The sequence below is a fragment of the Agelaius phoeniceus genome, chromosome 7, assembly GCF_051311805.1.
Source record: "Agelaius phoeniceus isolate bAgePho1 chromosome 7, bAgePho1.hap1, whole genome shotgun sequence".
In the NCBI taxonomy this organism is placed as follows: Eukaryota; Metazoa; Chordata; class Aves; order Passeriformes; family Icteridae; genus Agelaius; species Agelaius phoeniceus.
The window spans coordinates 29,424,722-29,494,902 of NC_135271.1; the positions used below are offsets into that span (position 1 = coordinate 29,424,722).

The 70,181-nt window shown below is 38.1% G+C and overlaps 2 protein-coding genes across 5 annotated transcripts; both read left to right on the forward strand.

The window, feature by feature from the left end:
• Window positions 1–4,942: 4,942 nt before the first annotated feature.
• On the forward strand, window positions 4,943–8,265 carry ATP5MC3 (ATP synthase membrane subunit c locus 3). The gene is made up of 5 exons (XM_054636666.2): window positions 4,943–5,101; window positions 5,183–5,260; window positions 6,243–6,320; window positions 6,671–6,864; window positions 8,027–8,265. The coding sequence occupies exons 1-5, from the start codon at window positions 4,982–4,984 to the stop codon at window positions 8,139–8,141; spliced, it is 585 nt and encodes a 194-aa protein (XP_054492641.2). The 5' UTR covers window positions 4,943–4,981; the 3' UTR covers window positions 8,142–8,265.
• A 3,733-nt stretch (window positions 8,266–11,998) lies between these two features.
• On the forward strand, window positions 11,999–60,677 carry ATF2 (activating transcription factor 2). 4 transcript variants are annotated; one of them, XM_054636822.2, is made up of 14 exons: window positions 11,999–12,114; window positions 15,746–15,776; window positions 21,153–21,227; window positions 21,850–21,919; window positions 23,436–23,532; window positions 25,194–25,312; window positions 27,344–27,472; window positions 32,130–32,308; window positions 32,626–32,740; window positions 32,919–33,005; window positions 43,665–43,814; window positions 45,613–45,819; window positions 51,436–51,541; window positions 58,019–60,677. In XM_054636822.2, the coding sequence occupies exons 4-14, from the start codon at window positions 21,872–21,874 to the stop codon at window positions 58,243–58,245; spliced, it is 1,464 nt and encodes a 487-aa protein (XP_054492797.1). In that variant the 5' UTR covers window positions 11,999–12,114; window positions 15,746–15,776; window positions 21,153–21,227; window positions 21,850–21,871; the 3' UTR covers window positions 58,246–60,677. The 4 variants fall into 4 exon arrangements, with proteins under 4 accessions (XP_054492797.1, XP_077037494.1, XP_054492790.1 ...); XM_054636815.2 differs by lacking the exon at window positions 11,999–12,114 and adding an exon at window positions 12,244–12,383; XM_054636821.2 differs by lacking the exon at window positions 11,999–12,114 and adding an exon at window positions 12,531–12,634.
• Window positions 60,678–70,181: the final 9,504 nt, after the last annotated feature.

The following is a 70,181-nucleotide window of genomic DNA, read 5'->3' on the forward strand; positions in this document are numbered from 1 at the left end:
TGAATTTATTTTTATTCAATCCAATGATATTTTGTAACCTAGAAACCCACATGTGTATTATCCAGTGAACTGACTGACCATTTCAGGTATGGGCTGCTTTTGCAACACAGCCTTGAGGAATATCAAGAGACATCTGAGTAAGAAAACTTAGATATAGTTTAGTTAAAGGAGTTTATGTTCTAAAGTAATGTTCTAAAATACACGAAGAGGTATATTCATTCTAAATGTTCTGAATCCTCTGTGCATTTATAAAAATTACTTTGATTAAACATCAGTGGATTTCTTTATTACTTTTCCTCAAAAATCAATTTCCAAAAAATATTAGGCAGATGCATATTAATAATTTTTAAACACATGAGAGTTCACTCTGAATGTTGCAATCCTGACACACACAGTGTAATAGATGTGAAGCATAAAGTGAAACTATTTGTGAACCTGACATTTCCTTCCACTTTAAGTTACATTGCAAGGGTTAATGGTTGGACTCAATAATCTCTGAGGGCTTTTCCAACTTTAAAAATTCTATGATTGTATGAAATATAAATAAAAGTTGCATTAAAATAGGGAATCATAATTTTATAGAAAAAACTATCATTTTTGCTGACATATAAAATTAATTTTAAAAGTACAGGATTGTCTTCCACCTTGTGACATTCTGGGTTTTACAAAAGGCTGGGTGTAATTTTTAATATTTATACTGTTGTACAGCATTTTAAAAGTACCCAGTAGAACCTGAATGCTAGACAATAGGGCTTGTTATCCCGAGGGAAAATAGCTCTACCAGTCTTTTCTGGCTAGGTGTCTTGGAGCCTTTATGTCACTTGCCACCAGAATCCAACAGCCAAAATGAAGATGAGTTTTCCTCTTTTCCATGCTGAATTTCTGCTGAAGCAGAATGTTTTTCCTCTTGACAACATCCCATTTGGACATATATAGCTGTGGTGTAGCAGACCCTACTTGTATAATCATTGTGATATTTAAAGCAGATCTTAAAGACCCAAAAATTACATTACAAGGATTATAATGATTTCCCATTCAAATTGCATGAATGTTCTCAACGGTATTAGCACACATTTCAAATCTTGCCAAGTATGAACATGGTACAATGTTTGTGGCTAACGTCATCCATTTCTAGGACTCAGGTGTTAAAATAATCAATGGAATGTTGAGCAGAATGCTCTACAGCCTAAATTAGCTCTACTTTGTTAATTGCCTCCTGCTCTTCACTGAAAAAAAGCCATTGAGACTATAAAAAACCAAATTTTAGGAAAAAAAATGCTTGGGTAAGTACTCTTGGGGACAAAGATCACTGAAGAGACAGTTTCTCCCTTTTCCTTGTAAGGAAGTTTAGAATTTAGAGAAAAAACTTTATCATCTGCATTCCCATGAAGAACCTCTTATGATCCAGCCAACTCTGCAATTAAAACATTACTTATATCAAAATTGGCCAACTACTCAAAAACAGTAAGGTAAACAGGTATTAAGAGAGTGGTACCAAGAGAATTTCTACTTAAAGCAGAGCCATCTAATAATAGCTTTGTTCCTTCTTCCCAGAGCAAAAATGGTTTAAATACTCTGGAGTGTATTAATTCTGCTCTATACATATTTTCTTTCCACAAGCCATTGCTCCAGTTCTATGAGTCCTGAATAGGAAGATTCAAGCTGTGAATGAAAGAAGTAGAACTGAAACATGGCCCAGGCTGTGAAAAACACTGAAAACCCCTGACTTTGTAAATCAATATCAATCAATGCCCTGCAAAGTACATCATAAATCTGGATGTTCAAGAGAGCTAACCCTGAGGTAATACACCTTAAGTTTTAAAATATTTCACAACATTAGGATAATCTCAGGAGGCTTTTGATCCAATTTCATCCTTTGGGGGTGTTCCAACAATTAAGAGTTATTGGAATATATTGGTTTTCCAGATACATCTCCTCTTCAAAACAGATTTTAAAAAAAGACTAGTGTGAGTGTGTGACATGTTTTGAGTTAATAATCCTCTGCTGGGAGATAAAATTTAACCTGAAGGAATAGGTTTCGATCTAGCAGCAGAACATTTTATTTAGGCTTTGGACAATGGGATTTCTCTTAACTAGCCAAGATTTCTCCTTCAGCAAATATAGAACATTCAGATATAGACATTCATGTTTTATAAGTTATTAATAATAAATGTTGAATTCTGGCAGACCCTCCAGTGCAAAGCAGTCAGGACATGCTCATTTATTTAGCATTGCACAGGATTGTACTTGCTCAACTGAACCAGTATGCAGCTACCATTATTTGCCTGTACCTGGAGGAAAACCAGCCCATATCTATCAGGCAAGCATTCCAGTTTATGGGTACTGTTCCCATCTGCCTTATTACCTGCTTTCTGGACAGATATAAGGCTTGATAGCACTCTAAGAAGTCACCAGAAAAATGCCATTTGTATGCAACATCCATTCTGCTGATACTCATGTGTAGTAGTATTCAGAGCCTGATATGTGTAGATACCAATTCATTTCAGGGTTATAAAGTGAAAATCCATGTCACTGCAGGACTGATACATGGATACATCAGTGAACCAAATGAGCTGCCTGGCAGTGAGGTGAAACAGGTGTTTCTTTTCTTAAAATAAGGACAAAAAGACTGGGAGAAGCCTTGTGGTTCCAGGAGAGGTTTTTTAGAAAGCTTGGAAAATTTGGGATGTCCTTTTCTCTTTCCTTTCTGGGAAAGGAGAAGGCCATACTGGTGGAACCACAGCTAGTGGTCACTTGCTGTTCTTAATGCCCTGACACAAACCTATCTCAGCAGCAGGGAATTGTAAGGCCACAGGAGTTGTAGGAGAGGACTGGCTCTCCAGGCACCATGTACTGCTCAATCATCTGCACTCTGTCTTCCTTGCCAGGGGCAAAATGGGGAGAATATCTCCTCTGGCATCCTTGGCTACTGCCCGTGTGCATAACTGGTCCTGACAGGGAGAGACAATTGGAAAACTGGGAACCTGCTCGAAAAGATTTTCAGAAATGTGGTGAGCAACGAGAAATTACACTGTCTTTAGTGCACTGATGCCCTTCCTTGGGGACGTACCAGCAGGTCAGCCATAGGATAGGAAACTGTGTGAGATTAACAAGTGTTTCTTTATGAAGGTCTTCTTGAATTAAACTCAGCCTGGCCCCCAGAGATCAGTAACAGCTTTTCAAAATCCTCCTGAAAGGAACAGCTGAGTCACGTTCACAATACAATATCAGATGTTATGCCTTAAAAGCAACAATAAACCAGTGTTTAATAGTGGTTTTGACACAGCTCACAACAAATGGCTTGTGAATGCATCTTTTAAAAAACATTCTGGGGTGGGAATTGTGACAGAAGAGAACACTTCTTTTGTGAAAGAAGAGGGTTTCTGTTTAATGCGGTTTTGAGTCCGTGTGACTTTGTGCTGTGTGTACACAGGAGTGTAATTTTCACTTTCTTTTCCATTCATGAGCGTTGGGGGAAGATTTGTTTCATGCCTGGAGGTCCAGACCTCCAGTTTGCCAGTGAGAAAGCACGTCTCTAACTGCTGTGCTTCCTTCTGTGAGGAAGTGAATTTCTTTGTTGCAGACACCCTGCTGGCTGCTGCACTTCCTAAGGTGAAGTACCCGTCTTCAGAAATGGGGTGCTCTGAATGTCACTGTGCAGCAGCATGTCACATCCGAGTCATTCCAACACTGCAGCATTTGCCTTTGCTTTATGGTTTTGTTCGTGGTGATAGAAATATTTATTCCCACAATAGCATACGGATTGAATCTTTTTTGAATGAATTAATGAATTAATGAATGAATAGTTCTGCCTAACCATTAAAGGGTTTTGCCATTGATATTTATTTCTTAGTGTTTGTCTATGGAAGAACCGTGTGGCAGACACGTCGGATCTGTCCATGCACCTCAGTTTCCAAAAAATGTGTGTAAGCTGTGACAAGGAAAAAACTAAAAAACCAAAACCACTGGCTTATAACCTCTTTTGCTGACCTTTTTACAGACTGACTTTTTACTGCTGTTACTAAGACTCTGGATGCACACTGGAACCAAACCAAGCTTGCTGCTGTATTGAGGAAGGGAGCAGAAGGCCAGGAAATTCAAATTGTGCTGTTGCCTCTCACCTTTGGACCTACAACTGACTTCTCTCCCCTATACCTACAGATCAGAAGACTCTGTGTTGTAGGTTATAAAAGTAACATTATGGTTAACACTGGTATGCAGCAGCTGAAGGCACCTTGATCATGTTTGTTGGGGGGTGTTCAGGTTGCTGATATGGAACATGTCTCAGCTTTGTTGCACCTGTGGATTAACCAGTGACAGCAACATCAATTGTCCTGTAAGTTTGCAGGAGTCCAGCACCCATCCTGAGGCTGTTCCCATCCCTAAATACACACACAGCCCCTTACTTGGTCCATTGGAGACAGCTTGCAGCACACAATTTTACAATTTATTTTTATGGCGCAGATTGTACCCAGCGAAAATTGTACAACTGAGATAAATGTTTCCCGATATTTCAGTCACAACGTCAAATTTTCAGCATCTTTACTAGCTGGCACTAATACCACTTACAATTGCAAATTACTATTAAAATAACAATCTCGTTATCAAATGAAAAACATCAAAGCACATGTAAGTGATTAAAGTGGGAATCTCAGGAACACATGCTCAGCTCAGTGAAGATAATCCTATTTCGGTTAATCTTGATTAAAAAGGATTCTTTCGCTGCTTGGGTGTGAATCTGCTCATCGTGCAGAAATGACTAATTGAACAGCAGGGGCTTCTTGCACCCAACGGGTGTCCTCGGACGCGCCCCCTTTCCCTGCCGTGACCCGAGCGCCGGGGAGGGGGCGCGACGACAACACAGGGCCGGGGCCACCGACATTGACACCGCCCTCACGGCCGAACCGCCCCCGCGCGCGGCGGGCGCACTGCGGCTGCGCGGGCAAGCGGCGAGCGCGCCCCACGCCCCCCGCCGCCACCAATGGCGCCTGCACAAAGTGACCTTGGCCGCGCTCCGCCTCTTCCGCTGCCCGGCCCCGCCGCGCCTGCGCACAGCCGGCCCAACCCTCCCGCCCGTCGGCCCGAGCGCGGCACCGCAGCGGTGAGAGCCGCGCCACTCCCGCCATCCGCGCCCATCGCCGCCCCCGCCCGTTGCACCCTCACCCTCTCCCTCTCTCCGCAGAGACGCCGGATCCTGAGCCCCGGGACGCCGCCAGCTAAGATGTTCGCCTGCGCCAAGCTCGCCACCTCGCCCTCCCTGGTGAGTGGGGGTGCGCGGGGGGCGCCTGCGCTTCGTCACCGGTCCCGTCCGTGTCGGTGGCGGGGTCGGTGCCGGCCGCGGGGCGATCGCGGGTCGAGCGGGCCTCCGAGCCCCGCGGCAGCGCCCTGGGACGGGCCCGTACCGAGCGCTGCCCGCCCGAGCGCGAAGGAGGGGGGGCGGGGGTCGGGCAGACTGCGGCAGGGCCGCGTTCTCCTTCCTGCCTCCTTGGCGCGGCCGGGGCCCGCTGCCAAGGTGAGGGGGGGCCTTCGCACACGAGCGGCCAAGGAGGGGGAGGTCAGCGCCGCTCCTGGGCCTACTGCGCTCCGTGCCTCGCTGTAGGTCAAACTCCAGCCTGTTGCTTGTCCTGGGCAAGGCCGGAATTCTTTGCCCTTGCGGAGATAAAAGACTGTTCTGCATGAAAATGCCCTCTCTGGCCTGCAGAAGGTCTCATCTTGCATGGTCCAGGCCCAGGTTTCTCTTGCAGGAAGAGCTTTGTGCAAGAGCCGAAATGACCTTAGGCTGCTGGGAGCCCAAGGACACATGCAGGCCGCTTGTGAAAAACGATTCATTCATTTGTGCCTCTCTAAATTTGAAAGTCTAGGTTACATCTGTGCATTTAACAACTTCGAAAATCATTTTGATGGCTTTTTATTTGTTCATTTCAAAATGTGTTTCACTGCTTCGTGGTCGGTCGGGATTTTTTGTTGCCGTTTTGCTCCATTTTCTGTCAGCATAATGCATGTATATGTTCACTGAATGGTGTGGCTATTTACTATATATTTTCTGAAAACAGTGCTGTCAGATTGCATGGCAGTGCTTGCTTCCATATCGTTTATTGTATATGCAGCTGTTCAGAGATTGCTGTCTTTCAAGGAAGACAAATGGCTTAGTAACTAATAGTCTTACTGTCTTACAGACTGTTGTATGGAACAGCTGTGATTAAATGTTTCATTTTTTTATAGTTTTTTTCCTCCTCTTACAGATCCGTGCTGGATCAAGAGTCTTGTACAGACCAATTTCGGCATCTGTGTTGTCTAGGCCAGAGGTCAAGAATGGAGAGGTACCTTATAAACAAAATTCTGTATCTTCCTAAATTACCTGGTGAGCCTAAATGTCCTCAACCTAGAGTTCACTTGTACTAACTCAATACCTATAGTGTGAAACTTGCTTTAAGTCAAACACCTAATAATACTTGTTGCTGTCTTGCTCTTTCCCCTGAGAAGTCTTTCACATTTAAAGTTGATACTTTCAGGTCGAACAGGTAACATTCTGAAGTTTATGACTTAACAGTCTCATCACTCTAAAGAATAAGTAGACATTGCATCTAATACAACTTTTTAAACTGCATAATAACACTATCACATGGTCTTTTGTCTGAATATAATGTTTTTTCATGTTTTGTTTTCTTAGGGCAAGTCAACAGTTATCGGGGCCCAAAATACTGTCTCCCAGCTAGCACTTAGGGAATTCCAGACTAGTGCTATCAGCAGGGACATTGACACTGCTGCCAAATTCATTGGTGCTGGTGCAGCCACAGTAGGTGTGGCTGGTTCTGGTGCTGGAATTGGAACAGTCTTCGGTAGTCTAATCATTGGTTATGCCAGGTAATCAATCTCTCTCTTTAAAAACTATTTAATTGTATGCAGATGTATCTTGAGACAGCTGAACTGTAGAAAGGATAATGGCACTGTAATAAATTCTGTTAATGATTACTGTTACTGATACACATGGCTGAAGAGAATCTTATGAAACTGTACCATATTCATCAGGATGGCTCTGTTGTTAAATTCAGAACTTTGTACACTCTTCCTGGAGGAGAGCCATGAAAGAAATTGCATCATTAGACTTGGTTGGTCTTTTGGTCACTGAAGTCCAGTGTTTGAGCATTCAGTTCCAGAACTGAAATAAAAATCCAGCCTGTATCTTTCCCCATGTCCTTAGGAAAAGTCCTAAATAGTCTTCATAGTCAGAATCATTGTTTAGGAATGGATGTTTTCTAACACATTCAGCTTTGCATCTCAGAATATTCAGTTATTTTAGCAAATGAGTTATCATTCCTTCTAGAAATCTGAAGGGGGCAAGGGTGAGGATTTTGTAGTAGGGATGAACTTTCGTGTAATTTTACAACATTTATGTTATAGAAGTAGTTCACGTGACATCATGGAAGCGCAGAACTGATACAGGCATAAAAGAGGTTTCATGTTCTTCACAACTTTTTCATTTTTTCAGTTAAGTCTTAACTTCTTAATAAAGATTTTTAAGCCTTTTTGAAGACAAGAAGGCTCACTTTCCACTTGAAAAAACAAGTGTTTTCAGTACAAAATTAATATATCAAGTTTTGAACTTGGCATGAACATGTCAATAAGCGGTTGTAGAACATTGCTTCAGAGTTTTATATTGGAGATTTCTCTCACTTCTTGAAGGCATATTGCATTTTTGCAACAAACTGCTTCAATTTTTTTTTTCCTATTCTTAAATGGTTTCACTTCCTGTATTTGCCTTGGGAGCTGGTTAAACATGATACACATTAAATTCCTTGGGAGTACCGTTCTTATGTCACAGATGTGAAATAAATTTCTACATTAGACCTGAGTCTAGTCTTAATTGCCAACTAATTTGTCTTCAGTGCAATCCTTCCAAAAAGTTGCTTGGATTTATTGAATTTTCCCATTTCAGAATCTGTAGCAAGGAACTATGAGGTTAAACTGCATGAAAAACATCTTAATTGTAAGGATAAAAAGGACTTACACCTTCTCTTTCTTTTAGAAATCCTTCTCTGAAGCAGCAGCTGTTCTCATATGCTATCCTGGGATTCGCCCTGTCTGAAGCTATGGGTCTCTTCTGTCTGATGGTTGCTTTCTTGATCCTATTTGCCATGTGAATGGAGATCTGCCTGTAACATTGGCATTGGAATGTAACTGCATTTTATGGGACTCCCAAAATGTTGGTGTCATGGAAATTAATGCTATTTCCAAAGTCATTTCATTAAAGATAACAACTGTCAACTTGTTGCCTTCATTTTTGTCTTTCTCACTAGGGTATATGGAAGACGACATTCTGTAATTCAGTCTCCACGGATTGCTCCTGATAATGACATATTGCATAGCACTCTTCCAGTCCAACGTTTTATTTATTATAATCAATGTGGTATATATGTAAAAGACCAAAGGATGCAGAGATTAAGTGTGCAAGGCTGTAGTGTTGGCCTTGTTCCTTCACTTGTGTTTTTGTTTTTTCTTAAGCTAGCTGACATGCACATTCTGGCACCTCTTGATAGAAGGAGCCAAACAGAAATCCATGAAGGTGATAGGACACTTCTATCAGTTTTCAAGTACACCAGATATTTTGATTACCATGGTAGGTTTTCCACTTGGATCTGAACAGTGTCCCCATTGAGCTAAATAAGCAACCACTTTAGTATGGTCCAAGGCATTTAGTTGTGATTCATGGACATTATATTTTAATTCGTTACTGCATTTTTGGCATCACCTAATTTAAAAAGAGAGCTTCCAGCTTTCCAATTTTGTAGTCAGCCTTGCATTATCTCACACATTCTTTAAAGAGCATTAGGATTAAAGCATTTTGGTTTAAAAAAATAGCTGCAGTATCTACCTTTGCTTCCCTTGTAGCAGTCTAAATGGATTTATGGTGTCATCCATACTTGGAGGAAAGCACTGTGTGCTACTATACTTACCTGGTGGGGGGCTTGATAGCATCTCAAACCTTATCCAGAACACTAAATATTCTGGTCATATAACAAAAAAAAAACCTGAACTTTGTAAGAATGTAAGCCCAGCTTGTTAAGTGTTTTGTTATCTTGCTCCTAAGTAATTCCTGAATTAAATATAGGAATTTTTATTGGAGGAAATGGAGAAATGATTAATAGCTCAGATAAGTGTAAGATGTGGGTAAGATTCTGTTTTAATCTGAATTAAAAAGTACCAAGTGGGTATTCAAAGAGATATGGTTTAGTGGACTTTACTCCTCTTTGGTTTATGGTGGACTTTGCAGTGTTAACAGCTGGACTTAATGATCTTCAAGGTCTAAAACACCTTTCCTTAAAGGTGTTTCACAACCTAAATGATTGTAGAATTGTAGATGGTAGCAAAATTCTAGAACCTAGCACAAGAAACAACTTCCCCCACATGTTCTTAGTAGAAAACAGTATTCTCTAATTCAGAGAATGTTTTTATATGTGTGAATTTCAGAAGTGTAGAATATGAAGGACATTAGTATCTTCAGAACAATATTAGTAGTGTCTTACATGAGTAGATCAGGAAGTGGAGTTTTGAGGAGTGAGAGGGGGTAGGAGGTGAAGCACATTGCAGGTATCTTCCATGTGGTCTATGCTCATGCAGTGCTGATTTTAGGGACCTGCTATTACCCATTCTTGGAAGCGACTGATTTGCAAAGCTGGCAGTGCATTTGTCCTGGCTGAAAGATATTCTAGTCTCTAAATTTCATCTTTGTATTGCTGTCCTGGTAGGTGGTGAACTTTTTTCTCTTCTTTCAGTACAGCAGGGATCTCTAGAGGCATCTGAGGTGGTAATCTGTATTCTCTAAAATCATGGACAGTCCAGTGAATAGCTTATTCAAGCTTCAGGTATCACTGGGATTTGGCCAAATAAGCATCTTCAGATCTTCTTGGTCAAGTCCAACTCCAACTCTGTTAATTCAACTGATGAATTTGTTTGCATATAAAATGTTTCTGCTGAGTTTTAATGGTGTTTGGTGGAGATAGAAGACCTGGTTGAATTACTGCTCTGTAACTTCACTAGGAAAGCCACCTGAGTCACCGTGAGTTATTTGAATCAGGTTTGAATAATGAGGTTTGGATTTACAGCCCATCTTTTACCACCCTTTCAACATGAACCTTTTTTCTTGTGATCAGCCTTGCCTGAAAGACAGTGGACAACTTGGGTCATCCTAAATGTGGACATGAAGGTTGTTTTAGTGGTAGCATCTCCCCAAGCCTTTTGCCTTTTAACTCGCTCTTAGACTGGTGAGCATAGGCCAAACTCAGGCAGAGTGGCTGTTTAGTTACACCAGTGGTGACAGAATCAGATCTGGGTTCTACAGATAGAGATTAATCAGGGACTTTCAAAACAAGGCAACATACCTTCACACAGAGGATTATCCTCCTTATGGACAATAAGGGGCTTAGAGTTAGTGAGTGACGGGCAGATACTGACAGGTGAACTATTACAGGGCACATGGAATCCCTTCCCAGCAGAGCTCAGTTGGTCAATTTGAGTGGTCTGACAGGGAGTACCCTCACTTTTCCTAAAATGCTCAGAGAAGTAACAATTATATGTGTAAAAGACTTTTTTGCTTACAAAAAAACCCCAACCTGGTCTCTGCCTTAATAGGGCAGCAAAACTAAGGTCTCTTGATCTTCCTGTAAGAGCTTCCATCAAGCAATCTTGTAGGTCAGAGAAACCAAACTTAAGTTTCATGACGTGTTACTGTAGGCTTTACTTTGCCAAAACCTTTTTCAGTTTCTTCTGACATGGACCATGCTGAACTCAGATGGTCAGCTCATGAAAATTTGTCTTGTAGGTTCTCCAGATTGAAAGAATGACTGTTCATGTTTCATTGTTGAAGATGAAGCCAGCTAAACCTCTGAAATATCCATGTTATTCTAATGGAAAATGAAGGAAACATTAAAGTTACCAATTATGCTCTTAAGTTACTGCTGCAGGTAAAAGTGATTCATCCCATGCTGCAGGTAAAATTGAACATCCTGCTGCTGGCTTTTTCCATTCTCCTGCTTTCCTTGTCTTTGATTTTTGCATCAATTTCACACTGAAGAAAGGAACCTGTAGTTCAGTTTTTTAGTCCAGGCTTAGGACTGCTGCTGCTATGTAATGGTGAAGCTAAACCATCAAAAAAGAGTTTCTTCCAATACAGGTCTCAGTTGCTCTCTGAAGAAAGATCTCTGTTCCTCTCTTCTACATGTACAATTGAGTTCTTGCAACATGCTACTTTAAAGAATAATTCCACCTCTAAGTAAACGGTGTACTTTAATGCAGTGCTTTTTATCCTGTCATATCTTAAAGAACTTTGCAGAAGGGCTGTACAGTGCCCACCAAAACCATACACGAGAAATGAAACATACCATACTGTCTTGTGCAAGTTCGGAGAAACTCAGCCAAAATGTATTTTACTGGAACTGATATTACTTTTTTTAGAAGTATTTTATTGATACAGGCTTGCACTCTCAGATCAGTCTCAGAACAAGATCAAATTCTGCACATGCACAGAATTAAAGCTCCATGTGTGATTCGTTTGCCATTATTCTGCAGTGCTGCGGCATTTTTAATACATTAACCAAGGTGAGTGTTTAGCACACCCATGGCTTCAGGCACACACCTCGCTCCTGCCCTGAGAGCGGGTGTGTTGAGAGATGGGGAATCTCGCCAGTCCAGGGCTTTGGAGCGCTGATAATTCCAAAAGTTGGATGTGACAGGCGCATGAAGTCTTGCCGCTGAGCGAGGCCTTGCAGTGCTTTACTCACTACGTGCTGCCTGCTGTCCTCAGCTGCCGGCCCTCCCGCACATCCCACAGCAGAGGACGGGCACCTCATGCTGAGCTCCCCTCGGCCACGGCCGCACCAATCCCGCCCCACCACGGGAGCAGTGCCCGCCGTGCCGAGTGCGGCCGAGGCCGGCTCGGCCATGGCTAGGCCTGCCATGCCTGGGCCCGGCCGGGGTCGCTGTGGGGACCGGGGACCGGCCCCGCCCCCGCGCCGCGTGACCGCCCCGCCCCGCGGAGGTGTCAGCGCGGCTCTCGCGAGAGGTGACGGAAGCCCGCGGGGGACCCGGCCTTTAATGTGCGGTCCGGCGGCGTTGCGGGTGAGTTTGTAAACACGGCCCGGCCCGGCTCGGCCCGGCGCGGCGGCTCCTCCTCCCTCCGCGCTGCGGCGGCGCCGGGCGGGCGGGGGCGGCGGGGCGGGAGCGGCGCGGCGCGGCAGTGGGCGGGGGATGCCCGGGAGGCAGTAACATGGCGCCGCCGCTCCTCTCCGCGGCAGCCCCCTCCCCCAGCGCGGCCTGCGGCTCCCGCCGCCCCTAGAGCGGGGCGGGGCGGCCCGGCCGGCGCCGCGGACACCGGTACCCGCCCGGAGGTAGGGCCTGGCGGGCGGCCCGGGACGCGGGGCGGCGAGGCGGGCGGCCGGGTGGGTGGGTGAGGGGACTACGGCGCGTCCGGGAGCGGTGCCCCGCGGGGGCATCGCCGGCAGCCGCCCCGGGCCCGGCCCGCGGCGTGGAGGGCGGGAGGAGAGGGCAGCCGGGCCTCGCCTTTCCGCCTCGCCTCTGCTCCGGGGAGGCCGCCAGCTGCGTCCATCTTCGGCTCTGAAGGAGAACTTGCTCCGTGCCGGTGCGGAGAAGGGTGCGGGTGTGGGGGATGCCGGGCGGGGGGTAAGAACAGCTCCTCGGCACCAGGTGTTGGCCTGCCTGGTGTCTGGCCACGGAGCTGAACCTCCTGGAGCAGTTGCCTCGTTGACTTTGCCTGTTATTGTGCGTAATGTCTCTCGAGTTGTCAAATAAAAGGTCTCTGAAGCTTTCACTTGAAAAAACATGTCACAGACCCTCAATTAGTGATAGCTGCACGGTGTTTAAGCACAATGTTTTATGTCAAGATGTAACGTCATGTTTAGAGTTAGGGGAAATGTGTGCTGCCATGTTGCTTCTGCAGTCTTACTCATTCTCCAGCATCCCTGTTTTTGGAGGGAGATCCATTAGTGTGTTTATGTGCCCTATTCTTGCACTCTATGTACCTCACTTGCTTTTTGTCCTGTTGCTTTCTCTCAGAGGTGTTTATCTTCCAGCAGTGATACTGTCACCTGTTTACTTGTGCTGAAATGACAAATTTGAATAATCTGAACATTCTGAATCATCCCCTACTTTCCAAACAGCGACCACAAACATGGCTGAAATGTATTTTATTTGCCACATTTTAAGACAGTGGTTTTGTTTTCTGTTTGACGTATTCTACTGATGGCGGTGAATGTCACATCCGCACTTACTGCTCAGCATAAAGCCGGGTAAGAGGTAATAAAAACTAATGTTCTGAAGTTTGGGTCATAAGACTGCTAGGTCTGGTTAGATACTAAATTCAGCACGAGCTGATAGGATCAGAGCAGTCCTTGTGGTTCTGGTCTTCTCAGATGTTCAGGTGGAATTTCTTCAGCCATCCACTGAAACAGGTTGCTGCCTGTTAATGGACTTCATTTCAGAGGGACAAACTGTAGTCCAGTTTGGCATTCACTTGAATTAACTCTGAAGTGTTTATAATTATGCAATCTAGAATCAAAATTGTCAAGCTGTCTTGTTAAAAAACTAAACAATAATTTTGTCAGGGACTGGTTGTTATATAATGCCTCAAAAGAATTGTCAAATAATGAGACCTTAATGTGTACATGAGTGAAGCAGCTCTTTAAAAAATCCATTGGGATTTTATGTTTCAATACTGACATTGTATTCTAATGCTTAATCAAGTAGTTGAGCTTTTGATCTTCTTTACAATGTAGTTGATATTTTACCCTGATTTGAATTCTAGAGACATGAATATTTTTGGTAGGTCTTTTTCCAGAAACTTCTAGACTATGCAGTATCTAATATAAGGTACTTTCAGATCTTAAATTTCATTATATATACTTTTATTAATCTTGCTTTTCATGCTGCTTTCCTTTTGTGACCATGTTGAACAGCGTGAACTGTGGTATTATTTTCATTCTTGTTTCATTAAATTTTGAATGGGCCTAGTGCTAAAAATTCCTTTTCTGTCATCAGCTTTCTTTTCTTCTACTCTTAATTAACTTAAACTTACAAATGTACATTTTTACCTCCGTGAAGGTTTCCTAACTTGAAGTTATTTATAGTATCAACATTCTTAATGGTTTCTTAACATAGTCTTGAGTGCCTGTATAAAAATTATGTATTTTCTATTTTCAAAGGAGCAAATGTGATTCAATACTTTTAACTCTTATTTTAATATTGAATAGATTTCAGGTTACCATTGCTCTGCATAACTGAACTGTATTTGTTTAACATATAATATGCACTCTAAGGAGCCTTTGGATACAGTTAGTTACAAAAATATTAGTCAATATTTAATAATTATGCAATCAATGCTTTTTTTTTTTCCACATTTATGATGTACTGTTTTCAGCTTTGTTCAGTGTCAGCTTCAGTTCACCCTGAGAACTTTTCCATTAGCTTCACTTCAGATAAGAGCTTTGCTTAAGCAAGGCATTCCAAGCAATATATTATGTTTCCTTCCTAGGTAAATCCTGTGGTCATTTATGTAAATGCTTACAGCAAAGAAAAAGATCATTCTGTTTTAATGAGCAAGAGGAATCCTGTAGTGAGATATTTGATATATTTAAAGATTTTTAGGATTGATTTCTTTATAATTCATTTAATTTTAGACTTTAGGGATGCCTTCTAAGAAAATGTGAAAAGCAAGTAACTTTTTGGTAAGCTGGGTTTTTAAGTGTTGTTGAAACAAGTGTAGAAAAGTGAGGTTGAATTTCTAATGTTTGTTAGGTCGAAGATGTTCAAACTTAGATTAATGAACTGGGGAAAGCAAGGCCTAATATCTCTGTAAGCAAATTGTGAGAAGATGGGAGGAATATGATCCCCTCTATATTTCTTTTATGAGGTTCATTGACATTTTGCTTCTCTACAAGAGCTGTATTCACACAGCCTGAATTTTTAGTAAGCTAAAGAAAGATCAGGAGTGTCTCTGAAAAATACTTAAGCCAGAGAGTTGAATTAGAAGCCACCATGTTCAGCCAGCAGGAGATGTTCAGGACCTTCCCTTATGCCATTAGTGCTCTCTGTTTGCCAGAAATGTATCTTTTTGTGGAAGAAGCCACTCCTGCAGCTGAAGGAGTTAAATTGCTTTGTTTTTGTATATGTGACTATCTGTGCAATGGCTGTCTTATTGGCACTTGTTAAGTCAATCATACTTTCTTTTGTCTTTAAGTCAATCATCTTTTCTTCTTGTCCAGATGTGCTGGCCTTCATAGAATTTAGACAAATGGTAGAAGATATGGAATTAACTTTAGACATCAGATATTAGCAGTTAACTAATAATATCAGCAAAAAGTCCCTAACATTTGACTTTTTAAAAGAAAAAAATTGAACCTTGTGCTAGCAGTGTAATATGATGAAGGAGCTCCAGTTTTTCTGTTTGCCAGCCATTGGTAGTTATGAAGTTTAAATATTCTGGACTAGGGCTTATAGTTTTCTTGCAGAATCTACAAGGTTAGTTTCTGCCAATCCCACTTTCATTATGAGGAGGAATGTTTTAAATTTTCAGGTTGTATCTCCTCTATTTCCTTCATTGTTCAGTTTTAGTTTTTAGGACTATCAAATTCAACAGTATTGCACAAATACAGTCAGATCACTTCTGCAAGTGCCCTGAAGTGGTCAAGCATTAATTACACTGGTTTTGCTTCACCTTTCTTCTTTTGCTTTATAGGAAACAGAAAATATAGCTCCAGTCCCTCTAGGTAAGTAGAGCACTTCCTTTTAAAATACAAATTACTTCTTTTCAAATTTATGTCCTTCTTAAGTGGTGTATTCTGCCTACTAACTTCTGATTTTTACTGAAATCACAACTTGCAAATCGTCATGTGTAGAAAATTGTGGAAATAAAAATAGACTCTTTAAATGTGGGAAGTGATTAAAATTTATGGTGTGAATGCTATATCTAAGTGTTGAAAGTATAAAGACACCATGTTCATTTTGATTTTTGTTATTATTTGCTTGGTTGCATGAAAAAGCTATCTTTTAATTGTGAGATGTTTAAATTTAGACAATAAAAATAGCTACCTCCCCCCCATCTAAAGACATCTTGGAAGGAGCTAAGCAAAATACTAAATTCAGCTCTCCAGGTAACCATTAAGAGAATGTTATTCTTACTGTGGCAAATATGTTCCATTCACTTTACCTTGAATAAGTATGTACTCTTAAGTAAAACTCTTAAAAGTTGATAAAAGTTAAAAATTTTGACCTGATTCTTTTATGCTTCAGTTTCCTATTATAAAATGAAGCTTTAAAGTAAAATCTTACATTACCTAAAGTAGTTACTCACTATGATGAGATCAACAGAAAAGTTTAGTAAGAGTTAATAATTCTCTACACAGTAAGGCTTTGTATCTTGCAGTAAAAGGGGGCACAATCCCAGATGCAATGTAATGAATAAAAGGAAATGTTGACTAGACATGGCAGCTCTTGAGGAAATGCAAACATCCGTAGGAAAAGGCATCAATGGTGCTGTAACATAAGCACTTTGTAGTGTTTGGACTCAGAGCACACTGAATGCTGATGGACTGCTGTAATTCTGGCTTGTCTCAATGGCCTGATACGGTTTCTGTCCAACTCTCATCTTTTTCAAACCACAATGTACAGATGTTTTGAGGGTTGGAGGGTTGGTTGCAAGTGGTCATTGTAGCTGCAGGGCTTGGGTGTGCTTCTCATGTAAGCAGCAGGGGATAAATCAGCTACTGCTGTAGCTGCAGACTGACAGATTGTCCTCTGTGGACTGTCCAGTTTAGGAGGGGGACACACTTGTGAAAATATGCCTCTCTTCTTGCATGTTGGTCAGAGGAAGCATGCTGTCCTTCAAAAGTTTTACAGTTTTTGTTTGTTCGTGGGGTTAGTGTGTTCATAGCTGTCTTTTCTGTGCTCAGTTCTGGCAGCTTTCCTCTGTGCTGTTTGTGTCAGCCCTGATGTTACAGGAGGGCAGCCTCTGTATTGCTACAGTGCTTAAAATAATGAATCCCAGGGTAGGAGTGCACAGCCTGTGAGCAGCTCTGTGCAGGGACGTCTTTTCATACACACCTTGCTTTCTACAGGTAAAGTAGAGGCTTTAGCTGCAAGTCTGGTGAGTCTTTAGTAGGTACATGTGAAGAATTACTTTTCTCAGCAAATTTGAAGAAGTTTTTGCAAGGACTGTTGATACATATACATTTTAAACAGCTGCTTAAATGTTCAGTAGAAAAATTTTGAAACAAATTGTCAGTTGTATTTTCCATGCTCCTGTATATAGGCAATTAAGAGAAATCAAAAGAATCTTTTCCACTTAAATAAGCCAGCAAGACATGGCTTAAGTCAGTGTAGGCTTCTATTCTTTGTAAGATTGTCTTCTAAAAGGTTTTGAAAGCGAGCCTCAGACTATGTAGTAATAGTTTCCACCAAGCGTACCCAAGGTGTTTAATTAAAATCTTATGGAAATATGCAGATAATTGTTGAAGCTATTTTTGTAGCACATTTAAATACGTATTAATGTGACATTTTATGGAGACATTTTTATTTTTTAAATAAGCATATTGCCTTAAGTATTAGTGAATTATTTGGAAACTCATTTTTATTTCTCCATATTAGATATATTTTAAAGATGGATATATACTTATTTATATAGTTTACTGTACCGTTTACATTCCAAACATCATGAAAGAGGCTTGCTACATTTTAAATAGGCATGATCTGAGTGTATTTTACTTCTGTGTTGAAAGTACAGAGCAAACACCAAAAAAGTGAGGTTATTAGTGTGGTTTTAGTACTGAAGTTGATTATATGATTTACTGTAAAGATTATTTCAAGGTTTTTTTGTGTTTAGCTCTGATGCTGTTACAGTGTGACTGGAATTTTACATATGGATTTCTTTATGCTACTGAAATGAATGTGAAGTTTACCGAAGCAAGTTGTGGTTCAGTGGACTGTAGTAAGAATCATTTGAATGTAGTAAGAATCATTGAATGTTCATTTTATCTGAAGAGACGAGTTAAGGCTGGAGTTTCACATTCATATTGGATTCCTTCAGGAACTGTCTTTTTTTCTCTGGGACAAGGTGTTAGCTGTTGCCTAGGTAACAGTCCAGGGTGACTCTAATTCCCCTCTAGGGACAGGGTTATCACTTCATGTATTACATTTCTCATTTGACTGGGTGAGTAACATTTTTGTCAAGACTGCATCTAAGTTGCTATTTTGGTTTTCAGGGGAAAAGTATTTTCTGAATTACTCTTTCTTACTGTGATATTCTCACTTCGAGCAGTCAGTCTACAACAGAGAGAGACTCCTTTGAAATTAGAGTGGCAATTACCAACATTTTTTCCTGAAAATTTGCCTTCTCTATGTTAGTTTTGTTATGTTAGGCAACATGTAATCCAGAAGGAAAAGAGGATGCAAAGGATGGGGTTTGTGTGCATTTTGTAGCTGCAACAGGCTTTTGACCATGCAGAGTCTTCTAAAAGTGTCAGAACATTACCCAGGTTTGGATTGTCCATTGCAGTTGTTCACCTCTGTTCCTCACTAGGATATCTTTACAGTATGCTTTAAATTTCAGAGTTATCTTGGATTGCACAGAATTTTATCCAGTCAAATTTTTAATTTCTGCAAGGCTGAGATTCCACAGCCCTGCTTGACAACCTGTTCCAGTGTTGTGGGATTTATTTTTTTTTTAATGCTGTGTTTTCCTCATCCTCTGCACTTGCTCCTAACTTTCTTGGTGTGTCTCATGAATGTTGCATCTCAGTCCTTTTATTATACTCTACCTAAAGTCTGGATCTGACTTTTCTTTATCAATACATTAGATAGTTTATGACAGCAAGCAGATCCTCCTTCTCCATTCTGAACAAACTTTGCTTCCTCTTGTTATGTAATTGTCCAGCCTCCTAACTGTTCTGATGGGGCCCCAGATGTTTTCTCTCCAGATCATCAGCTGTCTGGGTACAGCACTTCAGCCGTAGAGTACCAGATAAAGGACAGTAATCACTTCCCTTCATCTCACTGCTGTGCCTTTGTTAATTCATCCCAGTAGCCTCTTGTCTTTCAGTGCTACAAGTAACATGATGCTGAATCGTGTTGGGTTTGTTGTCCACCGTGAGTTACAGGTTCTGCCCCAAAGCTGCTTGACAGGCAGTTGCCCCTCAGCCTCCACTGTTGCATGGAGTTATTTTGTTCTATAGGTAAATACAGTTCTTACCAATTTGGCTGCACTAACAAATGCGAGCCCTTTGTTTTCCCATCCTGTCAGATCCAGTTTCTATTTAGATTTAAAATGTCCAAGGTCTTGCTCAGAATGCAAGTGAACTTCTTTTAGGTGCAAGAATTTGAGTGCTTCAGCATAATTTTTTTTCCTCAGATGTTATCTGGAATCTCTTTACAAGAGATTACCTCACAGAATTCCATGTGGCCTGCAGTCAAATAATGTTACAAAGATGAGGAAATGAATTTATCTCCAACTTTTTTCCAGTAAGTTTGCCAGAAGGACAGCACTGCTTTTCTTTTTCACAAGGATTGATTTTTTACTTGTATATTAGGCATTCAAAATTCACGGGCTTTACAAACTAAGACATAGAACCAGATAGGAATTTCACATGCAAATATGAGATTTGGTAATACTCCTTGAAAAGAGAAAATAAATGGACCTAAAAGATTTACATCTTCTCACCTACAAAAAATACTGACAGCATGGAGGGAGCTGATTTTATGGCTGAAACTGCATCTCTCAGAGACTGACAACAAGACATGGTAATAGAGTAGAAAAAATGCCCTACATGTGCTTCAGTTAATCAAAATCTTCATGCTTTGGATTAAAAGAAACCAAATCATAATTGTTTCTTCCACCATTAGACATTTCTGATATAGATATTACTTGTCTACTCATAATACTTATCCATATGTCTGTATTGCATATGGTGGCATATGTACCCATTAAATAAGTATACAGTGCCCTATGATGACAGGTTCACAAAAACTAATTCCTCTTGAGATCTAAACAAGACTAACTCTATTAGTCTGAGCCTGCATTTCAAGAAATGAGATTGTTGCATTGCTGAAGAATAGTGGGATAGCTGTTAACTCTGTTGAAGTTCCACATATTGAAAGGATATACTCTTAAAGTGTCATGGATAAGGACCTTATTTCTTACCCTGAAGCCTTAATAATGAGTATTCAGACTTGCCCATAATCTTGTTAATATTCCTTATTAGTGAAAGTACCAAGTTCACAGTTTGAACAGTTAAAAAAATACTTCATTCCTTCAGAAATTTGAGACAGGTTGTGAACTCTTTGCAGACAGTGGAACAGTCTTCATCTCTGATTTGCTTTGGCATCCTTTCTTTGGGATGTAAATGTTTCCCTGAATTGTCAGTGCCAAAGACTGAAGTTTCTGGCAGCCATTCATCTCTCTTGACTTCTGATCTCAGCTCAATTTCCCCATTCCATGAAACATATATAGAAGTGACAGTTTAGAATCTCCTGCATGCCATGTTTTTCTTTCTTTGCTGTTGGGTGAACATTACCAAGAACACTGGGATATCCTCCTCTTTGAAAGACTGTCCAAAAAGGTCTGTACCCAGTGGTTTTTTACTGTACAGGTACTTCCAGAAGGATCAGATACTGTATTTCCTACAGATCTCTGAGGTAATAAGTCTGAAATTATCTGCTTTTGCTTACTTGATATGCCTTGTGTCTAGTGCCCAGATGTGTACCAGAAGTTTACATTCTTAGGATGGTTAGACAGTTTGAGAATCCTTGCAACTCTACATGACCAGTATGCTGGGGATGACATGGGTTTATTCTGCCTGTGATCTTTAATCATAAAAATACCTTTATTCATCTTTATTTGCTTCATCAATCTAAATAGTGTTCAGAGCTATTACTGTTAGTTCTCCATACAAATATTCATTTAAAGATGAATGTATTTCCTCCAAGGCAAAGCCACAGATGCTACAACTAATTAGAGGATGTGTTGAAGTAAACTATTTATTTGAAAAATTGTTGTATTTCATGGGTGAATAGTGGACATTTTCTCATTTATATTTACAAAATCATTCATTATTATATTTTTAGCATGCACAGTAATTAATATCTTCTTTTAGTTACAGTTCATTGCCATGAAAAGGAGGATATGATAGCTTGCCTTATGAAACAGGTTTATATGTGAAATCTGGCAGGTATGTGCATTAGTCTGTGGGGTGAGTATGCAAAATAGCACCAAATATCATTAATACCTTACTTCTTTCTTAAGTATTTTTAGCCTGTCAGTAATTAAGTAGCTGAAACATTATTAAAGTACATGTTTTGTAATTAAATTCATAACAGTTTACATTAAGGGCTATGTGCCAACTTATCTCTAATGATGAGTTTTAAATAAGGATTGTGAAAAGGCTGAGGAATGAACACTACTTCTTCATCCGTTGGCACCAGAACCTTGACTGCATGGTGTTGTCTGCTGCTTTGATCTCTTTTTAGCTGAGAATTGGATCATTATTACAATGTATTTGATTTCAGTGGCAAGTTGTTCTTACTGTGTTTTCAGATACTTTTTGCAGTTAGTCATGTTACATGTGAACGTGTGGATTTCTGCTTGAGGTGTAGGTTCGGAAACTGCTGAGGTGGATTTTGTGTAGCTTCCTGACATAGCTTGAAATCCATACTCTGAATCATGGGTATTTAGAATATTACTGCAGCTACAAGGCAGAAATTCTTGCCCAAAGAATATTACAATAGCTTGTTGATATATTGATAATTTGTTGCATTATTTGTAAAATTTGTTACATTCTAATTTTAATATAGGTAGCACAACGACCTGTGGAATATGAGTGATGACAAACCCTTTTTATGTACTGCCCCTGGATGTGGCCAGGTAATGGTCTGAACTGAAGTTATTAGCATTGTTCAAATAAAAATAAAACAGTGAAATGTATTTTTAGAGATTGAAGAAAAGGGGCTTATGATAATTACTACTAAGTATTTATGTTTTGCTGAAAAGCAAGAATTTATAGCATGTGGGTCTACACCAGCCAATGATTCCAGTGAAGGTGAAGAGAGAAGTTCATGTGCCAGATGCCAGCTTTGTACTGTAGAACAGAGAGAGGAAGTCAGGCTCTGGACATTGCCTTCCCACTGGAAGGGCTGCTCCCCCACTTAGTGAGGACGGAAAGACAGACTTAAGTCTCTTAGTGTGATAGAATGCAGAAATTTCTCGTTTATGCTGTATGCAGAGATAGGGTGCATGAGTTATGGAGAGCTGGGCATTTGGAACTCAGGGCAGTAAAGTTCTAAGGGAAAAAAAAAAAAGTCCCTTGCTTGTTTCACCCTGTCTTACAGTGATCCTGCATTTTTAATTTCCCTCACAGTTCCATATGCACATGTCCTTTCTCATGGAAACATTCTGAATTACTGTACTCTGAGGTGAATTTAGTTTAAGTATTAGTTCCTGAAAGTTGATTCTTGACATGGATCTCTTATATGTGGAATGACTTAAATTAGTGAGGCATAACCAGAAACATAAATTGGAGCTCAGATGTTCACAAAGAAAATTAAGAATTTCAATGTTTTGTGTAAAATGTGTTCTTTTTAGGAAAGCTGCATCTTGGGAAACATTTTCTTAGATTATGTCAATTGAAACACTAACTTCACCCACAATTACAGATGCATGGCAAATTAGTGAAAATAAACAAATAGTGAAAGTAAGAGTATCTCTTTTACAGAACTTAGTTTGTCTGCTTGCTGGTTTTTTTATAGCATATACCCCAAATATTGGGGAAAGTATACATGAAATGAGCAAACCTGAGAGGTTTTTAAAATGCTGGTAAGGTTTAGATAATTCACAGCATTTCAGTTGTCTGGCATTGTTCTAGTGTTACCTATTCTACCTGCCTCTTGTTTTATGTAGTAAATTGTCAGGGGCAGGAGCTATAGTACTTCATTTTATTTTACCTTTACACTATTAAATGAAGTGAAGTTTGTGATTACAGATCAATTCTCATTAATGTGGTAATACACACAATGCTGTAATCAAGTAGTGGTGATCAATTACTAGACGTTGTCAAGATCTGTTAATACAGCAAATGGCTGTTTGCTGATGGTTGATGGAGGCTGCAGCACTCTGAAATGTTATCTTGGACTTGGACTAATGCAAGTACTTATACTGCAATTTCCCTGGTATATTTAGTCATTACAAACATAACATAATTTGAGTTTTATAATATTTCTGCTTGGTGCTGTTGACCAAGGAACAAGATAGATCTGCCTTGGAGGGTTTTATTTTAACATAGTAATGGTAGTTTTACATGTTGTAAAAGTTGCTTTCTGTGGAATGTCGTTTGTTGTGTTCACACTCCCAGTTACAACTGTTTCTTAAAAACTTCCTGCCGCAGCGTTTTACCAATGAGGATCATTTGGCTGTCCATAAACACAAACATGAGATGACACTGAAATTTGGGCCGGCTCGTAATGACAGTGTCATTGTGGCTGGTAAGCATACACTTGTATTAGGTTTGTTCACTTTTCTGCTGGAATGGGCATGTGCTTTATGCATTTTCTGTACATAATGCATAGATTCACATTAAAAGAATGTGATGCGTTTTCTGCACTAAACATGTCTGCAGTGTGTGCTTAGGCAGTGTTTTCTTACATAATTGAAGAGCCAGTATTATTCTCCATAAGTTACTTTTATTCGTATCTGATACAAACCCAAATATTTTAAAATTATCAATACTTATGTAATTGATTTAATTATATAAGCATTTAATAAAAACATGCTAATAAAGACAACTCCTAAGAGGACCTGTAACTAAATTAAACTGTATTTCAGTTTTAATTATTCATTGATATTACTTGTCTCTTCAATGTTAAAATATGTAGCATCTTTTACATATCATGGTGATATTAGAAGAATGAATCAGTGATTATTCTTCCAATGGGATAGTAAAAGAAAGATCAAATCTTTTGTTTTCATTTTGGCTTAAATTCAAAATACTTTATTCCCACCTCTGAATTCACGTTATACCCTTAGTAATTACAACTTTTGTCCAGGATCAGAAGTAATCACCAGTGGATGATTGACTGCATTATACATTTGAGAATTTTTGAATGATAGCACACGCATACTTAGCATGTACCAAGTATGCTGAAGTTACAGTCAGTCTGGGGTTTTTTCAGTGGTGGAGCAGCCTAAATGAACTTCAGAAAGACTTTCAGACTTTTTGTAGTTTTTTTTTCCTTGTACATTGCTAATGTGTTACAATGAGCAGATTAAAAAAATATTGCTCCTAAACTAGCAGTTAAAAATTGTAAAATTCTGGATGTACTCCTTGTCAATTACACCACAAGAAAAGGGACCTTTCCAATAATCAGGTGTTTATAAATGAAACCATGGGAGTGTCTCTGTGCAGCCACGTTCCAGTGTAGAAACTGTTGTAGACACCAGGCTTAATAAGTCCACATAATCATGCCACTTTACAGTATTTTAAATGCTGGAAACTTCGTGTCAAGTGTAGTTAATTTTGACCTGATAATAACAGTGAAATAAGGCAAATTTACATACTAACAGGAATTTTCTATAAAGATGTTTTTGAAACTTCTTCATGGGATAGTCACCCAGATGCCAGAAGTCTTATGATTCCAGCTTGATCCAGAGGCATCACAGGAGTCAACGCAGTCTTGTGCACAGTCACACTTTCCTTTAGAAGTTTGTGCACTTGGAAGTAACCACTGCTGTTGTCAGATTAGGAAAGGAGGCAACCTGGCTTTGAGCTGTGCACTTCTCTCATCTGTTTTCTGATTAAAAGCCTTCATGTAGTCCTTATCTCTATTTGCAAATAGAGTGAGCTTGCTCACTGAAGTGTTCTGCTGTGCACTCGAGAATAGCTCCCTGTGGTTCGTGGCCACAAAGGAAATGCTGTGCTTCCCTGCTAGAATCGGCAGGGTGGTTTGCAGGCTCTGGGTGCTTGTCTCCAGCAGGTGGAGTTTGCCTGCCAGCTGCCTCCCCTCAGGGCAGCATGCAGCCCGAGGGATCCCAGCCGCTTCCTCGTCTCTTTCTGTTTGTTTTTATTCTGAAAATTATTTAGGACAAGTAGGTTCATAAATGGTATTGTAAAAATAAAATTGTGGGGGTTTTATACACTTCTTTTCAGATCAGACACCAACACCAACTCGATTCTTGAAGAACTGTGAAGAAGTGGGCTTATTCAATGAATTAGCAAGTCCTTTTGAAAATGAGTTTAAAAAGGCTTCGGAAGATGACATTAAGAAAGTATGTTCAAAACATTTTTTTCTTCAGATCTTCCACTTTTTTAATATCAGAAATTCCATTGAAAAAGTAAACTTTGGATTTATGTATTGCCTTCTAAACAATACCAATAATCATGCTAGCTGCTTATATGTGCTGTCTGTAAAGAACACAAGTCTATGATTACTCTCCTGAATTTTAGTTAACCTGATTAATTTTCATATTTAGCATTGATAATGGGACACATTGTCCTAATCATGTAAGTATCTAGTATCTATTGAAGTTAACCACGATGGTTTTGATTGAAATTTCCTGAGGTCCTGAATAAGCAAAAAAGGAGTCTGAAAAGTAAAGTTTTTAGCGGAAAGAAAAACACTCATGAAAACAATAGTATGTGAACACTGATCATTTTGATTGGTTTTGAATGCATATGTTACTGTAAGAATCAGTCATCATGATAATGAGAATTAAGTTCTGACTAAATTTTTGAAAGTATCAGTAATTTGGTTATGGTTATATTCATTGTGTGTTGAAATCACTTTTGCCTAGAAGCTTTTGATTACAACATAAAGATCTACTTATTTTTTAGCGTACTGATTGAAATATTATAAAAACTTGAACTGTATCTGTTTAGCAACTTCATGTTTTTGTGAGGAACTTGTCATATTTTTAAATGTTACTGTTGTTATTTATTTCAGTCCTTCCCAGTCATAACTGGTTAGGAACTTAAACATTTAAATACTTCTGCAAGTAAAAAATTTTGTTCAATGTCCCCTTTGACTAATTTTGTCTTTAGTTGATTACCTGGTTGACTTCTATAGGTAGTGATTAAAAATATGGTTTTATACCTACTTATATAAGTTTTGCAGAATCAGTGGCTTCATTTTGTTTCAGTAAAGATTTTGAGAGGTACTTGTGAGTAGGATGGATTATTATCCATTCCTATCCAAGCCTCACCCTTACTTTGTAACAGCTGTATCAAATAATGGATTTATAAGTTTACTTTTTTTAGTTGCTGTATGCTGACTGTTTTTAGACCATGATATTTGGTCAAATTGATTTTTGACTTAACAAGACTATTTTCTGTATAGCTCACCACTGTCTTGGAGAAGGTTCTATCTATTGTAAAGTATTTTAAACATTTTGTCCATTTCTTGAGTTGATACTAATTTTCCACGCTGCCCTCTGTATTACAAGAAAAAACACAGTCCTGCCATATCTCTGGATGATTTAACAAAGTGTGGAAAAATGTACCATAATAACACACTTTTTAGGGCATTGATGGTTGAGTTTTTTTCTGTAGTATTTCAGTCACTTGTGATATGAGAAGAGATTCCTCCTCTTACAGTCTTCCCTGTCTATTAGTAATATATTGCACAGGAAAACTAGGAATTTAATTGAAAAAAAAGCATCTGGAAAAACTTCTTTGGGAGAAATTTCTTCCAAAAGTATTTAGATAGGAGATTAGACAGGAATATAGGCTTTCAAATCTATAGTTTTGTTTTAAGTACTTTGTAGCTCAATTTTTTCAAGGCATTCTAGATGTCCTGGTGAATTTTACCTGTGTAGTAATATAAAATTTGCTTTTTCAATAATTATTAGCTGCAATAAGCTTGAAATTCGTCTGTACTAACTTTCTCAATTTGGAAATGTGGTTATTAGGCTTTTGTGCTTTGTAGCATGAGATCTAATAATATACAGAAGGATATAATACCTTAATTTAGCTGTAATTTTTTAACTGCAACACAGTCCTTCTGCAGCTATAATTTTCTTTTGACCCTTGGAAATGGAAAACTTTAGGAATGTTTTTAATTCTCAAGAAGAAAATATTTAGTCTAACATAGGTGTTGAAAGACATTTGTGTAACTGAAGATTGGTGTTCATGTAGGTGCTGGTAAAATAGCCTTGACTGGTAATGCATCTGCATCAAGACCTTTCAAACATCAGGACCTCTGTCTTGTAATGGGCTGATATTTCTCTTCAGTTATTTATATTTTCTTGCTCAGTTTTGTTTTCTAAACATTGACTAATTTTGTTTTACATTGTTGCTCATAGATGCCTCTAGATCTGTCCCCTCTTGCAACACCAATTATAAGAAATAAAATTGAAGAACCTTCAGTTGTAGAGACAACTCATCAAGATAGTCCTTTACCTCATCCAGAGTCTACTACCAATGATGAAAAGGTCAGAACCTTTATTTTTCCTTTTTTTGGAATTTATTTTTCTGGTCATCTGTAAATGTATTGTATATGGTGATAGCCATGCTGTAGTTGAAAGGAAGAGAGATTTAGTTTGCTACATTCCAGTGGATATATAGGTGACTTGTTCAATTCTTCAGTTAGCTTTGTTCACTAGAGTAATTGCTTCCAGTAAAGCTGGCCATCCAGTAAAGCCAGAAAAGACATAAAATTTAAGATTTACGTTATCTTAGAAAAGACTAAAAGGGCTCTTTATTTTTGTTTATACATCATCATTAGTAGTGATCACTTCAATATGGGACTTGCAGTGTTTTCATCTTGTGGAGTTCTCTTGAAGTACAGAAAATGAAGCAAAATTAGGGAGTTAATTATTTCTAGTCTTCAATAAATACAGATATTAGGAGCAGACCATAATAAAGCATAGAGATGGCTCTAGTCAGTCTTTATGTGCCTCTTCAGTGGGCAGTGTGTGTATGAGGGGCTTAGATGCCTCACTCCCAGGAATCAGCAGGGATTTTTTGGGTCCCAGGTAATTCAGGTTGGAAGGGACTGCTGGATTTCCTGGTCCAGCTTCCTGCTCAAAGCTGGGCCTACTTCTGAGATCACACCAAGTTGCTCAGCACTTTACACAGTCTGGTCTTGAATCCTCTGTGAGAGAGAGGCTGCACAGCCTCAGTGCCACCTGCTTCAGTACCAGGCTGTTCCTGTGGGCAGAGTGTTTTTCTTTGGATCCAGTCTGAACCTCTCTATTTCAACTCTTATACTGCCAGAGGAACTTCTGTGAGGACAACCTTAAGTGTGCGACAGAAGTTGTAAAGAGTTTTAATTCAGATTTGTCCTTACTAAGTTTTCCTGAGTTTCATAGTTAGCAAGGATGAGTAATCATGGTTAATCAAGGCAATCATGCAGTCTCAAAAATAGTAAAAACATTTTAAAGGACTATTATAAAGAGCTGTTTGGATTAAGTGAATCATAGTTCAAATCTTAAGTCTTTATTTCAGAGATTAGTTTTTTTTTTTTGCTGCAAATACTTATTCCAAGTAATCTAACTTTGGCAGAAGATAACATTACTACCTTCATACAATCATGTGTCAGTATCCCATTAGCATCATTACAAGTGAAAATTTGTCTCAATGATGATGCAATTTGGGTGTGTCACTGTGACAGTGCTGCTGCTCAATGCCGTTCTCGTGTCTGATTGTAGAGACAAGCTGAGCAAGGCTGAGGGTGCTGCTTGGAGTGTACAGCTTTACATGACCTGCAGACATTGAGAAATGTGAGCAGAGTGCTGTTCAGTTAGATTTTGTGTTCTCCTTTTGCAGATGTATTGAAGGAGAGAAGGGATTTTTTTCAGGGCATAGATGGTTTTAACTGTAACCATTTTGTTGGCTGCATGTATTTTAGTAGTCTTAAATGATTGCAGTCTGTTTATGTTTGTGCAGGGCAGTTCTAATTGTCCTTGTAGATGTCAAAATAATTCCTTGGAGATTCTCAAAAAAAGTATGCTTAATTATTTTCCAGGCTTTGTAAGAGTTCCATGAGTTCTGTTAGGCTCAGTAAGAGTTGGTACTTTGCTTTGAATAGACCAAGATATCAACAGAAGTGTATAAAGTCTTTAAGCCTTAAAGTAGTAAGAGCTTTCAAACATTGTAGTTGTTTATTAACAGGACTTTAAAAGGGCAACCCTCAACAGAGTTTTAAAAGTTGATTAGTTGTTGCCAAGTAGTTGTTGCCAACTGCATAATTTAATTACTTTAGAACCAGTTGTTTTCTTATAGTAATAATCAAATACAGTATTAGTTCTGGCCATCTACATTTCTGTATAAAGAATTCTATGTATTTTTGATAGCATTAGAAAGTTATTGCATGAAATTTGCTTTTAGATAGGAAATACTTGCAAATATGCATATCTGAGAACATTTAAAGTAACTATCCTGTTCTGTAATTTCCCATTCAGTGGGTTTTAGCTTCAAGAATAGGAATTACAAGAGTTGGAGAAGTCCTTTTAGTAAGTCTAGTACCTTTGGGTGGGCTTAGACTTCTGTCCTGTAAGGAAAGGTAGGTAATGGTAAGGTCACTTTCACTTAATCTTATGACTGCAAATTCAACCCTGTTTTTCTTGTTCTTTAGGGGAGTATATTTACAATTTATTTTATTCCAAGCAAAATTTATACTCCATTAGTGCAGTGCATTAGTGATCTATTAGAATCTTCCATCAGGCTGTTGGGTCTATGGTTTTGTTTTTATATGCTTATAAAATGTCAATTTACTTCAAAGCAGTACTTCTTAAATATGCAGCTTATGTTTTTGCCACGCCTTTGCAGTTACAGGCACCTGCATGCATTTTTCATTGTAGCAAAGAGCAAGTTAGTGTGAAGAGGAGATTGAAAATACTTTTTCAGCTGTATAAACACTCATGAATGATCATGTTCTTTTTTAATGGCTGAAGATAGTTTCTGATCCTGTAAATCATAAATGCCATCTTTAATAACACAGAAACAATTGTTTGTGAGGTTTCCATTTTCAGAATTTTACAGATTTATTTCAGAATTTTGTACATTAATCTTTTGACTATTGCTGAAATCTGGTTTCTATAGAACACTGTGTCTAAAAATTTCATATTGTCCTTTTCCTGATAGCTGTTCAAGCCAGGGAAAGGTCAAGTTTTACAATCAGTGTTTATTAGAACATGCATTAATTAACCTTCTGTTATGAACAGCAAAGAAGTGTTGACAGAATGCCCTCCCTTACTGTCTCACTTGTATGTGCTTACCTGCTTTCAGCCACAGTTGGGAGGCAATCCCAGCTGCTTGCCCAGAGGTAGGAGGTGGTACTGACACACCACAACTTCTAGGCTGGGTTCAGAAAGTGCTCAGAGTCAGGCTGACTGGGACTCTGAGGAACCTGATCTCATGAAAAATGTTCCTAGCCATGGCAGAAGGGATGGACTGGAGTGTCACTTGCAGCTCCATACAATCTGTGATTCTGTGAAAGTCCTTCCAAGGGTCCATTCTTTATCAAGTGTATATATGATCTTGTAGTCTTTGTTCACATGTAAGAACCACCGTGATGTTGCTTGAATTGTGCAGCTTGTTCAGGCTAGCATACAGATTCAGCTGGTGTTCTGAGCTCTGAATTTCCCACAGTCAAGCAGTTCAGTCTCATTTATATTCTCCCCATGACTCCTGAATAAGATCTGTAAGAGGTTATACCAAATTCCTTACTTGCAAAGAAGTGTTTAATCCTGTACTAACAATATGATTTGGCTTTTTTTTCTGTTTCCAGAATTCTGTACTAGTTACTGAATGCTCATCTGTAGTGCTAAGTACAGTCAAATATTATACCCCAGATTGATACTAAAACAATTTCACTTCCCTCAGCACAGCTCACTGTTATTCTCCAAAAACTCTCATTCACTGTGAATAGTCTTTTAGGTCCCTTGGGAAAAAGCATGAACGAACTAGTGAACCCTGATGACAAATCTAGCCTCTGAGCTTTTGGAGGCAGAAAATTTCATCATCTAAAGTCTTTTCTTTTGTAAAGCCCACAGTTTGCCAGCAAGCTGACAGTTCTATGAATTGCTCAGAGGATCTCACACATTTGTGCATTAATATATAAAATACAAGCAATCGGCTTAGAGAGCTCAGAGTTTCCTACTTAAAGCTTTGTGGATAAATTTTTAGAACTCAAGTTTCATTCAAAGAAGATAATAATCAGTGCAGTCTGTGTGACACAGGTATAGAGATTTCTCTTTGAATTACTGTTTACCAGCAGAGCAACTAAAGTTTGCTGGTCTTAAAAATGTGATTTTATGTATCATTGATTGCAGTAAGCATTGTCAAAAAAATAACTTGGCAAAAAGTCTGTCTGAAGGTAAATTGAAGTCTGGCAATATCAAGAGTTTCCTGAGAAGAAAGGCATTGGTTACAGTAAGGCCTTTCTGGGTTTTCAGAAACAGCAAATAGAGTACAGCATTCAACTGATAATGTGCTTTACCTGGTTGCTAAGCTAAGAGCTATAGGGATTTCTGTGTACTCTTTATTTGCACCTAAGAAAGTTTAATTTCTGTGCTCAAATATACGGGATATGCATGTATTTTGCAGAGCTCTGAATATAACATTCCAAGTACTCTTATCACTCTAGTTAGACAGCTACAGAAAAAGGGTCAAAAAATTTTTTGTTGTTATTGTTTTTACTGAACCATAAATGTCTTGTTTCTTTTGTTTAAATCCAGAACAATGGACTGAAACTGAAATGTACATAAGGACATCATAAAACATTTTCCTTATTCGGAGTGTGGGTAAACATGGTGGTGCTGGTAGTACCATGGGTTTCTTGGGGAAAAAAATTAAAATCTGATCAAAACTGAATTAGAAGCAATAAGAAATAATAGTAGCCTTAGAATAAATTGAGCCAGGTTTGTCGTAAAAGTAAAATCACTGTTGTTGAAACAATTTTACTTTGGTGGTTTAAATGATTCATCCAGAGGGAGTTTTTTGAATGTTTTTAATTGTATAACTGATTCTATTTGCATAATGTTACAGAAATTCTGATTTGTTCCATCAAACTGCATTCATCTAACAGTTGGAATTAGTGGTCTGTAATTGTATTTTACAAACTGATGAAGCTTTCTTTTTCCTCAGGAAGTGTCACTGCAGCAGACTGCACAGCCTACATCAACAATAGTTCGTCCAGCGTCGCTCCAGGTTCCCAATGTACTGCTTACGAGTTCTGACTCAAGTGTTATTATTCAGCAGGCAATACCATCACCAACTTCTAGTACTGTTATCACCCAGGCTCCATCATCTAACAGACCAATAGTGTAAGTTACATAAATCTTAGTAAAATGTTTTCTTGCAGAATTTGAAAATCTGATTTACTTTCAGTTATTGTTTCTGCAGTTAATATATGAATTTGAGATGCTTTGGTGTAATGTGGTGCTTTACTACACATGAAACATTGGACTTTCACTACATGTGAGATATAATGCTATGTTCTCCACATCACTAAGTTCATATTTTTGATCTCCAAATAAATTATACATTACACCTGTAAAGAAACAAACCAATTTAAAATAATGTGTAAACTTGTTCTCTTCTCTGGATAAGTTTTCTTTTATATAGTTCATTCCTTTTTCAGTCCAGTTCCAGGTCCTTTTCCTCTGCTGTTACATCTTCCTAATGGACAAACCATGCCTGTTGCTATTCCTGCATCTATCACAAATTCTAATGTGCATGTCCCTGCTGCAGTTCCAGTAAGTAAGCATGATGCTATATTAATTTGAAAGTGGAGCAGATTTGCATAAGTGCAGCATAGAACTTAGTTTTAAGCACCTTGATAGCTGTTTTGGCTTCAGAGGGTAGTGCTGTCAAATGCTCTCTATTATGATAACATACTCAGGTTTTCTTCATTTTTATACTTTATCTGGTCAGCTTGTTAGACCTGTCACCATGGTGCCTAGTATCCCAGGAATCCCAGGGCCTTCCTCCCCACAGCCAGTGCAGTCTGAGGCTAAATTGGTAAGTGAAAAACTCCATTATTCCTCAAGAAGAATAACTTGAGAAATTAATTACATTCTATTGCTTTTTAAAACAGCTTTAGTTTTCTTTTATTAGTCTAAATTCTGCAAATACAAATTTAATAAAACCAGAAAAATAACAGCTGCATTTATTTTACAGTTCTTTCCAATTCCAGCCTATGTTAGTTCTGTTCTTAATGGCCATTTTTATTTTATTTTTAGTCATTCTTTTAAATAAATTTTCTAACTAAACTCCTTCTTACTCCTTGTATCAGAGGATCAGAAATGCTAGCTGGGAGAAAACAAGATTAGTAGCATGTGAACATTTCTTTCAGAGAAGCAGAATGTTTCTGCCTAAAAGAAGGATATTTCTTAAACTAAGAAAAATATGGGTTTTTTAATGTTTTCAGACTCCCAACTGAATATAATCCATTTGGCAAGAGTTTTGCAATTAAATATGTAGTACTCATGTAGTTAACAAATTATTCTGTGTGGAGGTTGTTTCTGTTGTGTTGGGTGTTTTTGGGGGGAGTTGAGGAATATTTGGAAAATGTCTAAAACAAGCAAAAGATGGGTTTGGTTTTTGTTTGATTGGGGGGGTCGTCCTTTTTACTTAATATTAGTGACCATTTAAGATGGTAGTTTGAATTTATCAATTTATTGAAATATTTTATACAGCATTAGGCAGTCACTTCTCTTTTTTTTTGTCTTGTTTGTTCCAACTGTTCTAAAGCAATAGAAGATCTATTATTAAACAATAATTAACCCATTTATATATTTACAAGATGCCTCCATGAACAGTATCTATCATATGAAATAGTGTTCCTCTTTCTTCGGCTCTTACTTTGTGCTAAAAGAGAATCAGGAACACCTGCTAGATAAAATACCTTTTTCTGCATTGATATTGGTAAGTGGGAAGATGCCCTTAACATTCTTAGATATCTAGTTTCTCTTGATCTAAACCTGTGGGCTTTCTTTCCTTACCTGTTTTCTCTTCTCAAGCCACAGTATGAGAAACAGTGAGTCTGGTTTTTCTGGAGTAAAGGGATTCCCATAGAGTGAGCACACCTAGACCACATTCACCAAATAGTGAAACTGCCGTGGAGAGGTGCACTGACTCTGCCTAATGCTCTCAGGTCTTCCTTCATTTCCCTGCTCTGCTGAGCACAATGACTTCTGAAATAGTACAGAGGAGGATATAAGGGAAGGAGGTCTGTTTTTGTGCATCCTTGTTTCCCTGGGAATGGGAAAAGGAATCTTTTAATACCTCAGAAAATACTTAAATGTAACCAGCTCTTACAAAATTAATTTACCTTAAATCCAGGAGAGAAGAATGTAAAACAAGTGAAAGCAAGAACTGTTTTCTCCGAAACTGGACATGTTTTAGAGTCAGGAGACTCCGCTCTGAATTCTGTTGGAAATCCAGGAGGAATTGGTTCCAAATAATTTTTTAGATGGGCAAGAAATTAGGTTTTTAAGTGTATTGCTGAGTGATTTTCTCTTAGAATGATTTAAAGGCAGAGAGGAAATACATGTGTGTGGTGAAGACTTTGATCTCACATTGGAAGAAGCAATCACTCAAATGCAAAGGAAAACAAAGATCATTAGACTTAAAATTTAACAGTCTCATTAGCCTTCTCGTTACAATTTAGCTAATATATGCACTTCAGTGATTGCTTATCTTTTTTTTAAGTGAGACTGTAAAAAGGGTATTTGCAGTATTTCCTTTCCTTGTTGCTTAACATGAAGCATGAGCAGAATTCAAGAATATCAGAATTATGTATATTTCTTGTGCTCATTTACTTTTATATAGTGCCTATTCACAAAAATAAAAAACCTAATTTCTTATCCCCCTGAAAGTAAAAGCAATTTAATGAGAAACTTAATGTTTATGTAGAAAAGCCTCCAAGAGTAAGACTAATGCACTGTGCCATGGGATGCATTGTTGGCAGATACGTGATGGTTTATTAACTGCAAAGTTCAATTTAATTTTTAAATTCAAATCTTTGTGATATCAAACCCTTTTTTTCATGTCTCTCTTTAAAATAATTTTGCTTGCTGCATACTAAATTCTCTGAAGGTCTGCAGAGCAGGTTTATTTTTCACTTGTGTTCCTGGTTATGCCAACAGAAGACAATATTTAGTTTTACAGCTCACTTTTCATTTCGTTAATAGTTCACATTTAATATTGAAAAATAAGCTAATACACTGAAATTTAATAAATGAACACTGTATGCTTCATGTATTAATGGTATACTGCAATTTGTGGATTTATTGGTATGGTTAAGTTAGCTGAACTCTGGGAACATGCCCTGTGTCCTTTTGCCTATTGTGGCCACATTTCTCCTTCATGTTGGGAGGCAGTTCTGAAGGGCAGAGGAGTCCAGGACATGGTTTCAGAAGTAAATCTTAAAGGTGCAGGAGTGGGCTGTCTCCACATGCTGAAAGATGAGCCAGCAGTGAGGGTTGGCCTGGCTGAACAGAGAGCCTTGGCTGGAACACAGGAGAAAAAGGGAAGTGTGTGACCTGTGGGAGGAGCGGCTGGCAACTCGGGACTACATGGATCTTGTGAAGTTATGCAGGGCCAAAGCCCAGGTAAAACTTAATCTGGTTACTTTGTAGAAGATAATTAAATATATTTCTCTAAGTATATCAGCAAAAAAAGGAGGTCCAAGGAGAATCTCCATCCTTTATTGGATACGGGGGGAAGCATAGAGGCCAAGAATGAGGAAAAAGCAGAAGTACTTCATGCCTTTTTTTGCTTCAGTCTTTATTAGTAAGACTAGTTCCTCTCTGGGTACCCAGCACCTTGAGCTGGAAGACAGCTGTGGAGGAGAGCAAAGCCTCTCTAGTCCAACCTGCTACAGCCCTAAGACACACAGAAGGTTATGGGACTAGATCGGATCCCTAGGGTACTGAGGGAGCTAGGGGAGAAACTCAGTACAGCCACTTTACATCAATTACCAGCAGCCCTGGCTAACTGGGGAGGTCTCAGGTGACTGGAGGTAAATGTGATGCTCATCTTCAGGAGGAGCTGGAAGGAGGATCCAAGGAACTGCAGGCCTCTCAGCTTGACCTCTGCACTGAGGAAGGTCATGGAGCAGATGGTCTTGATCATCATAGCACACACAGAACAGGCAGGATCAGATCCAGCCAGCATGGGTCTCTGACAGGCAGACTGCTTGACTGACCTGCTTGGCTTCTGTGACAAGGTGACCTACTTATGGTGGATGAGGAAAATGCTGTCAGTGTTGTCTACATGGACTTTACTAAAGGCTTTGACACTGTTTGCCACAGCATTCTCCTGGGGAAACTGCTCATGGCTTAGACAGATGCAGTCTGCTGGGTAAAAGCACTGGCTGGATGACTGAGTCCAAAAAGTGGTGGTAAATGGAGTTAAATCCAATTGGTGGCCAGTTGCAAGCAGTGTTTCCTAGGGCTCAGTGTTGGGGCCAGTTCTATGTAGTATCTTTATCAGTGGTCAGGACAGGGGAATGGGGTGCTCCCTCAGTCAGTTTGCAGATGGCACCAAGCTGGGCAAAAGTTTTGGTGTGCAGAAGGGTAGGAAAGCTCTGCAGAGGGAACTGGATAGGCTGAATCAGTGGGCTGAGGCCATTTGTATGAGGTTCTACATGGCAAAGTGCTGGGTCCTGCTCTTGGATCACAGCAACCCCAGGCAGCGCTACAGGCTGTGGGCAGGGTGGCTGGAAAGCTGCTTGTTGGGACAGGACCTGGGTGTGCTGGTCAGCAGCCAACTTAACATGAGCCAGCAGTGGCCAGGTGGCCTAGAAAGCCAGTGGCATCCTGGCTTGTATCAGAATCAGCAATAGTGACAAGCAGCACCAGGGCAGGGGCTGTTCCCCTGTACTCGGCACTGGTGCAGACACACCTCGGGTTCCGTGTTCAGTTCTGGGCCCCTCGCTGCAAGACAGACATTGAGGTGCTGGAGCATGTCCAGAGAAGGGCAGGGGAGCAGGTGAAGGGTCTAGAGAGAAAGTCCTTTGAAGAGTGACTGAGGGGGCTGGAGCTGTTTAGCCAGGAGAAAAGGAAGCTCAAGGGGGATCTCCATGCTCTGTACAGCTACCTGAAAGGAGGGTGTAGCCAGGTAGGACTCAGCCTCTTCTAAACAGCAACTGATAGAATGAGAGAAAACTGCCTCAAGTTGCACCAGGGAAGGTTTAGATTGGACTTTTAGGAAAAATTTATTCTTTGAAAGGGTTGTCAAGTATTAAACAGGGTGCCCAGGGAAGTGGTGAAGTCACCATCCCTGAAAGTGTTTAAATGACATGGAGATGTGACATTTAGGGCCCTGATTTAGTGGTGGACTTGGCAGTTCTGGCTTAATGGTCAGACTTGATCTTAAAGGTCTTTTATAGCCTAAACAATTTTATGAACCTACAAAGTCTGTCAGCATAGTATTCTTAGTGTATTTTGAACAAAAAGCCAGATGAAGGGTTGAAGCTGTGATGTTCCTTTCACAGCATTCCCAGGAGTATAGATATTTGAATTGTTTTGGCTGCTGCTTTGTTTCTTACTTATTATTTGAGGAAAGTTTTTGTTGTTCTTTATAGATGGACCTTGCAATCTCATGGAATTTTTGTATTGCATTATAAAATGTAAGAGTAGAATATGTAGCAAAAATAAAAAACCATGCAGGAATAGATTCCTAACTAACTTCCCTAACTTCCTTGGGTATTTAAGTAAGCTTTGTATTGTATGGGATGCAGAGTTTGGAAAGTTAACATGGTTTATTTATATCTCCAAAGGGTTTTATCATATCTGGTGTTGGCAGTAGTTGTTTGAACCTCTCCTGTATTGAAGGACCATACTTGCTATTATGGTGTTTGGCATTTTCTGCTATCATACCACAATACTACTTCAAGGTATTCTAAGTTGACACAGATCTAATAACTTCAGAAGTTGAGTAAAATTCCTGAAAAACTGGTTGTAGTAAATTTAATGTGAAATAGAATCACATTGTTGCATTGTTATCAGATCTGGAGCTGTCCTGTGTAGAAGGTACAGCTCTGTGTTTTGGATGAAATACCTGCCACAAACCACTTTCTTTTGTGCTTTGTGCCTTTCTTTGCAGAGGCTATTTCCGCATATTTCAAGGAGCTAACACATTTTAGAAGTTTATAGTAAGAAAATAACTTTGGGCTCTGATTACATTCCTCATTCATTTCACTCTTACTTGCTTACAAAAGCCTACTGTTGTATAGACTTTTTTTTTAAGTGAATGTGAGATTGATAAAAGTCAAATTAGAGATTGCAGTGCTTCTTTCCTAATGCTCTGAAATTTAAATATGAATTTAGATAACTTCATTTCTGTATTTGAATTAACATGAGAAGAACAACTTTTTATTTTGATGAATACCTGTTGTTCCCTTACAAGTTGCCAAATTGTACAAAGAAGAAGTGTATTTCTTCTTTATAATTTCATGAATGAACTTTAGTAAACAAATTGATATTTTCATTTCCAAAATCTAAAACTTAAAATAACTGGCAGGAGATGTCTTTGGTAGTGGACATTGGATGCCTTCCTATAGCATAGTTAAAATTTTTCTTTAGCTGTCCTGGAAGTCGTACAGCCCTTTAAGGATAAAGGAACTGAGGCACTTGCTGAGAATTTTTTCCCACAGTGGACAACTTTTGGAGACTTTTATTTTTGCAAATGGTCTCTCTTACAGCATTTGAAAGGATTTTTTTATTAGGGGTGTCCAAGTTTAATGCATAATAATCAAAGCTGTGTATTTATTTCTATGTTCAATAAAGTTTTCAGTCTGAAGTGTCAAACTCCTTCAGCGTGGCAGTTTTGATTATTGATGCGAAGCAACTTACTGAGATGTCACCTCTCAAACTCTGTTTGTTCTTTGCTGAAATGCTCTTTTCTCTGCTTACTGGTCAAGTTGCCTGACATTAAATGATTGTATGAATTTCATAGAGGAGCAGTTGTATGTGGGAACAGGTTCACTAAGTGAAATAGCAGATAGAAAAATGTATACCAACTGCAAGGACTAATAACTGGGAAGAAAAAATAGTCATTAAAAAAAGGAATACATAAAAGTGATGACGGACAAAAATTTAAAAACTGTATGTGCAGTGAGCCAAATCCTTATGACTGGTGGCATTCTTGCAAGAGACTCTCAGCTGAAACAGTTGACATGTTGACATTAAGTGAAAGAGTGCATTAAGCACAGTCTTAGGATCTCTTTCACTACAGAAACATATACAGTGCTTGATGTGTTCCAGTGCTGTGAAAGAATTGCATGAAATCAGATTGCATTTTAATTTTATTGCCTCAGTATTGAATTTATTGTAGTGAACAGAGCTGGTCCATTCACAGCTGTGAAAGGCACTGTTAGTATAGTTTTGAATATTCTTGGATCCTTTTTCTCTCCTGCTTGCAGAACTGAAGTACAAAATGACTAGAGATTTTATTCAGACTCAACTTTGTCTTTTACTGCTACAATTTTGGAAATATTCTTACATCTTATACTAAGAATGACATTCAGTAGGAGTAAAAATGAGTTTCAGATTTCTGTGGCACACTTAATATAAATTGTCAGTTTTTCTGACATGATTCCATGTTTGTCAGTGTGCTAAAGAAACTAACTTTCACTTACTTAAGTAAAATCATATGTATGTCAGTTTTGTGGTATTTTTAGGCTTAGAAGTAGATCCAATAACTGTCTTTAAAAAAAGCCAAAAAGCTTAACACCCCCAAAAAACTTCCTCACTAAGATAAGGATGCATGATTTTAAATAACTGTAGAATTGCTTCTGACGTTCTTATGAGAAGATCTGTAATTGTATGATTTCTGTGTATGGAACATGAGCCTTGAGTTGCAGCTGTAGAACATCCTTTTTGAGTGTGCAGCTTGTGGGTGCAAACTTAGCATTCAGACTCTTCAGCATGGATTGCAGAAGTTTCTGAAGAATTTCAAAATCGCTTTAATATGGAATGTTTCCCTCTGTCTCCTCCTTCCCATGCAAAACTTTTTGTCACAATATAAAAAATACCTTGCACTCAGTAGGCAACCAGTAGACTTTTTGCAGGAGGTTTCTACTGAGAAGTGACAGAGGGCAGCTTGGCAAGTGTTCAGAAACCAACATTAACTTGCTGCAGCCCGGCATGGGACCTTGTGTTCAGCAGAATTCTTCTGACCTGTCTCTCTGCATGCCGAGCTAATCAGCAAACACCTAATGAGCCTACTCTAAAGAAACAGACCCTCTCACAACCTACTTCATTTTCATATGTTCTCTGGGGGTGGAGAGACAAGACTTCATAAGGACTGATGATGCTGCAAAGACCACAATAATGATAATTAACTTGCTGAATTTAGAAGATTATGCTGTTAATTAGTTGCAAAATAAAGATAAGTAATAGAGGAGCAGATGGTAGGATAACACCCAGGAGAAGGAGGGTTATTACTCTGATGAGCTTTTGTGGCAGATATGAAATATGGATCTGAGTTTTTCACAAATTGTTTCTGGAGTATATTATCTTGTTTCTGTGAGCTCTTGATGGAATGATCCAGTCCTACCAAATTTTGACAGATGTGGTGAGGATTTGTTTTCAGGGATATACATGAATGATAAAACCTTGCTAATCAAGATTTTAAAAGCTATTGACCTATCTGGTTAGTTCACCTATAACCAAATAATACCAAAAACCTCGGTTGTCATCAAGTTTTTCCACATAAAAATGCGTATATGCATTTATTCTAATATATGTATCTGTATTCTTGATTGTTAAAAATGAGATTCTCATTGAATTTGGGGTAACTCTCACAAGAAGCACAACACCCATACAGTATTTTACTCCAGCATTACCTTTTAAAATATGAAACTTATTAAACACACAAGCTGGAAATCTCCTTGTGAAAATCTGTAAATATTCTTCAGATTTTCACTATGTGCCTGCATTTGTGGATTATTTATTCCCAACTACTTTAATTTCAATTTTCAAACATTGTCATTTGAGATTAAATCTAATTATTTCCTATTTGTGTTTTCGTAGTACATTACATTTAACAATGTAATACTCAAAAGGAGTTTGTTTACTTATGAATTTACAGGATATAATGTTTAAATGTTGGCATTACAATAAGTAAAGTCCAACTTCGTTTGCACATCCCAGTGCAAACTCATCAGTTGCCATGCAAACCCAATACACGTCATTTTTGAGATGGTAGCTTTGAAATCTCTCCTAGTATGACAGCTTGAAGTAGAAGAGAGCATACCCTTTAACTGATTTGTACTTTCACTGCTCTCTTGATTAGGACTGATGAAAATTTGTCACATCCTGCCTAACAGCAAGTTATGATAAAATAAATACTTCTAAAGTTATTCAAGTCATAAATGAAAATACACTGCAAAAAATCTTACCTTAATAACATACAGAAAAGTTATTGTCGTATTCGTATTAAATACTTGCTAGTTTCTTTAGAAAACCATTATTTTAAAAACTGACTTGGATGTGATGTGTTTCCCTAGTAGTCCTGGTAGTGGTTGTGTAGAAGATTTTACAATTCAGACCCCAGGATTACTTAAAGAGAGAGAGGAATCATCAGCCATCAACCTTGCAGTTGTTGCAGGTAGATCATAGAGTTTGGTTTTAGTAATTTTAGTTAGACATTTAGAAAATCCTTAGGCCTGCTGGAGACAGGGACTGAAATGTTTTTGTAAGCTTGTTTTTCCAAGGAGAATTAGGAAGGTACAAGTCAATTCTTGAGTTTAATTAAAGTGTTAACTATCTAAGGGCTTTCAGAATGCTGTAAATATACTAAAAGTTGTGGACATATTATCTGAATTTTTTTTATTATCCTGATCTAATGCTTGCGGCTATCCTAAATTTTTGTTGTTAAATTTGAGCACTGGAAACTGCAGTAAATTTGGTTTGTGTAATTGTCTGAAGTGTCTTCTTTATTCTGGGAAATTTAGGAAGTTGATACAGTAAATGAGGTGAGGAACAATAGCTCATTTAGCTGTTGGGATTAACTCCTAATTTTCATGTGCACTTGAATGGTTCCTAAGTGATGCAATGTGCTGCTAATTCAGTCCGCAGCAATCTACAGAACAGACCTACTACAGAAGTCACTGGCTAAAGATTCCTTAATAGCAGGCCAGTAGAGGAGGATTGGAGCTTCTTGGTTCTCTTTGTAGCCCCCAGTTAGGATACCTACTGGTGCTTGGTATGTGCTACCAAATCCATGCAGTTGATGGTAACTTGCCATATTTCAGACATAAAAATATTTTGCAGTTTTGACACAGGTAATCTGCAGTCTGTTGTTTTAATTGTAGCATAGGATCCAGGAAAGCCTGTCACCATGGAAGGTCAGAGAGAGCTGTTACTGTATTTCACTGACTTAATTGTTGGGAGACATTGGATACTACAGTTTATAGAGAATATCTACATAAATAGGTGCAAAGTTTTCTGTTTATTCTGAGCTGGCCAAATGCTGCCTCTCTCTAGTATTCTTAAGATATCCTAGTCATGTTAGTATGTGGGTGACACTTTGTTCATGTTTCAAAATATGATGTTACAAGATATCAGAATTTCCACAAACTTATGTGTTTAAGTCATTAATCTTCTCTTAAACTTGTATTGGATTCTTAAAAAATCTGGTACTCAGTAGAAAAACATTTTCTCACACCATTTCTCTAGTAAGGTAAATTCTTCAGTAAAACAAAAAAAAAATTAATGATAAATTGTACAGTACTCATGGAATTTTAAGAAAGAATCTGGAATTACAAGCAGTTGTATCTGCTGAAATTGGACACTTTATCACTCAAGATTAAAAAATAATTTTAAATAGAATGTATTATATTACAGTTTTAATAGATTTCACCAAAAGTTGAATGAAGTGTTTTTCAACAGGCAGTCAGTAAAATGCTCTGAAATCATCCATCAGGTTGTCAGTAACTCTTGGGTGTATTATATACAGCTGAACTTGCACATTACTGTTCTTCATAGTGGCTGTTTGCAGTAAAGGAAGAACATCAAACCTTTTAGCAGTATTTTACTGCAAAGTAGCATGCTGTAGTAGTTATCTTGTATATTTCTACATAAATAATCTTTACATATAACCTGAAGCTTCTTAGTGTTTAGATGTTTCTTTCAGCAAAGATCTTGGCTTTTATCTAATTACCCTTAGGATTGCAGAGGTGAGTATTTGTAAAGACCATGAATTAGTGGAGGCATAACAAGCTATTTAAAAATGAATAGAGATAGAGAACACCAGAATTTTTCAAGTGGAAAGATGCTTGTGTTCTGGTTGTTCCCTGTTTTATTTCATGTGTCATCGTTACTCTTCTGGTACTACCACCTTCTCTTTATGGCCTTCCACTCATCTGTTTGTGGGCACAGTTCACTACAGATGAGGCTTTCTGCTTACTTCTCCATACAGTTTACCATCCTTCCCTTCCTGGGATCTTATGTAAACCTCATTGCTCTTACCATGATTGCAGAAATTTACCCCATTTTTAGGTATATTTACCCCATTTTTAGGTATATATCTCTGTAAAAAGAAACACCTCTTTATGAGTTGGAGTTCCTGTTTCCAAAGTGGAAGTAACTGCTTATATAAATGATTAATCATTCAAGCTAGCATGATAGAATATTTCTTTTCTTTTTCTTCTTTATTTTCTGCTTTCAGAGATTGAAAGCAGCCTTGACCCAGCAGCACCCTCAGGTAACAAATGGAGATACTGCCAAGGGACATGCAAGTGGGTTGGTTAGGACTCAGTCAGAGGAACCACGACCACAGTCACTCCAACAGCCTGCAACTTCAACAACTGAAACACCGGTATGGCAGGAGTGGGCATGTGCCTCCTACCTCCTCCTTTTATTTTGCAAATACATCTATTTTTTCTATACTCTTGGTCTGTAAAATAGAGATTACAGACTCCTCTTTTAATCAATAGCTCTACAGAGGTAAAATGTTTACAGGTCTTACATGTTCTTAAATGCTTCTAAAATCTATTATCCAAGATGATGATTTCAAAACAGGTAGTAGCTGTCTGCTCAAATTTAGAACCAAGTCCTGATTTCTGAAGTTCATTGTTAGGAGATCCTGTGATAGCTGAAATTTTTACAGCTGGTCAATATATATATATATATATTTGAAAAAATAAGTGTTTTTATTTTGTGTTTCTGTTGCATCTTTTTATGTTTATTATATTTTTGTATCGTAAGTGTGCTTAGAAATTTTTCTATTGCATTAGGTATCATGCTTGTGTTAATTTGCTTGAAGGATCTTTTCTGGGCTGCCACAGGAAGAGTTTCATCTGTGTCATTAAGAGTACTTCATCATCTCAGGCTCTGGAAGGGGGGCTCTGGTTTTAAGAGTGTTTTGTTATCCTTTTGGGATGATAGATCAGAACAGGGGAGTAAAAGACAAAACCTCTAAGTCAGACTGGGCATGCTGCTGGAGGAAAGATACACTTCCTGGTGAATCCTGGAGGATTGCAGCTGTTCTGTTTCTAAAAACCTCTTGGAATGTGTTTTCAAACTGCTTATAAAAATCTCAAAGAGATATTTTCAGAATTCATAGCATAATATTAATTTTATAAAAGCTGGCCCAGAATTGACAGGACTTACCTGCAATGAAAGCCTCAGATTCTTACCCTGGCCAGTGAAATCAAATAATGTATCAAAACAAATATGTTTGGAACAGAACAGGGGAAAAAAGTGACCCATCGTAAAAAGATCTCTTTCTTAAAGCTGCTGTTTCCCCATACTGCCTTGAGGTTTTCTAAAGAATATTTTTCAAAATATCACATAGCAGAATTTTCAAGATGAAAATTGCTGTTTGATTGTCTTAGAGTTATTTTACAATTAGTGTTAATCAAAAATAGTAAGTGTTTCATTCTTAAAACACTGATTTGAGTTCCCAGGGTTTTTTTATTCTTAGCTATTTAGAATTAATGCCAAATTTATATGCCAGCTGATACATGTTTGGAGTTTTTAATTTAAAAATAAAACTTTCTTGCTGTGCAGGACTGAATGTGGAGATGCACCTTTGAATGTCATGTGGACAGTTATGTTCTATTTTATCTCTTTAAAGGATTTTAAGACCCATTATATTGTTACATTAAATCTTTGTTTAGGGTCTGTATACAACTGTAAAATGAGTATAATGTATAATTTAAAATATTGAAGTCTTTTGATACTGTCATGTAATGTGGGGAGATTAAGGAAAATTGTTACTCAGTGGTGGGGAACACATGAATGAATAGGAAATTGCTATCTGGAGATCCAGGGATCAGAGAGTCTCAGCACTGCCAGCATTTGTCAAACAGCTTCTGAGTAGCGGGCATAAGCAATTGTGTCATTTTTCAGTTGTGGCTGGGTGTGTGGGAAGAGTCAAAAATAGAAAATTCATTTCCTACTAAATGTAGCTTGAAAGCTATTTTGGATGCAATATGTTAATAATGTAAGATGATCAGGAGAAGTAAGTATGGGTAAAAGATTTAAAAACATCACTGTAGAGTTAAATGGGCACAGCTTTCACCTGCATGTATTTAGAAATGCCCTGAATGCTTTTCTCAAGATGTGCTGGCTGTTTATACCAGAGCTGTAGGTTAAATCATGGTTGTTTTCAGGCATCACCAGCTCAGCCTACGCCACAGACACCAAATACAGGCGGTCGGCGAAGAAGAGCTGCCAATGAAGACCCTGATGAGAAAAGGAGAAAGTTCTTGGAGAGAAACAGAGCTGCTGCTTCCAGGTGCCGGCAGAAGCGGAAAGTCTGGGTGCAGTCATTGGAGAAAAAAGCTGAGGACCTGAGCTCACTAAATGGCCAATTACAGGTATGCCTTTTATTTCAAGGAAAAATTAGGAAGTGGTTTTTTTTTTGTTCTTACTCAGTGATCCTTGATCAGTGGAGCTTAAAACTTTGCATGAAATCGGAAATATAAATGGTTTTATAACTGGTGGCTCAGCTCGGGCTTGAAATTCAGAACTAGTTGCATATAGCAGTAAAATTAGAGGATGAAAACATACTCATATTTCAAGATATGTAAATTTAAGGATCATACCCTTCTCTCCTTCGTTCCATTTGAAGTAACTTTCAGGCTATGATACTAAACTAAGATGACAAGATGTGTTGGAATAAACACTTATGAGCAAAGTAATAGTCTTACCTTGAACACATCTTGCTCTTTATTTTTATCCTGGCCCAGGTTATTTGAGTAAGTTTTGGACTTATTTCCTTTGGTTCTTTTCAACTTCACTTTTTTTCCTTTAAAGTCAATGTAATGCTTGTGAAAGGTGCCAGGTTGATATCAGTGGATACTGAGGGCCTCTTTTGCCCACAGGATGGGTACAGCAGTGGCATTGCAAATTTCAACCAGCAACACCTAAATCCTGTAGAGATGAAGTGTGATATAAGAGGGTAGGGCCGGTGTATGTTGCAGGTCATTTTTCCACCTCATCTGATCTCAGAAAGTCACCATGTGAATGTACTTTTCCCCAGTAAAACAATCCATGACCCTTTTGTTTAAACTGCTATTAAATATTAAAGCATACTTTCCTAATGTTTTCCAGCAGCACATTAAAAATTGGCAGAAATTATTGTTTTCAAAATAAAAAGTCTAAAATATTTGTTTTGAAAGTTGCTGAAAGGAAAAACTGAGAAGCATTCATTTAGAAAATGCGGTGAGACTTATTTTGATATGTTTGAGTGTCACTTGTTTTTCTTCATCAGAGCTGTTCACTGAGTCAAATTCACAGATCATCATCTTCCTATGAAAACTCACCTCTCCTGCTGTTTGGTATAGAAAACATCATAATTTGATCAACAGGAAAGTAGGGCATATTGAGGTTATTTTTTATCATGTAATCAAAGTTACACTGTATCAGTCATCTTCATGTTTGTGTCTTTAAAAATATTCAGCATCCCAGACCCTGAAATGTAAAAGATTCCTACCTAAGCACACACCGTGAAATGGTTTCCTGTGTTCCAAGAATCATGACACTCTGCAAAAGCATTAGTTAAATTTCTTGCAAATATGTATTCTTCTCACACCTGTTCACAGTCTTTAGACATACTCATTTAATGCACAGCCCTCAATTAAGTCCATTAATTACATAATCATACTGTAGCTTAAATAATCAAAGAAAGGAGTGAAGGAGAATGAAAAAAATCAGTTTTTTAGTGAAAGTGATGTTTGGTATCATGTGAACTGTCTTTCACATATATATGCCAAGTTTTATAACAAAAAAAAAAAATCACAAAAGTCCAATAAACAAAATGTTTACAAGTGTTAATTCAGTAACAGTGAATTCAAGAAAGATTTTCTTACAGTCTACCAAAAGCAAAACTGTTAACTGTAAAGAACAGAAAAACTTGAAAAGAAAATTGGATATCAGAGAAATAATTACACTGTGCTTTATGTGAAAATATTAATCAATCCTATACTTCCATAATAATAACTTGACACAGCTGATCAGCAGATTGGGCAGTAATGACCCATGATTATTTACTTTATATTTAATAGAAAATTTAATAAGTTTGGAGTTTTGCCTTAATGCAGGTTTAGTAGTTCATTTTTAGTTTAATGTGTAAGTGGCCTGCCCAGCTGAAATTACCAAGATGTCACATTTCCAAAAGCAGGTTCATAGTGGAACACCTGCATTGCATTTCTGCATGTAACAATTCTGACTCCATTCAGTGCTGTTACTGGCTTTCTCATAATGCCTGTGTCAGAGGTTCCCATGGCAGTGGGAAGGGCTTTAAGACTGCAAGCTGGTGACAGTACGTATGAACTTTGAAGAGGTTTACTTGGTTGATGTATTTATTTTTTTCTGTATATTAACTTCTATCAAGTTCTTCTTATAAATGTTTGAAGGTAACTTCATGGTTGTTTTCAAGTTTGCAAATATTTTTCAAATATTTGCTTAAAGGAAAATTTCCATCTATTACATCACCAGTAACATATATAGGTTAGTTAGGCTGCCTTTATTATAGATTCTGCTGTGTAAGTTTTTTTCATGCTTCCAGTATTTTGAAGGTTATTTACTGATTTGATTCTTGAGAACTGTGTTTTCTATTTATTGTTGACTTGTTTCTTGATCTTAAATTTTAGTCCTCACCTTGCGTGGCCTCTGTGCCTTGCACAATCCTGCAGGGTATAAGAAGGTATTGACCATGCTCACAGTGGCTGCTGAGCCACATTGCAGAATCAGATGCCAAAGTGCATTACATGTTCTGTATTTGGTCCCTGTTGCTTTAATAATCTTAAAAGGTGAAGCTCTAGAAGAATGGCCTGTCTTCCTCATGAAGTCCCAGTGGGTTTTCAGTGAGCAGCAATTGAGTGATGATTTGTACTGATGCTGCAGAAGCTGTTTAGGAAGGCTAAATTTTGAAAGTATGCCCATAAGTAAAGATCCTTTCCCACAGAGGAAGTTGCCCAAAAAGGAAGCAGGAAGAATGCTGTTTAACTCAGCCACAGGCAGTCCCCTATCCCCAGAAGTCACATTTACCTGCCTCTGATGATACTTTGAGTAATAACATATCACAAGTGTTGTCCCACACCGTGCTGGGTAAGGGCTAATGTGTTCCCATGGTCCCACTATTACATCTGCATTTTGGATACAGGGAAGAATAGGCAGATAAAAAAGAATGTGTCATACACTGTGTCCTCCCTTCATAAGAATGCAGAAGGGAAGGCATCTTTTGAAGGATGGAGTGCAGGTACAAGTCAGTATGCTTTCCTCCAGAAACCTGCTTTCTCATGCTAGCACATTTTGAAATGCAGGAACATACAAATTCTTCTCAACAGCATGTGAGCTATATTGTATACTTCTTTAAACAGTTGTTGATGCCTGCACTTGGTTCTGTCTCACTGATGATGAGAACCTTTCCAATGTGAAAATCTGAAATAATCTTTGTTCGTGACACCTGTTAAAAATGTTTATTTTATGTGTTTCTTGGTAGCCTGTTTCCCACAGGCTAACCACATATGTAATGACCACCACACATTCACATGTTTTGAATGATGGAAGGACTTGCTGTTGTCACAAGCAAATATGTTTAAGAATGGGTTCTAAACAGCCCCCTTTACCAGTTAGAAGTGGTTCTTACTGGTAATACATAAATGGCAACCATAGATTGCTTCCTGCAACATTCCCCATCCCTGTGTCCAGCAGACAGAACTCTGTTCTAGTGTCACAAGTGGTGTGTGCGTTGTATGTGGTACTGTCAGCGCCAGTGTTGTTGTTATGGAATATACAGCTACCATTGTTCTAGAAATTACCTCAGTCTCTTTTATATATAGGAATGCTGATCCATGTTTTTCAAGTTTGCTTTAATAAGATAATGTATTGCTTTTTGTATTTATACTAGCAGTGGTCTTAATATTTTTGATACAGCTGACATTGAGCTATAAACTGTATTATAAAAACTTTTCATAAACATAAAATTTTACTTCCACAGATGAACAGCAACTTCATACTTACATGTGCTGTTTGTATATAAAATTCTTCCTTAAAATGTGGGAGGCATAAGAGAAAATTTCTGCAAACCTTTTCCTGATTGCCAGAGTTCCTTTGAACTAGCAGAACTATATTTCATAGTCTTGGACACTGTTGCTTCTGTAGGTCATCAGGTGCCTCAAAACTACATCAGTGTGGTTTTTTCTGCCCAACCTCTGTCAATTCTGTGCAGCTGCCTGCATATCAAGATTTGTGGCTCCTCAGTAAATAACATGGTGAACTAAGGGCAGACAGAGCTGGAGGCAGTAGTCCTGTGCTTTCTTAACAGCCTGAGGTTTCAGGACATGTAGTGCCAGCTGGTAGAGAATTTGTGGGGCTTTTGGTTGGGTTTCTATCATTGCAAACCTTTTTGTTTGCCGTCACATTTTTCTTTCATTACAAGTGTCTGTGGAGTCACATTTTTGGCATCTTCCAGCTTTTGCTTTTAGTAAAAAGTTTCTAAAGGGTATTCTACGCATAAAAGGACTGAATAGAAAAGGAGACCTTAAGAGGATTTTGCAGGTATAAAGGCTTAAAATTTGTTCTTCTAAATGGAGAGAGAGGGAACACAAGAGAGGAGCTTTTCTTTGAACAGTCTGATATTTTAGTTACTTAGTGTAATTAAACCTAATAAGTTCTGTTCTGGAAGAATTGTTTTCTTTTGGAATCCTTTAACTTGTAATTCATCTCATCTCTGGCTGCATTGCCTTATTTCTTGCTTGCAAGTAAATAGGTTGACTTTGTTGTAGTTTATTTTGCAGATAATTTCAGATGCCATCTAGTTTCCCTCTGCTGTTTGTTTTTTTCTTTAACTTGCTTCTAAATGCAGAAACATAAATATTTACTAAATAATTATGTCACATGTGTGGTATATTACAATAATATGCAAAGGTTCTTGTATTTGAAGTAACTTCAAGTGTTAATAGAAAAGATTTATATTCAAAATAAAATAACCCATGAAAAACACATATTGTGTCCAGATACGGGGATCACAAAGCATTACAGATAATTTGATTCATAAATATTTTTCTACTCTATAAAAATGGGTCATCAATGTGACATCAAAATGCCACACCATTCTTAATTTGGATTGTCACATGCAATGCAGTTACACAGCACTCCTCATCTCTAGCCACCAAGCTGCTTTCCAGGGAAGGTAAGTATTGCAGCTCTCCAGTTTACAAATGGCCAAGTTGAAGCACAAAGCAGTGAAATGACCTTGCTCAAGGTCATGCAGTAGTGAAAAGGCAGAGTCTGGAAATGAATCCAGGCACTGGATTGTGCAGGTGCTGTCTCTTAGATTGCACTGTGCTTTAGCGACACAAGCTGACGTCTCCGGATTTTGTCATTATTATCAGTGATTCCTTCTGAGACTATGTTTATGTATGGCTGCCAAAATAAAAATCAGTCTGGGGATCAACCAATATTTGCTAAATTATTTTCCACTACATAAGATTTTCTTTTTTGAAGTCCAAGTGTAAATAGAGTCACTAAAAAATTATTCTGCATTGGCTTTTTGGATTTTCTTTTCTATTTTTCCCTTTTTTTAATGCTGGCCGTGACATTTGTTAAAATCTGTGGAGCTAAATGTAGGTTTACTCTGATTAGAATTCATCACAAAACCTTCCAGAAGAGTCTCACAGTAGCTGGATCATGTGAATGAGACTATATGTAGACTCTGCATCTGCAAACTGAAAAACATATGTTATATTTTTTTAAAAAACCCAAGCATTTCCCAGTAAATGTAACAAAGCTAGCCAAGTTTCAGCTAATATTTGCATTTTCTAAGATAAAATAAATATATATATATTTGCAGTATATACCAAATTGAAATTGCTTGTGTTTCAGCTACCCCTAAATGAACAACTGAAAAATCCTATAAAACTTGATGCTTACCTTCAAAACCTGTGTAGTTTGAGCCTGGTAAAGTACATAACTTTCTTCTCCTTTAGAATGAAGTCACCCTGCTGAGAAATGAAGTGGCACAGCTGAAACAGCTTCTTCTGGCTCATAAAGATTGCCCTGTAACCGCCATGCAGAAGAAATCTGGCTATCATAGTGAGTAATGTTCCATTACCTATAGCCTGAGGCTGCATCAATGAAATACTGCCAAAATGAACTGAATGAGCATTAAAATTGAGAAGTGCGGTTCTAATATTATATATATTACATTAAAGATGTTTTTTTTTATATAAGCTTGAAGTTATTGGAAGACAGAAAATATTACATGGTATTTAAAAATATATGTATAAGTCAAAATTGAATTGTTGCATAACATTGAAAGGTTTATGTTGGTTTAATGAATGCATATGATAATTAGCATTTAAGGACTATCAGTTACTGCACCTGCTTTGGAAAATATAATTAGAGTATTAAGAGCACACGATAAACCATTTTTTATACTTTATCATAGCCTAATACAGTGAAAGGTTCTTGTGGGTGTTTTTCCTTCATTGTAATGAGATTTCAGTAGAAGAACTATAACAGCTGTCCTCATTTACCATAACATCCAGGATCAGTCAAGCCATTAAAATAATCAGATGCAGGTTCATGGCTCCTACTGTACAATGTCTTCTAGTTTGCTTTGATATATACATTAAATTACTTCTTTTATATAGAGAGGGTAGTTTTGAAGACAGTTCTAGTATTGAGGAGGATACTGACACTGTCAATACCAATATTTTCTAATCCGTATTTTTATTTTAAGTTGTTCTATTTACTTTTCATCCTTCCAGCATTTTAAAGGTTAATTATGCTTTCCTGACTTGTAGCTTCCTTTTTGGCTGTGATACACAGTGCCAGAACCAGCTGCTGCTGCTGTAGAATAAATGGCCAATTTTGTCCATTGTACACAAATTTGTTACAAATAACTGAGCTGGGAATGCATTAGGCAACATTCATAATATATAACCCACAGCTTTCGTTTTTATGATTTAGTGATATTTCAAGATATTTGTAAATGTGAAGATTGTTTCTGCCATATGTAGCCACTTCATTTTAATTTGCCAGTGTCAGTAATTCAGGAGAATAAAGGAACATTTTGTACTGCATGCAAACAGATCCTCAGGTGCTTGCGATAAAACTTAATAGCCACCATCTTTACTTGTAGTCATTGTAAGCAATTTCATCAGAATGGGCAATATTTTTTAATTTAAAAGATTCAGGAGATTTAGCAACTCTGTATTGCCATATATATTTAGAATACTGATTTTGTCAGTTTTGAGCTTATAAATCTTGGTCCTTTGATCTCCAGTCATTTTGACAAGACAGAAAATAGCATCTTGGACTAAATTGGAACAGTATAGAAATACATTTGGGATTTATATTAACAATGATTGCTGCAGGGATGAGGCCATTATGGCTCCCATCTGACAGAACAACATAATTTCATACAGAAGCTACTAGGGGGATGGCATTATGCATGCAAGGTTTTTAACAAAAAAAAAAACCCCACACAAAAAACAAACCATAGGTTTTTTAAATTTTGATGTTTTGAGGATTCATGTTCCTGAATTGGGATGTAAAATATTTCATCGTAAGTCATAAACTGTCAAAGTGATTCCATGCCAAGGATTTCTTTGTTGAAGGATTAGTGAATGGCCTGTTCTAGTAGTGCTTGTTTTCAGCCCTCAGTAAAGGACTATGCATCTGATTCAGTAAAGAATACAAAATGAGTCAGACCTAAAATACTAATCAGTGGCAAAAGCCTACATTTTAGAGGAAAATAGTATTACGCAAGGAAATTAGAAGCATAGCTCAGTTTCTTGGAAAGTCTGTTGAAAGTAAAAGCTTAACATGAATGATAGTTGTAATGCCATTCCTCTGAAAGGATTTTGTCACATTATCTCTGCATGAATATTGTAAGGAAAGTATGTTGGCTAAGTGACATATCCACAGTACAGTTTATGAGAGAAAAAAATTGTTTCAGTCAATGTGTTCATGAAAATGGTATTCCTATAAAGTGTATTTAAATAAACATACTCCATTCATCAAATAATCAAAGTGGAATTGCTTCAAAAATGTAGTGAGTGGTTTAACAGTCTTGTCTCTGGAAGAAATTGAAGACCCCGGCTTAAAGAGCTCCTGCAGTGCTGACTACTGTGCACTGCATAGACCACATTTTAACAGCCAAGTCCACAATTTGATGGCTTTTCATGCATTATGCCCTTAAATAGGAACAAATAATCGATCACTTGGCCTTTACTTTTACATATTTTTTTAAATGTTTTGTATTTCCCAAACACATTTTTTTCTCAGGCCAAGTGAAAAGCACGACAGTGCACATAGCCCTTTCTTCTAAAATTGTTTTTGGGATCACGTTTTCCTTATTTTAAAGTCTTGTGCCTGCTTTAAAAGAGGGTGTCATCAGGACAGAGAAACCAGAAAAATAGATATTTTACTTTGAGTCAGCCAGCTTAAACTTTTTTATTTTCCAGAAAAGGATGCTTTTGGTTCTGAGTGCATCTTCAGCTGTGGATTGGGAAAGTGCTCTGTATACAAGATGCCTAGATGCTGTTCATTTATTTTTCGTGTTATCTTTTATACTAGATAATTTCTAAAAGTCTTCTACAATACTCCCTGTATTGTGTTAGGATTTTTCTGGGCTTGTATTAGGACAAAGGTGAAAACTAGTGAGAAGAAAATGTACTGTGGTATTCAGAGTTTGTTTTTTTTTTTTTAAGGGAGAAAGAGTTTTTAAGATATTTTTCACAAGGACATCTTAATATTCAAGAGCATTTTTTCAAAACAGAGTATAAAAGAAGACAGATAGAGGCTGCAGTGTAGGGGCTGTTGAATGGGGCAGTTTATGTTTTTTCTGTAGCTAGTTTTAAAAAGAAAGATAGAAGGTGACCAACCAGTTTCAGACCTTGAATGATTTGAACCTCTCAAACCACTGTGTTTTCCTGCAGCCTGTTCTGGACAGGCAATGCTTCTTCAGTGCCTGCAGGGGATATTCACAAAGGACAACTCCCTGGAAAAAAGCATTTCTAGGCTTAGGTCCCTCTGTAGTCCCTGCATGGCCTGATGAGAATTACCATGAGGCCTCTTTCTTGTTAGTGATTATCAGGGGCTGAAAGGAATTCAGGATCATATCAATGCTTGTGTACTCACTCCTGTTTTGGTGTAGGTGGGTTTTTTCTTCTGAAGACTGAAATCCCTCCCGCTTTGCTTACCTTACTGAAAGCTATTGGTAAGCAAATTGGTAAACTATTGCTTACTGTGGTGGTAACACAGTAGGTAAGAAGCAAATAGCAGCAATGTTTGGCTATTTGAAAAGGGTACTTTTTAGTAGATCCTCAAAAGTCTGTGCCTGATTTGGTGCTCTTTAAATCTTCTTTATAGCCCAATCTAGCCCACATTGCATTCCATATCCATAGTGGCTTGCTCCTCATGACACAGCCTGTCTAGGAGCTATGTAGCCTTCAGGAAAGTTCATGTGATATAGTTCTGTAAATTTTCAGCCCTCTAATATACAGCAAACATTATTTCTTTGAATTAATTTCTAATTTGGACTGTGCATTTTCCTTGATGTGAGGCAAAGCAGGGGAAGCCATTAAAAATCTTAATTTTTTTTTTTTTTTTTTTTTTTATTGTTAGCTACAGTATGATTCTGTTACGTATCAGTCACACTCTTGAAATCACAGTCCTGTGCCTGGCAATTCTTTGGTCAACTAAGAAAAAAAAGAAAAAAAGAATCTGTCAGAATTTAAGTATGACTTTTCTGTCTTCTTCTAAAAGCCTTTGTTCTTCATTCCGAGTCTTCAGGCTTAAGAAAACAAGCCATCTCTGTAATAGGATGACTTCTACATACCTTCTGTATTCGTTGAGTAGATTTTCTTGTTTGGTTTTAATACTTCAAATTGAGGTGTTTTCAGTTTTTGGCCATTGTTCCTGTAAAGTTAGGACTACATTAGGAAGGACATTGAAAAAAATTCATATAGCTATTCTTTAGGGTGTCACCTAATTTCTAAATATTGATCTGTAGTTATTGCAAGGATTTATGCTTCCAGTCTAGTTTATTATCATAAATTAGTGTTAGCTCTATGTTTTATATAATCACCTGTCTGCTGTAGGCTCCCCCTCTCTGCCCTCTGGCATCTGAAAATACCTGAATTGTATACTTTTGTGTCTTCAGCACAGCATGTTTGTTTATCTGCTCTATGATATGAACACTGCTCTTGTACATTGGTGGTTATCTCTGTACCTTTAACTGTTTCTCACATTGCTTGTAGGATCTTCCAGAACCCATCAAAGTCAGAAAACCAGGACTTTTTCATGTTCTTTACCACTGTGATATTATTACAGACATTTCTTTTGAGTTCAGAAATGTGTTAAGGAAGACAGAACAGTGGAAGACCTTTCTTCCCTGGCTGAAAGATAGGGATGTACTTCAACTTCTTCTTTGTCTCTGGCTCGTAGCATTTAAAACTAACCATTTTTTATTGAGAATGAGGAGGTTTTGGACAACCCAGACATTGGGAATCAGCAAAAGAAGCTGATAGGAAGATTGAGATTCATAGGAGAATAGCAGCAGTTCTGAAGAAGAGAAGCAGGTGTTACAGCAGAGAGACTGTATTTGATACATGTCATCCCACTTGCTGCCATTTCATTCTGTCTGAGGAAAAAATATGCTACTCTCATAATTAGTAATGGAGTATATTTCAGCAAGTCACACTAGGGTTTCTATTTTTAACAAAGTTTGCATGTGTTCCTTCTTGCTTGTTTTACATGAGATCTTGTAGGTCTTGCTGTGGAGGTATGGTAAAGATTCTATCCTGTTGAATACTTCTAACTAAATTGATACTTGTTCATATTCTTTCTGTTCTTGAATGGGCAAACTCTCCTAAGGGTCACAAATGACTTTTGGAAAAGGTGCAGGATCTGTAAAACAGTTGGCCTTGTGGATAAGAGCATTCTAACTTCCAAGCTATTATGTTTTACTCTTTGCTCTTTTTAGTGGAGTTGTAGGAGAGATTGCCACCTTGCTCCTGTACGCAGTATTTCTGAGAAAAAAAAAAAAAATTAGCAGTTTCCTTGCCTACCCATCCTTTTTGACCTTACCATTCTTTTCTGGAAGCAGTCAGTAATAGAACAGTTGCCCTCAAGCTTTGAAGAGGAGTTTGTTCTTAGTATGCATAGGGCTGCTCAAAGATCTTTATACTGGGCTCTTGACTTGCTAAGTTAGTAAATTTTCTTACCCATAGCTAGCATGTCATATAAACCTCAGTAAAACAGAAACTTTATTTCACTATTGGTTTTTCACGCTTAATGTTCCTTTTAGTTGCTGCTGTTAGCCTGGCTTTTTGTGGAAATGAGGACATGATACCACAGCACTGCTTGTGTCCCCATGTTAGTGTCATCCTTTCTCATTGTTTCTCTGAGACACTTCTGAACTTGTAGGCCAGTCTCAAGCAAATCTGAAAGAGATTGCAAAGACAAGACTAGAGAAGATCAAGCTTTGTCCCATTGCTTTGTCCCAAGCAATAGTTCATGCCTGCTTCTGGCTATGTTTGTATCATGGTAGTCAGTAGTAGTTGAAAAGGGACTTCTAATATGCCACCTGGATACTGGTTTTGGTCTGTTTATAAAACTGCTGTGAAAAGTACTTGCAAACATTAGTAGCACAAAGTGATGAAAAAAAGTTAAAATAAAATTCAGCATTAGTATTTCTGTTTTTGAGTGAAAAACATTAGGATAATTTTCTGGTCTTGGTTTTTTAGTTTTGAACTCAAACTTTTAGTTTGGCAGTGTTTGCATAATACCTTGGCTAACTTCTGCACCTCTGGAAAAAAGGATGATTTTAGCATGACTAGAATGTCTGTGCAAGAGGGACATTTTAAGTCATGATAATTTTGGAAATTTTATTTTTGCACAGTGATAATTTTTTTTAATCTGCTTACTCTCTGTCATGGGAAAAAATGATGTAATTCTGTGGCTAATTCACTTTGGTTGTGTGGAGAACACCTGAAATATTCCAAAAATATTTTTAAGCCAGTTTTAACGATTTTAAAACCTATTAAGAGGCATTTGTAAAATTATGGAACTTCATTCTGTTAAAAGAATGGAGGCTGAAAACTCATGTAAGCATTGTCCAGTAAATATAGTGGTGTAAGTAATATTTTTTCAGATATCTTACTCATGATGGCAAATATTTATTACTGAATGTAGAATTATTCTTGTTTGATTACTAAGCAGACACAATAAATAGCATTTTGTAGTCTGTGAATAATGTTTACTGATGTGAACATGCATCATTAGAATTAGGCATAGTACCCACTGGCTGATTTACTAGGCAGGAAATTTTAATTGTAGCCTTGAAGATGTGAAAATCCTCTGGTTTCCTGAATAGTCCCTACTGCAGTCTGGTTTTTCTGCTTACAAAATAGTATTTTCTTTTTAAAAAACGGAAATAAGCTTGTTTTGCAATTTGTGCTGCATTACAGCACGAGTGTTAGCTATTTAGGGGGGGATTGCTGTGGCTGGGAGGAGGTGGTGTGCGTTCCAGCACAGAATAAATGAGCTGTTGTCGTTCAGCTGCAGACAAGGATGACAGCTCGGAGGACATCTCGGTGCCCAGCAGCCCGCACACGGAGGCGATCCAGCACAGCTCCGTCAGCACTTCCAACGGCGTCAGCTCCACGTCCAAGGCAGAGGCGGTGGCCACCTCGGTGCTCACGCAGATGGCGGACCAGAGCACGGAGCCCGTGCTGTCCCAGATCGTCCTGGCGCCTCCCTCCCAGGCCCAGCCCTCGGGAAGTTGATTACAAACTTGGTTGCATCAGTTCCTTAGATACACATCTGTGACTTTAAAGGGAAACCAACAACAGACCAGTCTCCATCTAGGAGAAATTGTAGCTTAAAATTATTCGTTTTTAAAAATCCAACTTAAATTTGGCTTTAACGATTGGCAGGTGGAAATAAGACGGAACACCAGTTCTGGTCTCTTTGCGAAAGACTTTTTTTTTTAAGTATTAGTTTTACTAGTTATTTTTTGTGCTTAATGTGTAAAGTGTGTGTACAGTACAATGTGGTTTATTTCATTTTTAATTTGGTATTATTTTAACAAACATTGGGGTGAATTACTGAAGGTCATCCCCAAGACTGTGATAGGAATATTATGTGACATTTTTATACCAAAGTTCTGCATAGTCCCTATTGACTTTGTAAAGTTAGCAAGGTCATAAAGCACTAGGCAAGAGAAAGACAGTAACAGTAAATTTGCTTTTAGTCTTTTTGCCTTTTTGTTGTTTTGCACATTATGAGAGGAAGAACATTGGAAGAAAAACATTTGGGTTTTTTATGTATAGCATTTTGGTTGGCTTTTAACTGTTGGGGTCTTTAATTTGTTTAATAGGGCCAGTACAGTATATGAGATACAGTACTTATGCACATACCAATCCTAGATGAGGATCATTACTAAACAGATTTGATTTTTTTTTTTTTTTTTAATTGATGTCAGGTGGGTTTTTTTCCCACTCCAACACTTGATTCTGGTGGGAGGAGAGCTTTAATTCTCCAGTCAGAATAGATATCTATAACCACCCCTTGTTGCTAGGCTGAAACCAGTAAGCATATTGTAAAATACAGAGTTATCACGTATGGAATACTTGTTATTCCAAAGTAGGTTGATATTTTGTGGATTTTTGAGTCGCAGACTAAGGAGTTTACTCATGGTTTTGGATGCCAGAAAAGCCTAAAATCCTTCTTCAGACAACTCGACTTTTTTTTGTCATTGTCTTGTATTTGCAAGCTAACTTGTACTTAATTCTTGTGTAAGCACTGTCATCTTTTAGTAGCAAAAATTTTGATACCTTTCTTGTGGAAAAAAAAAAATCAGTATCTACCGTATCTTGGAAACAATGTAATTATAATGTGGTGTGTGTGGTGTGTGTGTGAGAATGGTTCAGTAGTTAATGCCAGCAGTCTTTTGCTTGAATGTTTAAAGATGCCTTCAATGTGATGCTGGCTGATAGGTGATTGCAGTTTTAAAATGTTATTTACTGTGCGAACTTGGATAACTAACATTCCATGATGTAGTTTGTTTCTGATGAGATGATTGTAGGTACACTTTTTCTCATTATCCAATCATCTGTAGGATACTGAGTTTTTTAAATGTGCCATTATCTATTTTGATTCTGTACTCATGTTCAAAATACAGTACAATATTTTACAATAGATTAAGTTGTTTTAAAAAAAGTAGATGTGTGCTTTCAGGTCGGAAAACTTTGTATAATAGCAAAAACAGATGCATAGTAGCAACTGGCAGTAAAGCAGGATTCCATTATGTATATAACAAAGATTTAATGCATTTATAATGGGTTGTGTAGTTCATTTGCTCTTCCTTCTCCACACTATACCATGCGTTTTTTAAGTGTCAGTGCCATCAGATTTCTATTTGGTTCAGTTTTAAATCTAAAAATGTAATTGATTCACAGGAAAATATAATTTCTGCAATATATATACAACCATACTGTACTTAAAACTGGACAAAGAAGTATCTAAGTCATATATGTATCATTGCAGGGCTTTAAGCATGAAAATATTAGGGAATTTAAATATTTTGTATTTTAAAACTAAGAAAGTTGTGTTGATAACCTCATGTGTTTAAAAGTCTTACTTTCCCAATTTCAAGATAAAAAGCTGTAACAGTTATTGAACGTTTCCAGGATGGTTAAATACAATGGACCTCTCACGAGAAAGAAATGAATTGCAAAGGCACAAAATGTGAATTCTGCAAGAAAGCTCTACAGTCACTTTTCATTGTAGGTTTGGTGGACTAGATGCGGCCTCATTGATCATACTATAATTTGCCCTCCTAAACACAAAGGCTTTTAAATCATATAAGTGGAGTTTTTTTATAACAAAACTGTTGCGCTTGTAAAATAAGTCTACATAAGTGTATAGGAGATGTGTAAACAGTTAATGAATTTAACAGTGGGGCTGGAAAAAGAACCATTAAAATCTGTGTTCAGCAAATAGAGAAAAGGTATTAGCCGTACTACCATGGATTCCGTTTTGAGACGTTGTCACACTACTTCTGTACTTAGCATTTTGGGTCTTTACATTTGACATGTTTCACAAACTGTACTGTTTTCTTTTATGTGCAGTTTGCATGAGTAAATCATCAAAGAGAATAAAATCTATCTTTAAGTTATGTTCCTATTTTAATGAAATTATAATTGTTCTAAAAGGCCGCACTGTCTTCAGACTTCTTTCTTCATCCTTGCAATTATCAGTGTTTTTCTGGAAGTCATTACTGTAATGTCAAAGTAATGTTATGTAAATGAGAACACGTATGTTTCTTGAGAAAGTAAGGTAAATACCATTGCTCTGCAGCTGAGCTCCAGCAGCTGCTGAGGAACAAGCATTTGTATCATTAGTTCCAGGAGCCCAAGGTAATCCACAGATAAATGAGTTCATAAACATAGCTTGGTGATCCCAGATGTTGCTCAGCCATTCCTGGTTGCCCTGAGTTCCACAGCAAAAGCACTGCGTGTAATCAGAATTTCCACCTAACTTCCAGTTATTTTAATCTTATTTCAATATACATGAAGCCAGAAATAACAACTGTAATCAAATAAATGGCTCACAGTTGTGTTGTCAGAAAAAATCATGCCCTCACACCTGATGTTTAGAATAGTAAAAATGGTTTGGGCTTATTTATGGATATTGGAAACATGCATGGAATGGCACATTCTTTTACCATTTGAAAAACTCATGCCGGAGCCCCAGTACAGAGGCTTTGGAGGAAACTCAAGAGTAAAGTTGCTGTGTGTCTGCATTTATTCCATGTATGGACCAAATGAAGTGAAGCTGCACACAACTTCTAACCCAATGAGAAAAATGTGCGAGGCCTCTCTTGCTTCACTATGTTCTTTTCCTGACTATGGGTTGTGCTGGTGACTCCAGGGGAACAAAAGGCTGTGTAACAGGGGTACTCTTGCTGAGGGGAGGAGAACCAGCCCACTTCTTAATGTCTGTGCTGTAAAAAGACTCAGGTTGGTATCTTATTGATTCAGTTTAAATAAGGGATTTTTTCTCTTTGCAATGGTAAGAGTGGCTGGGCCTCTAAAAGGAAGATATTGCACTGAGAGAAGGAGATGACAGAAGTGTGGGATGAACAGTGAGTTCAGCTACCTGAATTACTGGAGTAATTTGCTTAGAGACAGACACAAACATTTTAATTGGTCATCATAAATGATAATGAGGAGAAAGCATAGTGAAATTAAGTGCATCCTAATAAAGTGAGGTATGTTAAATTGCACTGAAGGAAACTTGAGCAATGCTTCTTGACATGATTAATATACTCATGACAATGTGTCTAATGAAGGCTGTTTGCATTTATATGCTGCCTGTTGCTTCCCTCAGTAGAGACATAATTGGAACTGTGCTCATTTACACTGCAGAGCAGTCAGTGTAAGATTGGTTTGCAGTAGTCTTTACATCTGTTTTTAACCATTGTATCAAAAGTAACACAGATATGATTTATTTAACTTGTGTTGTGTAACGCTGTGTAGGGTTGGTTTGGATGATTTTATCATGAAATTTTCAAAGTTTCATAATCTTCAATGGTAAGTCTCCTTTTAATTTTAGGGTTTAATGTGACTCTTTTTTATTTTTCCCCCCTTCTTTTATTTTTTCCTTCCTTTATGGAATGTAGGATCATGACCTTTCCTTTTCTTTACTTTCTTCCTCTTCAAAATATTTTTCCTCGTGTGGTGAGCCCCAGAAAGTGCTTATAGTATTCAATGTGGAATTCTTTCTTTTTTCATATTGCTTCCTCCTTGGTTGTGTTAACCCTCTATAGTGAACTTCCATTTGAAGTCAGAAAATTAATTTCTGCACACTTTGTACTTTATCTTCAGCTACAATAGATATGAGAAGCTTATGTTATCTTGATATTCACATCTTCCTAGCTAAGATACATTATACAATTTATATTTAAGTATGGAAGGACTTCGTAGTGTTACAAAAGATTTCATTATAGATGCTGTGCACAACTAATGAGTGCTGGTTGTATGCTGAGGGTTTCATAACTCTGCAAAGTGCAACCCTCTCCAAATAAGAGTTTTTAACTTCCTAGGTGTGGGGTGAGTTATCATCTAATCACATGGCTGTCCGTAGAACAAGAAGATGCATAAACCTGATCCAATTTCTATAATTACTGTATTTTAACCCTTGCTCAAAATCTTTATCCCTCTTCTATTACCATTTTCTATAATGATGTGTATTGTTATAACCACTTTTATAATCCTATTCATTTTTTGGGGGAAGAGGAAGTTCTTAGGTTTTTAGATAAACTACCTGTAAATTTATTTGGGGGATGAATCGTTAATCAGAAAAGTATTGTAAAATCATTATGCGAGGACAATTATAATTTTTAGTCCATAGGTAAAGAGACCGTAGCTTAAGCTGCATAGACTGACTAGAAATGTTAACAAGCATAGAAGGTACAGAACAGCTTGAAGCAAAGAAGAGGAGTCCTGCTTCTAGGAACTCTTCTTTGGTTTTAATCCAACAGCAGAAACAGAGCAGGGCAGAGAGTGGGCAGTATTTGTAAGCACCTTGGGCAGCAGGGCCTGGTCATACTCAGTTTACAAATAAGGAGCTAAAAGGAGAGTACTGTGGCTTAGGGAGGACTGTCAGTGCCGGGCTGAGATGAGCTTCAGGAATGAGGCACTGCCAGGAGAGCTTTCAGAGAAACAGGATTGCAGGTAGCCATGTTTTCCTCTCCTCACTCTTGCCTGTGGCTATCTCAGTACACCAAAGTACGAGCATGAGCTATTAGAGCTCCATTTCACACCATCTGTGCCCCGGTGGATGGAATGTGCTGAAAGCTGGTCTGATGGCTGTGTTTAGCTGCCTGAAAGATGAAAGTTAAGGTTATTTTTTCCTACTGCCTAAAATGTTCCTGCTCTTGTTTTGTCGTGAGTTAGTACTGGCACGGTCAGTGAATAGTATTTCCCTCCCTTTAGCTGAATCACTTGTTCTACACCATTACAGGAGGCAAAAATACTACCTTTGAGAAACAACTGGGCTGCTGCATTTTATTAACTGAATGATTTGAAAAAAACCTACTAATTTGCTTATGTTTAAAAAGAAAATGGGAAAATATATCTGTCCTACGTCTGGGATTCTAATCAAGAGGAAAAGGAGATGAGCAAGGAGAGCCCTCTGCCTTAGCAGCAAACAAAATAAACTGCCCTGAATAAATGGAGAAAATGAAACTGAGGGGGGAGACGTCTGCACCAAGAAGGTGCTGCATTTCACTGCTCAGTTATAGCAGCCCTTTCCTCTGACACAAAGATGTGTTCTGTGAAGATCTGTTTCTTCCAAATGTTTACAGTGATGGTAGAAATGTTTTGATCTCACTTGAGGTAAGTAGTATAAACATCCTGTTATTCATAATGCTGTGTTGAGAAAGATACTCTTCAAGGTGATATAATGTATAGCACAGTCATTCTGGCTGTCTGTAAAATGCCAGGAGACTTTATAGTCAGCCTGGCTATGATTAGAAAACAAGCAAAAGGCTAATATTTCAGTCTTCTTGCTTTCTGTCCTTTCTTTCAGCAGAATTACTGTAGAGGGCTAATGATTTTTGCTGAAAAAAATGCATAATCCTTGTAAATACCGAGGAGATGCTGTCTATTTCACTGGATGACATTTTGAGCACTTGCTCATTTTGTTGACTATTTAATGACTCTTAAGCTATTAAGTTTACAATTTATGACTTGAATACATATGTGAATATGCAAAACATTTCTTTATCCTGTATCTAACTATTTACCCAAACTTTTTGGAGTCCTGATTCTAATAGGAGTTTGCTCTTTTCTAAGTTATGCAGCACTCTCTTGAATGCTGTGTAGGAAGGTTGCTGGCCCCAGAGCCTTGAGCTCTGTTCCCAGTCACCATACAACCAGAATGCTGTTTCTGAGCTGACTGCAGGCTTGTATTTGTCACAGCACTGTCTTCTTGGGATGGAAACATTATACTGACTGGGATGCTTCCCTTATATTGTAAGTACCAGTTTGTTATATAAATTCTGTACATTTCCTTGTTACAAAGGTCTGGCACAGTTCTTTCAATTCAAGAAAGAAATTCACAATCTTTACCCGCTCTTGTAATTTCATGTCTGGTTTAGGTTTTGTTGTTGCTTTCACATATTGGATAAGGGCACACACCCCTCCTTCATGGAAATGCACTTTATAATGTGCCAGGCACTCAGACATGTTTTGGAGGGAGCATAAGTCCCACAGGTCTTGTCTGTTGAAGAAAATGTCACCTCTTTGTCAGAGTTAGATTGTTACAAACTTTGACAGATTGAAAACTTTTGGTTTCACATGTCTACTGATATATTCTAGTCCAGTTTATGTTGATGGAGAATAGTACTAAGTTAATTTAAACTAAAAAAAAAGTATATAGTCATTAAGGCTATATAAAGCTGTTTAAAGTTTTGCAACACACAAATTCATAAAATAATTGACTTAAAGCAGCTTTTCTACATTACCAACTTCAAAGAAGCTTGTGCCTGTTTTAGAAAGAGGTGAGGATTAATTTTATCTTAGTGAAGTAAGGTTCCTTCCATAATGAGTCTTTTTTAAGCAAGTACAAGTGCAGGATCTGATTTAGCCACTGCTAATGACCATCAATGCTTCTGTCAGTAAACATAATTTAATCAAAGAAAATTTGAGCAGTGCACAGATTTGCTGTGCATCATCATGTACAGTCTCCTTACTTCCTTACTCCTGCTGCAGAGTAAGGGAAATACTGCTTGGTTTAATCTGACACAGAGGTTTACAAATGCCAAACAATGTCGTATTAAACAATGCCACCTACATGTCACCCCAGGTTGTACACAGCAGAGCTTCATTGCACCCCCTGGTGTGATACACTGTACCCTGTGGAGATTAAATATGTAAATCATCACAGCTTGTACAAGCTGAAACTAAAATGAAACACTGAAAAATATAATATTAATATGTGAATGTTATTAAATTATTATTTCAGCTCTCTTCCTGAATGGAAACTCCTTTTTATACTGCAATCTGTTTTAAGGGTTTATCCAAAAATAACACAGGAAATACTGTATATAGTTACTGGAGCAAAGCATTTCTGGCAGATTTCCATGGCATGCTCAAAGTCTGTGACTTGGGCTACATTTGTCTTTCATTTAAAGTGTGGAAGAGATTTTTGGTAAGTGCTGGCAACAGCTCAAACCCCTACCTACTGAGTGGAGGGTTGAAGAGTCTCAAGCTACAGTTAAATAAACAGGATTTATCAATCTGCAAACGAAATGTCTTCTGTTAGTAATGTTTTACTTATACAAGACAATGGATAATAGATTATTAACCAAATGAAGTAAGTAATTTCATTTTGTACTGTTTCCTGCTGTGCATAACAATCCCAAACCTGTGTCTCGCTGGTTTCTCAGAAACAAAATGCCATCTAGTGGTAACTACTGGATATTTTGAGCAAATGCTTTTTTTATATTGACACCAAGTTTTCATATTTTTTTCCTGGTATTCTACACTTTACAGCACACTAAGGCTTTGAGAGAAGAAGATAAAGAGTTCAAGGGAAGGTGCAGCTCCCCAAGCTGGGCCAGCAGTGGCAGGGACACCACGCTGCCCAGCTGCTTGGAAGCTCTCTTTCTGCCTCTGCAGCTGGCCTCAGGCAGGTCAAGGAGGTTTCCCTTGCCAAGGGTTGGACAAAATTTCATACCTAGTTGGTAGACACACCTTACTGTTATTTAATACTAAAAGACAATTTGGCCATTGCTGTATGAAAAAAGCTGAAAGCCACCTCTGCTTCCCTGACTGCTCATCTGTCTCTCCTGCTAGGAGACTTTTCCCTCTGGCTTGTCATTCTCCAAGGAGCTCAGGGGAAGCCATCCCTTCTGCTCTTCTTATGAACTACCAAGGAACTGTATAAGCTTCTCCATGGTATAGTTTGCCTCCTTGACTCCTCAGAATAGAATATAAACTCTAAAAATATTAACAAAACGAAAATTTGGCCTCTAGAATAGACTTCTGAAAAAGAAACAGCCATAAACTGGCTTTTAGAGTTGAATTACAGACTTTATTTGTACAGCAAGAATAAATAATAAAAATAAAACCTTATGGTTCTATATAAATATATTTATAAATGTAAATGGGGCATAGGAGCCTGCATGTGATATGAGCTCACTGATGGAGATAGTCTGGCTTCATACCTGGAGCCAACTGAAGAGAGCTCTGCAGTGTTTCATCTTTCTGTGGGTTTGCATTTCATTGTGACAGGGGTTGTGTTGCTTATGGATCTGCTTTCTCCATACTTTGTTTGAATTCCTGCATTTGCTGGTCCATGCTGCCCTACTCCATTGCACAGTGCTGGCAGCAGCAGCTGCCAGGGCTGTAGTCAGACTGAGGGGCTCTGAGATGTGTTCTGCAGGCTGGTGCAGAAATCTAATCTGTCCCACTGACGTCACTGCAGAACTCTCTGAAGATGGCATGACATCAGTTTGATGGGCTGGGAAGGAGTTTGTGGATGGGTAAAGAAATCCTTAACCTTGACTCTTGTTTTGTATGGTATTGAGTAAACTGCAGCAGACTAAAGCATCTGGTTAACAAGGGCACTGAGAGCACAGCTCCGTCAAGGGGTCATCTGGGAGTTTGGGCTGCTCTGTGCTCACTGCTGTTGCTGTGATGCAGCACTTCTCTGTCCCTCTGGAGTGCTGCTGGTTATTTTCCTAGACACTGGCATTGGCCAACAGCCAGTGCAGCTGCAGAGAAAGAGGAGGGAGTAGAAACAGGACCAGAGCAACCCTGTTGCAGTGGGAGTAAATTGTCATGGCAGCACATTTAAGCAGGCAGAACAAGAAGAGTTTGAGGAGATTGGCAAATGCAGTCTGAAAAGCAGCAACAAATCTGTCTTGTTTGTGCTTGCTAAAAATAGATTAGGAAATCCCTAGATCTGGGACAATTTCTTAAAGCTAGAATAGTGGCTTTCTCTGAGAAACAACTGCAGTCTTGCAGCTGTTGCAGCTGCATCTGCCCTTCACTCTCAAGTTTTCAGAGCAGCAGGATGCTTTAAGGAGGTTATGAATTCTCCACAATCAGAAGGAAGGCATTCTGTTGTGCACTCAGTAATCTTAAGAGCAAGCAGCCCTGTGATTAAACCTTGAAACAAAGGAGAAAGAATAGGGAAAACAACTGTTCAGTAATGATCCACCTGAACTTTTGAAGCTGTTTATCTCCATACAAAAACAAGTGAAATAAAATATAGTGCCTACACAATGTTTTTCATTCCTTCAAAGAACTGGGCAGAATGCAGTCAATGTTACTTCCAGTGTTTTAGTGAGAGTTTTTGTCTTTGTATGGCTAATGGTTATATGCTGCAAGAAGGAAATTATTTTAATATTGTATAACATTATAGTCTGGATTATTGCTTTTGATTTGAGCACTCAGACAATAAACTACTTGCATTTTTTTTGGCCCTTCTTACCCTTGAAGAGTTTAAGACACGTTTGTCATGAAAATGCATCCATGTGGGAGCAGAAAGGAGAGCAGTTTTCCCGTGGGAGCCCAAGAAGCTGTTGTCTGACAACAGGCAGCAAAGTGGCAGCTGAAACATTGCTGCAATGCCCACAGAAATGGTGAGGGCCTGGGTCCCTCTGCTCCTGCAATATTGCACAGGGTTTGCCAGAAAGCTTTGCTTGGTTGTGGCTTTTCAAAATGTATTTTCTTGACTTATTGGCCTTTAAGAAAAAAGGAAAAAACAAACCCAAACCTCTTTGGAAAGTGCTTCCCTTATCAGTGACTCATTGGTGCAGATAAACTCTGAATTCTGAAGTCATTGTGTTTGCACTGAAAGCACTGGTATCATATCTCTGTGTCAAAAACCACTAGAGACTGAGCATGGGAAGGACTCAACCAGGAATTAGTTTCCTGTATATGTCCTTGGTTGAGGATTGCATGATTTCACAATTAAATACATGAGGTTGAATTCCAGATCTAAGTTTGGTGTGGTGATGTGCAAGTCAGGTTGCAAGATCAGTTATCTCTGATTTTGTTTAAAATAAAACTTCTGCTTGCACAGCTGAAAAGTTGCCAAGACTTATAATAGTCTAATTTAGTTTTGATTTGCTAAGGGGTTTTCCACGTGTCTTGGTTTACAATAAGTAAATGTGCACCACCATGGGATGTAATTATTTTATTGTTAAAGAAAGGGAAAATAATGCGGGGTTTTTTCTGTCTTTCTTCTTTCCTCCTCCCCCAGTAAAAAACAGTGACATCAGGAAAGAGAGATTTCTCTCTATGTGGGTGACATAGTAAATAATGTATTTTGGCACAATTAAAGGCTCAGAAGGCATCAGGTATTTATCTTCTTTCACAAGGAATCTTACTGTTGTAAACTTACAGTTCACTAAAACTATTGTGATACGTGCAGATAAATTAATGAATAGTGAAAAACCTCAAATCTTAATGAAATCCCACTATTACTTCCAGGAATGGTTTATCTCCTCTTCAGGAATACTTGATTTGAACAGCTTGTTTAACAGGAAGAGCTATTGATCCCTTCAATAACACTTTAGAATCATTAAGAGGAAAAACTTTAATCTCCTTTAGCTCTTTGAAGTTGCTTTGGTTAATGTCATCTCTCTGTGATGCTGAAGAGCTAATGATGTTCTTGCAAGATATTTCCAACATTATTCTCTCCTGTCTTTTGTGCCCTGCTGCCATTACCTGGCTGCTCACAGGGTTAGCTGTGCAGTAAAGCAGGAAGGTACCAGTAGTGCATGTGCTTGCCTGCTCACTTTGGAAGGTTTTATATTCTCCTTCAAAAGTCTTCCTGGTGGAAGTAAACACATGTATCAGAGATTTTTTTTTTAACTTCTGATTAGTTATTCTATGCTTCTGCTATCTCAACATTTTGAGGCTTGAACTTAGAAGTATCTTCAAGTCATTAAATCTCGTTCTACAAAGGCCCTTGATAATGTGGTTGCATCTGTCTATACAGCAGGGAATTCTCACAGTTTCTAGACTTAATTTCTTATGTATTTTTCTAAACTATTACATAAAATTCAACTTCAAATCTGATATTGTTTGCCTTACCAGGGCCCACAAACCCTTGTTCATGTGAAGGGTAAAATACCTTGAAATATTTCATGTGATCTGAATCATGGACATTTTCTCAAAGAACACTAAATATTCTAGAAGATGCAACTCTGTCTGAGAAGCAAGTTGCATGGGATAGCTAATACCCTCATTAAAAACAGTATTTTTGACTGGCTTCAGTAACGCATACATTGGCTTCTCTAGGAATGTAGAAATTTTTTGAGGGACTGATACTAGAAAATCGAATAACTGCACCAAGAGTGTTTTGGTTCTTTACAGCACTTCAGATTGCTGAATTGTTATGAGAAGGTTCAATTTCTTTAAAAATTCCTCAAATTCATCCAGGAGATCTAGAAGTGGGTCTAGTAGTTCTAGAAGGCTCAACTGATTGCATGCAGAGCCACTGCCAGTTCTATGGCACAGCTTATGGCTTCAAGTAGGAGATCATCCATCACTCAGGGTTAAAGACATTTTGAAAGATGGGACCAGAAGTATCTTGCAGGGGTTTATGGTTTTTGATGGCTAGTTTGCTCTTAGTTTTTAGTGTTTATGGATGAAGTTATAGTCTTAACAGTTTATTCCTAAGACTGTTTTGCCTGTGG

What these genes read in the sequence shown, in the direction of transcription:
- ATF2 (XM_054636822.2), top strand. Translation starts at nt 21,872, where the DNA reads ATGAGTGATGACAAACCCTTTTTATGTACTGCCCCTGGATGTGGCCAG. An exon ending in TCATCTAACAGACCAATAGT is followed by an intron (nt 32,309 to 32,625) that starts GTAAGTTACATA and finishes TTCCTTTTTCAG; the next exon opens with TCCAGTTCCAGGTCCTTTTC. An exon ending in TGCAGTCTGAGGCTAAATTG is followed by an intron (nt 33,006 to 43,664) that starts GTAAGTGAAAAA and finishes TTCTGCTTTCAG; the next exon opens with AGATTGAAAGCAGCCTTGAC.
- ATP5MC3 (XM_054636666.2), top strand. Translation starts at nt 4,982, where the DNA reads ATGGCGCCTGCACAAAGTGACCTTGGCCGCGCTCCGCCTCTTCCGCTG. An exon ending in CCGAGCGCGGCACCGCAGCG is followed by an intron (nt 5,102 to 5,182) that starts GTGAGAGCCGCG and finishes CTCTCTCCGCAG; the next exon opens with AGACGCCGGATCCTGAGCCC. An exon ending in CAGAGGTCAAGAATGGAGAG is followed by an intron (nt 6,321 to 6,670) that starts GTACCTTATAAA and finishes TTGTTTTCTTAG; the next exon opens with GGCAAGTCAACAGTTATCGG.